This window comes from Vipera ursinii, assembly GCF_947247035.1.
Source record: "Vipera ursinii genome assembly, chromosome: 1".
Taxonomy (NCBI): domain Eukaryota; kingdom Metazoa; phylum Chordata; class Lepidosauria; order Squamata; family Viperidae; genus Vipera; species Vipera ursinii.
Genome location: NC_139512.1, coordinates 180,164,984 through 180,225,595, shown reverse-complemented (window position 1 = coordinate 180,225,595; position 60,612 = coordinate 180,164,984). Strand labels below are relative to the sequence as shown.

The 60,612-nt window shown below is 40.7% G+C and overlaps 1 protein-coding gene across 6 annotated transcripts; it reads left to right on the top strand.

Moving 5' to 3' along the window:
- The first annotated feature begins 8,454 nt into the window (after positions 1 to 8,454).
- LANCL1 (LanC like glutathione S-transferase 1) lies at positions 8,455 to 59,112 on the top strand. Of its 6 annotated transcripts, XR_014491474.1 has the most exons (12): positions 8,561 to 8,797; positions 13,643 to 13,760; positions 25,588 to 25,795; positions 30,154 to 30,289; positions 34,225 to 34,371; positions 35,075 to 35,257; positions 35,596 to 35,772; positions 37,691 to 37,763; positions 38,846 to 38,998; positions 50,112 to 50,294; positions 55,497 to 55,611; positions 58,974 to 59,112. XR_014491474.1 is itself a non-coding variant. In XM_083354891.1 (10 exons), exons 2-10 carry the CDS (start codon positions 8,717 to 8,719, stop codon positions 38,920 to 38,922), a joined length of 1,200 nt encoding a protein of 399 aa, XP_083211017.1. In that variant the 5' UTR covers positions 8,455 to 8,514; positions 8,704 to 8,716; the 3' UTR covers positions 38,923 to 40,211. The 6 variants fall into 6 exon arrangements, 3 of the variants coding, with proteins under 3 accessions (XP_083211017.1, XP_083211019.1, XP_083211018.1); XM_083354891.1 differs by lacking the exons at positions 50,112 to 50,294; positions 55,497 to 55,611; positions 58,974 to 59,112 and adding an exon at positions 8,455 to 8,514 and having other exon boundaries at positions 8,704 to 8,797; positions 38,846 to 40,211; XM_083354893.1 differs by lacking the exons at positions 50,112 to 50,294; positions 55,497 to 55,611; positions 58,974 to 59,112 and adding an exon at positions 8,516 to 8,534 and having other exon boundaries at positions 8,704 to 8,797; positions 38,846 to 40,211.
- The last annotated feature ends 1,500 nt before the right edge of the window (positions 59,113 to 60,612 follow it).

The following is a 60,612-nucleotide window of genomic DNA, read 5'->3' as shown; positions in this document are numbered from 1 at the left end:
AGTCTCAGACATCTTTGGAGCTACCAGGAAGCAAATAAACTCCCAGTGCTCACCTATTTCTAGGTGTAAGGGCTCCATTAATTGTGTGATTAAAGTACCTCCCATTAGGGAGCCATCGGCTTGCTCAAACCTCACAGGTTTGGAGAGCGGCTTAGCCCGTATGCCCAGTCTCAAGGCGCATGATAGGCCAATGATGCATCGGGAGCAGCCAGTATCGACTAGCACTTTCAGGTCTACTTGTGCCCCTGACTTAGGGATTATGAGTTTAATGATAATGATAACTTTATTGTCACTTTGAATGTACACCAATCGGCATACATTGAAATGAAATTTCGTTGCATACAGCTCTCAAAGGGTCACCACCTCCAATATATACTTCTTGTTCATGGCCCGCTCAAATTTCACAATGTCCATTTTAGTCTCTAGGGAGTGAACGATGGCACACAGGACAGATGTGTGCAGGCAATAAAAAAGGTAGGATGCATCGACTCACCATCAGGTCGTTCTCCCCTTCATCGTCGCTGTCAAAACCGGGTAAAGTGGGGGTGGGTCCGGTCTGTGGGCCAGGGTCACCCTGGGTGGGGGATGTAACCTGGGTAACAGGGTTCTGGGTGGCCCAGTTGGACTTTTATCTTGGTGGCTGCTGTACGGGTTTCTTCCTCGTTGTTGGATCTGGTCTACTCTGCTGTTGTGGGTAAGGAACTGGGCAGTTCACTGCTCGATGTCCCTGCTGTTCACATTGAAAGCACTTGATTGGCGGACTTGTAGGTGGTCTAGGTCTTTTGGCAATAGCAGTCGTTGGGGGTTTTCGGGGGGTGGTAGCCATCTGGATCCTGGTTTTGGCGCAGCTTCAGATGGAAGAGGTTTTTTATAGTGGGTGAGCTGGACATCTAATTTCACCGCTGCCTGGTACCATTCATGCAGCTGGTTGGGCACAGCTCAGTAGATACAAGCCTGAGAAAGGTGGTCGTCTAACCCTTCTCTAAAAAGTTGAATTATTGATTGCTCAGGCCATCTCTCTATCCGACCTGCCATCTTTCGAAACTCCTGCATGTACTCTAGGGCAGGCCGGCCAGCTTGCTTTACCTTATGGATTTGTTCTTCCACTTTGAGGGCGATGGATGTGTCCTCAAATCTTTCCCTCAGCCCCAGGAGGAAAAGGTGGGGGTCCTCCAATTCAGGGGCCTGCTCATTATATAAATTGTTCAACCATTCAGATACTTCTCCCTCTAGGTTGGATGCAATCACATCGACCATTGCACCCAAGTCCAGGTAAATGTGACCCAGCGATTCAAGTGAGAGCATACCTGGTTGAGGAAAAAAATCCGTTTCTCTGGGTCCCCAGCGAAGGTTGTTCTGAAAGGTGGGCTCATCATTGCTTGCTGGGACCCCATTGTTGCTGGCCCCACCCTAGTTGTTGGTTTAATGGCTGCTGGGGCCATTGCTGCTGTCCCCCCTTGGTTGTTGGATCAACAGTTGCTGGGGCCCCCAATGCTGTTGTTGTGTCCCCAGTTGCTGCTGGCCCCTTCCTGGTTGTTGATTCAATGGCTGCCAGGGCCCCCACTGCTACTGTTGGACCCCCAGATGCTGTCTACCCCATTGGTGCTGCTGTAGGCCCAGGGGTTGCACATTTGGGCCCTGCTGCTGCCTCCCCTGCTGTGGTTGTCTGAGGGGTGGGTGCTGTTGGTTGGTGGGACATTGTGGCACCATCTGCTGTTGTAGGCCCTTCAATGGTTGTTGTCTACTCTGGATTTTGGCTGCAGGGAATGGTGGCACCCTCTGCTACTGATCTACTAACAGTCGTGTTAGTCTCAAATGCTGTGGTGCCTCCCTCACTTGCGGGCCCCTCAGTGGTTGCTTGGCACTTGGGGGTGGTGACCAGTCTCCATGGGATTGTTGTCCCCCAATTGGCTGTTGCTCACCAGGCTTCTGCAACACCCCAATCTGCTGCAAGGCCTCTATCAGCTGATTTAGGCTCAGAGGTTGCTGCCCCTCCTTCTGTGGGGACTGCCACACTCCACACTGCTGAGCAGGCCCTAGTTCCTCTTCTTCTGTGGGACTGGAGGCCCTAGCAGGGAACTCCAGGGGTTGGAGGGCCATTAGCTCTGCGAAAAGGGGGCTGGGGGCCTCTTTTGGCAGGAGCTGTTCTGCGCTTCTCACTTGTAGTTCTTCAAACCTTTCTGCTAAATTGTCAATTGATTGGCTTTGAGCTGCATACGGATATTTCCACTCACCCGAGTATTCAATCTCAGCTGGCCTGGCTGCTCCCCACTGGTCTGGGGAATATGATGTGCAGGATTCTCTTTGCTGTCGTCCCACTTCCTCTGCCTTTGAAGCCCTTGGGGATGGCAAGGCTGCTCCGAGGTTCCTGGAGTCTCCACTGGGCTTAATCCACTCTGACAACCAGACCATTTCTCCTGGTTGTTTGGGTCTAGCTCCCAGCTGGGAGGATTGCTGAAACTCTTTCCCTGCCGGCTTCTTCGCTGGTCCTTCCCCCGGTGGGGTGGCTGCTGGTGCCGGCAATTTTTCTTCCTCCATGATGGAATCTTCCCCAACTCTTTGACAGACTGCCTCCCAAACTTGGAGACAGCGATGGGAGGTCGGGACTCCCTAATTAGTTTAAAAAGTAGGAAGATTCCAGCTTGATGTCAAGTTTCTGACATATGGGCTTTTCAAGTGACTGAGGCATTGTTTACCTTAAAAGTCCTTTACTTAGCCTAATACACTGGCAAATGCTTGCTCGAAGGAAGCTGGAATCTGAAATCTCCGCCCCCTTGCACAATATATTAAACACAATTCTTCACCTTTCTAATTTTGTCATTAATCATATTCTCCAATTAATTTAAAGAATCAGTTTCCCTTCCATTAGAAAACCCACCAAGTTCTTATCTTCTTTAATTTCATGGCCTTGAGGTACAATCCTCCTCTTCCCCCCTCCCAGCCTTAATCCAATCTCTTAAAGCAATACACAACTTTAACATATGAAATAACTACTTCTTCATCTCTTGTCAAGCAATAACATTCAATGTTAGCAGCGTTGACACTAGGCAGATGGCTAGCATATAGATTGGAAAAAAGAAAAAGAAAAGAAAATGATAAAGAAATTACAAAATATAAATGGAGAAATACAGTTTCAAAATGACGCAATGAAAAAAATTGTTAAAGAATATTATGAGACACTTTACAAAGCAAAGGAAATCCCCAAGGAAAAAATACAGCAATATTTTAAAAAAGCAAACTTTCCAAAAGTTTCCCAGGACATTCAAAATATATTGAATGAACCAATATCAATGATGGAAATTACAGAAACTATAAAAAGGCAAAAAAAAAGATAAGACCCCAGGGCCAGACAGACTACCTGCAGAATTCTATACTGCTTTACAAGATATCTTAACTCCAACTTTGAAAGAACTTTGCAATGAAATTCTCCTGGAAACCAAAATTCCAAAGACATGGACTGAAGCTAATATCACTTTAATACCTAAAGAAGATGCAGACTTGACACATATAAAAAATTATAGACCAATCTCATTACTCAATGTGGACTATAAAATCTTTGCTTCAATAATGGCAGAAAGAATTAAGAAATTTTTCAGTGAATTTATACATATTATGAGACACTTGGATACAATACGAAATTGTTGGATACAATAGAACAATATGGTGATCTAGCAGGTTTGATAATAAATAGAGAAAAAACTAAAGTCTTGACAAAGAACTTAACAGAAAAACAGAAAATGCAACGTGAAAAAAACAAACCTTCAAATAGTCAAAAAAGTTAAGTATTTGGGAATTTACTTAACAGTAAGATGTGCAACAATAAAAGAGGATAAGTATGTAAAATTACTAAAACAATAAAACTGTTTTACATATTGATCAAAATGGCTTTTTACCTAAAAGACAGATAAAAAATAATTTAAGAACAATCCTGGATGTCTAGAGTACTATGAAGCCCATCCAGAGAAACAGATGGCTCTGATATTTCTTGATGCACAAAAAGCATTTGATAATCTAAATTGGCAATTCATGTTCCAGCAATTTGCTGAAATGGACTTTGGGGAAAACTTTATGAATGTAATCCATGCAATTTATGATAAACAGACTGCTAGAATAATTGTAAATAGAGACTATACAGAAAACTTTAATATTAAAAAGGGCCCAATACAGGGATGTCCTTTATCCCCACTACTATTTATACTAACTCTGGAGGTATTGAATAGAAACATCAGACAAGACTCTGACATTAAAGGACTAGAGATAAAGGGTGAAAAATAGAAATTACAAGCATTTGCAGATGACTTGGTTTTTATATTGGAAGAACCTTTGGAAACGAGCACGAAATTGTTGGATACAATAGAACAATATGGTGATCTAGCAGGTTTGATAATAAATAGAGAAAAAACTAAAGTCTTGACAGAGAACTTAACAGAAAAACAGAAAATGCAACGTGAAAAAAACAAACCTTCAAATAGTCAAAAAAGTTAAGTATTTGGGAATTTACTTAACAGTAAGATGTGCAACAATAAAAGAGGATAACTATGTAAAATTACTAAAACAATAAAACTGGACTTAGAAAACTGGAAAAACCTCCAACTTTCAATGCTGGGGAGAATAGCTACAATTAAAATGAACATTTTACCAAAAATACTCTTTCTATTTCAAACTATTCCCATAAAATTAGAAAAAGCTTTCTTTGATGAACTGAACACCATAATATTGAAATTTATTTGGCAAGGGAAAAAAGCACGAATTAAAGTGAAAATGTTACAAGATGTTAGAGAAAGGGGAGGACTGAGACTCCCAGATTGTAAGTTGTATTACCAAGCAGCTATTCTAATGTGGATTAAAGAATGGATAACACTCAGAGATAAAAGACTGTTATATCTTGAGGGGCATGACCTGCAGATCGGCTGGCATGCCTTCTTATGGTATGGGAAGAATAAAGCCCATAGATACTTTAAGAACCATACCATAAGAAACGCACTTCTCTTACAATGGGAAAAAATAAAGGAAAAAACTTATATTACGATACCTGAATGGCTTTCAACAATAGAAGCTTTTGCTTACCCAAACTTAATTCATTATGATAAACTTGTAACATATAAGGACTTATTGGATAATGAAGGAAGATTGAAATCTAGACAAGACCTATATCAACAAGGTATTGATTTAGCATGGTGGCCATATTTACAAATTCAAACAAGACATGAAAAAGACTTGAAAACAACGGGGCTCTACAATAAACAGACAGAACTCAATCGTATATTGTTAAAAACAGATGAGAAGCTGATTAAAAAAACTTTACAGGTTTCTGCTTAATCTAAAGATGGAGGAAGAACAAGTTAAAGAAATGATAATTTGGGCAAAAAATTTTGGTCACACTATAGAACTTGAAGAATGGGGAAAGTTATGGGATAGAAATATTAACCATCTAATATTAAATATTAAATATTAACCATCTAAAAAACAAATAGAATTTAGACAAGAATTGTTTTTGTTAAGAATGATAGATCCCATCTAAGAATGACAAGAATTGTTTTTGTTAAGAATGATAGATCCCATCTATCATTCTGGGTATTTAATATTACATGTATTAACAGCAGCGAGAATTATGTATGCCCAATACTGGAAAAAAACGAGTTTACCAACTGAAGAAATGCTTATCAAGAAAATATTAGACTGTGCAGAAATGGACAGATTAACTTTAGAGATTAAAGAAAAAGAGCATTTAGTCTACTATAGAACCTGGAATAAATTTTATCAATAGCTAGACAAACAAATTAGAGGGAAAGGGATGTGATACTTATTTTTTGACGTTATTTTACTAAGAAAAATATTATAGATTGAAAATTTATCATCATTTACTATAATTTGCTGTATCTATTATTGTTATCAATCATTATTCTTACTACTTCTATTGATGTATATCAACCCAGACAATATGCTATTTGCTAAATATTGAATGTAATTGGGGGAAAACCCAACCCCTCCCCCAACTTTCCCGCTATCCCAACCCCACACCCCATTCCTTCATTTTCCTCCCCACCCTTATAAAAACCAACAAAATTTACATTAAAAAAGAGTAGTAAATACATCCACACTGCCAAACTCGGCGTGTCCCTGTGGTTTATACAAGAAATCATATTTTATCTTCTCCTTTGTGTTGCTTGTTATGAGGAAGGGAAAAATGTGCTCTGGTTATTTTCAAAATACATTTCCAAAATATATTTCTCACTGATTTGATGATATCCATTAATCTTTGGAATGAGCTGCCACAGTGTGATAATAACCAATGATATTAAAGAGTTAGAAAAAATATAACAATCTTTGGTACTAGGGCTAGTGCAGCAGCCTTTTACTTATGATTTATTTGATAAATGATCAGAACAATAAAACAAAATTGTACAACAATAATATAACATAATAAATTCATAGATTACAGCAACTCCCTTTTTTACAATCCTGTAACTCAGGCATGTCAAACTGCTGGCCTGCAGGCCAGATGCATCATACTGAAACCGCGCCCACCCCAATGCTGGCAATGGGGAAAAAGTCACGATACATCACGCAACATCACATGACGTCGCGAGTAGTGTAACCCCTTTATCTGTAGCTAAACTCATATTTGAGTCAGCCAAACCTTGTAATGTGTTGCAGTCCTCTTTGGATGAGCATATGAATTGATGTGTGTTTATATCTAATACTATAGGCCAGTATGAGAATGGGTTTTTTTCTGAAAAATGTGGTATGCACACAGACCTCCAAAATAATATTTTACTAATTTGGGGAATAGACTTTTCTCATTTTTAATGTGGGGAATGGTTATCTCAAAGGCTGACTTAAGCTTATACATAAAGGGAAACAAGGTAACTAAAAATGCCTCTCAGATTCAAATGTTGATAATATTTACCTAAGAATTTACCTTCAAGTGTGGTATATTTGTTTTACAGATTTAAATAAGAGACCATTTCAGGTTATTACACGAAAAAATGGTTTCTTAACATACCTGCATTCTAACATAGGAATAGAATACTATTGATGATAATTTTAGGAAGAGGAAGATGTTCAAGGCAGCTTACCTTGGGGGGGTGGGGTTGTCTCCTTCCATTTTATTTTATAACAACCAGACTTGACTTGCTGTAACTCACACACTTAGTATTCATGGTTTTAGGGTAGGCATAAACTTTTTTTTTCTTTTTTACGACCTTTTAATCCCTTTATTCGGGATGGAGTCAGGGTGACTAAATGAAGCTGAGCATTTACTGTAATTTGGGAACCACTGCTCTAACACATATAATTCAAGAATGTACCCTCAAGAAATTTCAAGGCAGCCACACCAGAAGTTAGATGGTTAGCTTCTTTAGATATTGAATTATGACATTCATCCCATTGCAATTCTATTGATCCATATTATGGTGATTTCATTATGGTTTCATCTTAATTTGTTATCTCCTATATTGTATTGCTCTTATATATATTTGGTGATGTTTTAAAATAAATTTGTGTATCAGTGATTGCATGACCCCTATAGATTCCATAGGCCAAATAAAATATATGAATAATTATGGGAGCAGTGTGCAAGAATGGGTCATAAAATTCCAAGGCCATCATAACTTTGGTTATAAATGGAGGTCCACCTGTAGTCAAAGAAAGCAGAGAAATGCAGACTTTTCATGCTTTGGTATTCAGTGATAAAGGATAAATAAAGAGCATCTAAAGAGCGAGCAGAATTATTAAAAATAAGCGCCATGAAATGGTCTGAAGTGAAACTGAAGTGGGCAACAGGAGAAACTGAATCAACTGCTAATGCCGTTTGATTTTGTTCAACATATTCAGCAAAATAGACCAACTGCAGTTTTTGTAGCAAATCAGCGCTTAGTATGATGTGAATCCATAGGTAAGCTATTTAAATTTTTTTTACTGTAGATGATTTCAGCATTTAATGGGTTTATATTCTCGCCCATCTCAAATAAATGTCCCCGCGCAGCTAAAAAGTAAAAAAAGCATTTGCAAAAAATTAAAACGCAATAACGATCAATATTAGCGTTTGCACTTTAATAAACGCCCATAATGTGATTTCATGATTAATATTGGTCACTCTGCACGATGCTAGACATCGTAGAAAAAAAAAACCCCTGAGCTTCCTATTTCCCAGGAAGTTTGCAGCCTCCGTGACTTGGGAGCGGGCGTGGGGACGCAGGAGAAGGAGTTGCAGGCTTTCAATCCGAGTCGAAGAAGTCCCCCGAGGGAGAAACTGTTCCAAATACAATAGCCGGGTAGGGTCCGAGGGGCGCTGCCCAGGTCGCGTGGCGAGGACCAGGAGGGCCCGTCACCCAGTCAGCTCGCCAGGGCGTCAGACTGAAAGGGCGCCGGTCCCTTTAAGAAACCGGCAGCGTGGAGTAGAGGCCCGAGGCGCCGATTGGGCGGCGTGGACCGGAAGTCAAAGGAGGGCTCGTGCTGCCGTTCGGGCGCAGGCTCGGGGCCGTCCGCCGTTCCCTTTTCCTCTCTTGGCAGGTGGAGGAGCGGCTACCGGTGTTAGGGGGCGGCGGGGAGCGGTATTTGCAAGGGGTGCGGCAGTAGGCGCTGCTCCTGCTCTGCAACGCCCGCGGCGGCTTGCGATTGAGGCCGGAGCTGTCTGTCTGGGGGTGGGTCGGTGGTAGGTGGGTGGTGAGTGAGCGGCTCTCTTTCTTTTTCCCCCGGCAGGCCTGGTGCCACCATGGCTGAGAGGGCTTTTCCGAATCCCTTTGCAGACTACGACAAATCCTTGGCCGCAGGATATTTTGATTCTTCAGGGAAGGTGAGTGCTTGGATTTTGGCTTCTGCTTGCTGCTCCTTTTAAGCGGTTCTTTCCCTGAAAAATAAGAGTCAGTTTTGGTGGCAGCCGCGAGGGAAGAAGAAAGCGTTTGGGCTTTTTCCTCTTATAATCTCCGACAATCTGGAAAATAAATGTAAATAAGATGTAACTTTTATTGTTTCAGTTTGGACTTCATAAAGACCTTTTTACACATCGTTTGCCAGATTCCAGGTCATGAATCTTACTTTGAATTCAAGGACAGTTTGACAAAAATTATATGTATTATTTTACAGCACTGTGTGGTGTTCCTGTTTATGTAATGCCACCTTTGTATAGCATCCTGAGGGTGTTTGTACAGGTGGAAATTCTTAGTTTTTAAGGAAGCTCTGTAAAGACATTGCCTCCCCAAATCAGGCAACATGGGTATGTTTTGAATAAATGAAGATAAATTTTAGTGTCATCTACTGAAGTGGAGAAATACAGTTCCATAATATTCTTTAATGACTGAATGGTGGTGGGAATTGGGGGGGGGGACTATTTTTAAAGGGTGCTTATTGACTTAGCTACATTAATAGGTCATGTCAATTGTGAGGTAAAGACAGAATTAGTTTAATTGTGTTAAACTATTAGTAGCCTTGGTGGAGCAGTGGGCTAATGCCTCCTTAAGTAACACCAGCTGCCTGCAATCAGTGCAGGTTCGCATCCCACCAGGCTCAAGGTTGACTCAGCCTTCCATCCTTCCGAGGTAGGTAAAATGAGGACCCAGATTGTTGGGGGCAATAAGCTGACTTTGTAATAATGCCGCTGGGGGGGAAAGCCCTAATAAGCAGGCATATACATAGAATGAAGGCTGTTGCTAAGCACATTTGATTTGTGCTTAGATTGTAAGCCGCCGTGAGTCTTCGGAGAAGGGCGGGATATAAATGGGATTAAAATAAAAAAAATTAAAAAATAAAAATAAAAAAATTGATTGGGAGCAGGATAGTGGAATTCTTTTTCTTAATTGCATCACCTATGATTTTACGAAGAAACAAGATTCACTCTCATACGTTGGTATGTGGAAAGCATAGAATCAAAACCATGGCATTTCCCCAGTGAATTCTTTCAAACCAAGGAAGCCTTGTAAATATTGAGATTGTCTTGATTATGAAACTCAGATTAAAACATGTTTTTGCAGCTGCTGCTCACTGAATACAACTGGCATTTTTAGAGAAAGGTGTGGCATGAGAGTGTCCCTAGGAAAGCCAGGAACTCTGAACTGTAATTACTCTGTCAGTACCCTTAGGCAGAATATTTGGCAACAGCTTTACTTCTTCAGAAGATAATCTACACATTCACAATAAGATTTTTGGCTAGAGCATAAAGTGTCTAATATCCTGTGGAGAAATATATGATGTGCTATCCACAAATATGAGTGTAAAAACCCAGGTGTGTTAACCATAGTGTTTGCCATATCTCTGAAATCATAAAAAATGTCAGGCAATTTAGGTGGAAGAGTATCAAAAGGGAACCAATAAATGCTGAGTGAAACATTTAACAGGTTTATATAGCAGTACTGAAGAGATGTCACTGACTGTGTGTTAGCTTTAAATCAAGATGAGGATCTTGTTATTGACATATAAAGACCTAACTAATTCAGGGAAAGACTGGTATCACACCAGTTTCTTTCCAAAGAATCACAATATTCAAGAGAAGAATCCATTTTTGTTGGTTTAGATTGTTCTTTGGCAGCAACTGCTAGGACCTGTTTCAGATGTCTCCTAGAGAAGCATCTTTACCCAAGCCTTCCTTTTATAGATATTGGCTATATACATCGATGTGTATATTTACATTTAAATGGTTCCAATTATTGTTTTTAATTAAGATTTTATATACCTAACACTTTATGAAAAATGTATTCTGCTTCAGGTTAAACATCAGTTATAAGCAGATGTGTCAGTTATGTTGCATTTGTTTTTAGCTGTGTATGGATGGTCTTCATTTAGCTACCACAATTGGGCCAGCAATTTGGTTATTAAACAAAGCTAAGTGAAACCACAACTGTGTTTATGATCTTACTTCAGACTTCCTGTGCTTTACAGACTTATGAGGATTGGCCGCAAAGTTAATTTTTCATCATCGTTGTAATTGCAAATGGTCATTAATGCACTTGCTAAACTTGCTATCTGTATATTTCAGTCCAAACTTATTTGAAGCCATACTAGCTGAGTTTGACTCTATAAGATGCATGTATCTGAGCCCTTTTCAGACAACACAGTACAGCCTTTTTTTTACTTGTAATAGCTGACAATGACTAGGTATTGTGAGGCTATACATTCTGGAGGCCATTGAAGGCATGTTATCTAGCAATCTTTACAAATCTTAACTCAGGTGCCTAAAGAGCATGGGACAAAGTGCTGCACCAGTAAGCCCGTTACAAAGACATCTAATTGCCAACTCTGTACCTTTATCTTTGGCAAATCTATATAGTCTAAAATGATTTTGAAGTATTTCTTTAAGAACAGATTAAAGGACATATCCAGAATGGTCTGAAGAGGTTTCACCAGAACCTATTTAGTTCCTGCTGTCAACATCATTATGACACTTGTGCATTTTCTGAAAAGCAATTTAAATGTGTCTGTACAGGGGAATTAACAAATTTTATAATAGGATAACCAATTCTTGGAACTTAACAAAATAAAACAGAGAAAACAGAGAAAAAAATGTATTAACACTTGTTTAGTCAACTGGGAATGTAAAGTGGCCTATCGTATTTAGACATCATTGGACTTTCTGTGTTTACATAACACATAACTAGTGTTCCTCTTGTCACAGGGTAGTTACTTATATCCATCTAAATAATGAAAGGGATGTGGTTCAGGAGTTGGGGTGGAGAGTTTCAAGCACATTACAGTTCCAGTGTCAGAAATGAATATATAAATCAGATTGGTTTGGTATACATCAAGAAGAAGTAATGCTTCAAGCAAAGCAGAGAAGGCTTGACTCTCTAGTATGGCCTTTAGAATATCAAAAGTAATTCCTCCTCAAGCTTTGTTAATGAAGCAAAATAAGCAGAGGAAGACTAAATGTGGATGCTCCTAACTATCTAATGCAGGCTTGTTTAATATGTAAGGGCTCTTTTCAACATGAATTGTATTAGTACAGTTTATTATATATCACACATAATCCATAAATGGAGACAGAGCAGCTTAAACAATTGTCTCCAATAAGTATGTAGTGATTTGGTGGGCAGCTGGAAGTGTCAAGTGATAGACTATAGCAGACATGTCAAACACAAGGCCCGGGGGCCGGATCCGGCCCGCAAAGTGGTTTCATGCGGCCTGCGAAGCCATCCTGGAAACAGTGAGGGAACGGCCCCCACTGCCTTGGCCCTGGCCCAGAGATCCTCCTTCCGCCAGAGACCCTCAGATCTGTCCCACTCCTGCCCAGGCCCCCGTAGGCACCCTTGATGCGAACGATGTAGAGCTGGCCACGCCCACCCAGTAGGCCATATGCACTCTAGCCACGCCCACCCTGGCCACACCTACCCGCCCCCCTGAGGGCAACCGCAATGCTGATGCGGCCCTCAATGAAATTGAGTTTGACACCCCTGGACTATAGGGTTCTGTTCTAGCCTCTAGCTATTCAATACATTCACTATTTGGCGGAGGGTAACAAAATATGGTTACCAAATATTCAGACAACATAGGGAGGTAGTAGCAGATACTCTGGATGACAGTATCAGGGTTCAGGGGGATTTTGACAATGTATAAAAACCGGATGAATAATTTCAACAAGGATAAATGCAAAGTCCTATATTTGGTTGTGGACTTTCAAATGGTGGGAGGGAATTGCTGGGCGGAAGTACTAACAAAAAAGTTCTGGCTGCTTTGTGATCACAAACTATATGAACCAACAATGGGATGCAGCTATAAATAACTGCAATCCTAGGCTGCATCAACATAGATAGAATATCAAAGAGAAATAACCATTTATCTTTGAAATGGTGGATGACAGAAGCCTTCAGAGTTGTACCAGAGTACAGGTCAAGAAATAATGGGTTTACAAGGAGACAGAATTTGGTCCTTTATGAGGCACAATTCTTTGATTTGCTGAAGGTCTTTAAATAGGATGGATCTCCATGTTAGGATCTCCTGTAGTAATGGACTTATGCATAATTTCCCTTTCCCTTTCAACCTTTATGTTATGCATGTATTTCTATATGATGCCAGTGTTCATCGCAAAGTTTCAAACCTGAAAGGGGTGTTTAAGCTTAGAGCCTTGATAATACTAGACTTTGTTAAGAAATGGATATCTCCTTCAAGCTTTTTATGCTTACCCCAGCAAATGCTGGTTAATCTATAGTGCCCTGTAGAAAAGCTTCCACGCGGTAGAATTCTGGTGAATCAGCACAGACTGTCAAGTAATATTGTATGATAATATTTCTGTCCTCTTTGACTAATGGCAATCATCTAGCAGAATCTACCCTTAAAAATTTGAGTGGCCTTCAAGGCCCCCTCAGGGGAAAGTACAGCACTCCAATAACCTCAGGGTAATAGGCATGGATAGCCACTGTACAGTATCACCAGGGGAGAGAAATAGTTTTAAATATTTAAGGTTCAGTTTTTAATTGTTACTTGGAGGAAAATGTGGCTGAAGACGTAGGGTTTGCTATAAAAATGAATTTGGATTCTTCTTTCCCTTTTTAAATTACTGCTTCCAGTCTGGCAGCTGTTTATTTCCTTTTCACTTCTAAAAAGGTGGTTCTCTTAAAAGTAGAGCCTTTCAAAGGACTTAGTTTGGCACATCTTGATAAGTGACAGTCTGTCTGCTGAGACATAACTGCTGTGTTTTTATTAACATCTACAGCTCACTCCTGAATTCACTCAGCATCTGAATAATAAAGTCAAGGAGCTTCTTCAACACATGGAAAGAGGTCTGAAATCTGCTGACCCCAGGGACTGTACTTGTTATACTGGCTGGGCAGGTAGGATGGGAGACCTGCAAAATGTGAATGTTAAATAGCACTTTTTAAACTCTGGATATTTAAAGAATGGCTGGAGGACATATGGTCTTATTATACTGCTAGGATTGAATTTGTCTTGAAGAAGGAAAGACTTGGGGAATCCTCAAATGTTATTTATCAAGGTATGTGTAAGCTATCTGATTTTTTCACGGTGGATTATCTCCTGAATTTCCAAAGTATTCCCAAATGTGATAGTAATTCTTTGGACAGAGAAATAAATAAAAGAAAATAGTTTTCCCCTTTTTGCTGTCATTGCATCTGATTGATAATGGCTGCCATCCTTTTTACCTTATCAGAGATGTCTCTGTGTTGCTATACTGGAATTCTAATCTAGTTTACTGTTACTTTGCTTTTAGATAAGCCAGTTTCTCACTATTCTTTTGAAATATATTAGGAGTATGTTTGCATCCATCGCACTTAACCATGATTAATGAATAAACTATTGTGGACTTGAGTTTTAGAAAAACTAAACCATATGCTGTGCAATCTTGTCACTTGATTCATTTAAGAGCTAGGTGAGCTGCAATGATTCACAGTAGGCTTCTGGGTGCAATTCAAGGTGCTGGTCACTTTAAAGCCACACATGGTGTGAGACCTGGGACTGCCTCTCTACAGTGGTTTCTGCCTGCCCCACCAGATCTGGCACAGTGGGTATGCTACTGGTACTATCAATACAATCATGCCATTTAGCAGGTCCCTGGAAATAATGCCTTCATTATCATGGCGCCAGCTCCTTGGACAGCCTCCCCCTGAAATAACAGAATCCCTAGGCCTTTCACTAGACTAGACCACGGGTCGGCAACCCGCGGCTCCGGAGCTGCATACGGCTCTTTGAGCCATCTCCTGCGGCTCCCAGTCGCCCGATGCGCGCGCACCACTCCGAACGGGAGGAGGTGCGCATGCACCACTCCAAAGGTTTGGAGAGCTGCGCGCGCTCTCCAAACCTTTGGAGAGGTGCGTGCGCACCTCCGCCCGAACACCCGTTTGGAGACCTGCTGGTGCTGCACCAGCAGGTCTCCAAACGGGTGTTCGGGCGGCAGTTTGGAGGTCCTGGGGGTGGCTCCAGCGGTGCCCAGGCTGAAGGCGGTGCCGCAATCCAGCGCCTGTCACCACGGAGACCCGTCGCCGCTGGCATGCAGGTGCGTCCACATAAAAAAAAGTGGAACCGCACGCGTGTACCACGCGCATGCACAAAAAACAAAACGTTTTTGTTTTATGCACTGGCTAACGGCGGGGGAAGGGAGGGCAAGACTGTCAAACACCAGCGCTAAACCGAAGAGGAGGTAGAGCAGCTCTTCCCAAGACGCTGCATAAACGTGGGGAGGCGAGGGGGAAACCTCAATGCTTCGCTTCCTAAGCAGTCCTAAGGATCGCTAATTTAACAAAAATGAAAAAATAAGAAAAGGGGAAATCGTCGGGAGGGTGTGGGGGGGCGGCGGGCGGAGTGGAAGGAAGAGAGAATATAAAATGCTTCAGGCACCGGGATTTCTCTGCCTGAAGCGCTTATAAACACCGTTGAGAAAGTTTGTGTCAATAGCCTTGCAGCCCGCTTGAGGAATCTCCTCAGGCACCACTTCTTGGATTATTACAGTCAGGTTGGCGGCCTCTCTCCATTGGTGGAGTCCTCACCACCAGCCGCTCCCTGGCCCGCCGGAGAGAGAGAGAGGTTTTTTTTCCCTTTTCGGCCGCTCACGTAGCGGCCAGGTGGCTCAAATCTTGTTCCCCTTCCGCTTCCTCTGAGATCAATGCAGCTCCCGCTTTGAATAACTCATTGCTGGGTTGAATAAGCCCCTCAAATCCTTTCCGCGAGTCTACTGGGGGGGAGGGGGAGAAACGGCGATACCTTGGGGAGCACCTGCGGCCGGCATCAACTTCCCTCCGCCCAATACGCTCCCACAGAGGTCTCCTCAGGGTGCCTCCGGTCAAAGAATGCCGACTGGCGGCCCCCAGGGGGAGGGCGTTCTCTGTGGGCGCGCCGGATTTATGGAACCATCTTCCGGTTGAGCTCCGGATGGCGCCCGACCTTCGCTCCTTCCGGCGTGATCTAAAGACGTATCTTTTTGAACAAGCTGGCCTGGCCTGATGGGAGGGGGTTGGGTTTTTATTATTTTTAAATGCGTTTTAATCTATCAAGAGTTCTGGGCACTTGTTTAATCTTTTTTTAATTTTTGTATTCTGTTTTTTTAACATGTATTGCCCTGTTCACCGCCCTGAGTCCTTCGGGAGAAGGGCGGTATACAAATAAAATTAATTAATTAATTAATTAAGTACCGCGAGAATCAGACCGTTGCCTGAACCTGCGGTTCCTTCCGTCTGTTCAGACGGCGAAGTTGGAGAAGGGGAGTGGGGGGGGGGAAAACATTATGTCAGTTCCAATTTACATGGAGGGAAATTCGCCAATCCCGCAATTACAATATCTTCCCACCACTCCGCTTCTGTTAATGGTTTCATATATTTTAAACATGGCATTTAAGGGAGGGGGTGGGTGTTTGGCTCCCGCGACCTCTCATTTTTTTAGTCTCACGGTTTGATTCACTGAACAAACATGTGCGTAATGCATTTACTGTATTTTCCTCTGGACTATCCTAGCAGCGTGACTTGGACATTTTGTTTTATGCGTGTGCGTGGATGCACGCGCGTGGCTCCCACTTTTTTTTATGTGTGATGGAACCAGTTTCCAGTGGCTCTTTTGCTTTTTCAGGTTGCCGACCCCTGGACTAGACCATCAAGACCATGTTGCTCCCCCACACATTGCAAGCAGGAAGCATTTGGGAGCTTCAGCACGGATGTATATGTGTAATGGTTGTATTTTTATTGAGCTTTGAAGCTGTTTTAGTTGATTTTTGTTTTAATGTATACCACTTTGTAACAATATTTGACTCGGATCAATACATTAAGTTCTTTCTCTTTTAGGCTACTATCCTTCTCTTTATGTCTTCTCAGACAAAAAACTTTCTCAGTTCTCCTGTTCTGGCACAACTTTGGTTTCATTCTATTGGTGGCATGGGCGTTTCTTTAGACCAGCATGCTGGCTGGGTAATTCTGTGAGTTGAGTCCACATATCTTAAAAGTTGCCAGGATTGAGAAGCACTGCCATAGATATTAAGGACATAAAGGTCCAACATGTTTGCAACATTTACTTTCTAGGATATGCTTCATTCAATGAAACCTCCTTAGGCTTTTAAGCTAAGTGTTCAAACTCAGGGCAAACTCTTTTTAAACGATTAACACTTGAATAAAACATTACATTTTAAATATCAGCTTTGGCAAGGTCTTAAACAAATACTAAATTGTCAATTCTGTTCTTTTTTTTCCTTTTTCCTAAAGTACTTCATTAGAGGTAGGAACATGTTGCAAACCAAGTGAGTAAAGAGTGATGTTTAAACCTCATTCACCCCTTTGCATAGTTTCAATCAGGATTGGTCCCACATTCTTACTAGCAGTACAGATTACTTTAGTAGGAATGGGGATATTCTGAGAAACGTTATATTGTAGAAAATGCTAAAGTACTATTTTGGATTCTCACACTCATATATGCCCATGTATATTCCTTGAAACAATATTCTGCATTCATATTGTAGTGCTAATAAAACATGAATTTTGATGATTGCTTGTTTAAAGAAATCATACCCAATACCTATAAATTTCCACTGTAAATAAGCCCATATAGAGATAGCGGGAGGAAGCATTTCCAAGAACTTTTATTGAAAATCAATTTTCTAAAAATGTCTGCTCAGATCATAAGGAGGGGGCACATTCTCTTGTTAATCAGTTACACTTTTAATCAGTTCATACAGCTAATCAATAAATCATAATGTTTAATTTAAACTGGATTAAAGTTATTTGTTATGCAAATAACAAAAAAATCTACATTTAAACGGGTTGAGTAAGGGTTTTTTTTAAGGAGAATTTGTGTTTCTTGAATATAGCTGGTGAAATGGAGGAATTTATTACAGTATTTGTTTTGACATACAAAATCTAGCATACAAACATGTGATATACAGTTGCAAGAAAAAGTATGAACCCTTTGGGATTATGTGGAGTTTTGCATGAATTGGCCATAAAATGCACTCTAAACGTCATGTAAGTCACAACAATAGAAAAACACAGTCTGCTTAAAATAATACTACACAAATATTAGCTGTTGTCATGTTTTAATTGAACATAACATGTAAACATTCACAGTGCAGGGTGGAAAAAGTATGTGAACCCATAGCCTAATAACTTCTCCAAGAGCTAATTGGAGCCAGGAGTGAGCCAACCTTGACTCCAATCAGTGTGATGATATTGGATGTGTTGCCGACAGCTGTCCTGCCCTTTAAAAACACACACCTGTTTTGGGTTTACTGGTCTCAAGAAGCACTGTGTGATGTGAACCATGCCTCGCAGAAAAGAGCTCTCAGAAGACCTACGATCAAGAATTGTTGACTTGCATGAAGCTGGAAAGGGTTACAAAAGTATCTCCAAAAGCCTTGATGTTCATGTGTCCACGGTAAGACAGACTGTCTACAAATGGAGAAAGTTTAGCACTGTTGCTACTCTCCCTAGGCGTGGTCGTCCTGTAAAAATGACTGCAAGAGCACAGCGCATAATGCTTAATGAGGTAAAGAAGAATCCTAGAGTGTCAGCTATCTCTGGCACATGCTAACATTTTTGTTGACACATCTACAATAAGGAAAACATTAAATGACAATGGAGTACATGGGAGGACACCACGGAGGAAGCCATTGCTGTCCAAAAAAATATTGCAGCACGTTTGAAGTTTGCAAAAGAGCACCTGGATGTTCCACAGCACTACTGGCAAAATATACTGTGGACAGATGAAACCAAAATTGAGTTGTTTGGGAAAAACACAACACTATGTGTGGAGAAAAAAAGGCACAGCACACCAACATCAAAACCTCATCCCCACTGTAAAACATGGCGGAGGGAGCATCATGGTTTGGGGCTGCTTTGCTGCCTCAGGGCCTGGACGGATTGTTGTCATTGATGGAAAAATGAATTCCAGAGTTTATCAGGACATTTTGCAGGAAAACATACGACCATCTGTCTGCCAACTGAAGCTCCGCAAAGGTTGGGTGATGCAACAGGACAATGACCAAAAGCATACAAGTAATTCAACAAAACAATTGCTTCAACAGAACAGAATACGCCTTCTGGAGTGGCCCAGTCAGAGTCCTGACCTCAACCCGATTGAAATGCTGTGGCATGACCTTAAGAGAGCGATTCACACGAGACATCCCAAGAATATTGCTACACTGAAACAGTTTTGTGAAGAGGAGTGGTCCAAAATTACTCCAGATCGTTGTGCAGGTCTGATCTGCAACTACAGGAAACGTTTGGTTGAGGTTATTGCTGCCAAAGGAGGGTCAACCAGTTATTAAGTCCAAAGGTTCACATACTTTTTCCACCCTGCACTGTGAATGTTTCCATCTTATCTTCAATTAAAACATGACAACAGCTAATGTTTGTGTAGTATTATTTTAAGCAGACTGTGTTTTTCTATTGTTGTGACTTACATGATGTTTAGAGCGCATTTTATGGCCAATTCATGCAAAACTCCACATAATCCCAAAGGGTTCACGTACTTTTTCTTGCAACTGTACATAACACATATGTCATATACATGACATATATACATGACATGCAAAATCTTAAATGATTTATGTTAAGGATAGAATTGTCTTGTAGAACAGAATAACAGGGTTATTCTCAAATAAGAGACCTGTGTGATTCAGGACAAATAGTTGCTCAATCTTCTTTTGAAAACCTCCAGTGATGAAGCACCCACAACTTCTGGAGGCAAATGGTTCCACTGATTTGTTCTCATTGTAAGGAAATTTCTCTGTATTTCTAGGTTTAATCTCTCTTTAATCTTACACCTTCTGTCTTCCTTGTCCTGCCTTCAGGTGCTTTGGAGAATAGGTTGACCCCCTCTTCCCTGTGACAGCCCCTCAAATATCAGAAGGCTAATTCACACCTATTTTGACTTGTATTCCTACTTTGTCTCCCACAGTACTGCTTTTGATAGCTTGGAGTATTTTTTTCGTTTGCATAACGACATATGCAAAGAATGAATTACCGTAAGCAGTTCCACTTTCCTTGCAATCTTCTCCCATAAGTGGACCAATTGTTTCCTTGACTTTTTTGTTTTTTATATGTTGAAAGAACCCTTTATTATTATTTTTGACATTTGTTGCTAGTCTTGGTTCGTTCTGAGTTTTCTGACTCCAGGAAACTTGCAGATTCAAGCTATTTGCTGGCATTTATTTGGTTTTAGTTTTGTGTCCCTCGTTCTGTTTTTTGTACTTGTCCTTTTTGTCTCTCAGTTAATTAGAGGGTTCTTTATGAAGCCATGCTGGTTTTGTCTATAGTCTCTTGTTTTTTATTCTCAGTAGTATTGTAGTAGATGGGGCTTTTAGAATCTAATTTTACAATCTCAGTACTTCTGTCTCATTTATTTATTTATATTTTATAATTCTTAACCACCTATCTGTCTTGAAGAGGGTCTCTGGGTGGTGTACAATTGAATCAAATTAAACATTAAAATCAAAATAATGTGTTCTTCCCCACCCACCCTCCCGTGCAAGGCTACACAGCCAAGTTTTGATCCCTTTGTGGAAGGCCAAGATTTTGGGGGCTTTCTTCACCTCTGATGGCAAGATGTTACATAATGCAGGGTCAGCAGCTAAAAAGGCCTTCCTAGATCCCACCAGTCAAATCTATTTTCTGCTTACAGATTTTTCTTTGCAAACCTGGCCATTTCCAATGAAATGAAATGTGTTGTTACCATAAAATGTATTCTCCTTCATTTTTCATACCCAGTACCTTCCAAGATTTTGAATTTACTAAGGTATTCAGTGTGATTTCAGATTACAAGAAATGAATTGGATCAAAGTGTTCTCCCTTAACTGCCTCTGTTGAATATATGACTGCTAATAAATAATGCTGGGAGAGACCATCCCCAACCCTTCCACTCACACTTTATCTGTTGTAGAGGCTGATGCCATTTAGACATATGCTGGGACTGAGGTTTAACAGCAAAGTTAATTTTACATTTCTTCCCATGTTAGCAGTAGGGATCTGTTTAAACTTCATTAAAACTGCCAAAATTGCATAGAACTACCTTTTGAAAAGAAGCCATGGTATTTTCCATTAACTTCAAAGATTCCCTGAAGGGCAAAGTATTTCTCACTCATCTAATGATGTCCTCAGTCCCCTTGTATACTGCATATTAAAAGGTGCTGCTGCTTCCTCATCACAGGTTGTGTGGGCAACCTGCAGACTTTCATTTTTTAGCCTTTGGAATGTCCTCTGATTATGATTGCTGAAAATGATCATGTTTCCTTCCATTTTGAGATTGAGGACTGTTGAGAACTGTAGTGTTATCAAACCATATCATGTGAATTTTTTAAAGTAAGAAATTCCCCAAAAGTTATTCCCAAATTTTGGCCTGCCCAGAGGTGATATCACCTTATCTATTATGTAGCCTCCTCTGTTGCCTACCCCGCCTTGAAATCCTGTGCATCGCTCTTACCCTTGAAAGTTCTTCTCCTATGCTAGAGCGGTTAGAGCAGGGGTCCCCAACCCCCAGTTCGTGGACCGGCACCGGGCTATGGCATACCAGAAACTAGTCTGTGCAAACGAGCAAAGCCCCATCCGCAGGATGCAGACAGTACATGAAACCACGCCCCGTCCGGTCCGTGGAAAAACCTCTCTCCACGGAACTGGTCCCTGGTGCCCAAAAGGTTGGGGACCTCTGGATTAGAGGAGTTGCAGTGTCAGCAGTATAGGGCTTTGCTTACTCTCTGTAAGGCAGATTTTTTAAATGGACAGTTTTATAGTATCAATAAAAGCCTAAAGACATGTCATGCTAGAATTCTATAGAGAATTAAATGGATAGAACTCTCTGCCAACAGACAGAAAAGGCTGGAACGTGATCTGTGCAATCAGCCTGGTTTTTCCTTGATACAATAATAACAGGTCTAGGACTTTTAGGCACGGACCCTTGGCCACACCTCCTTTGCTTCCCACCTTAGCCCATTTATGGGTGTGTGCAGGTAAAGCCACAGCTTCTGATGGGGATGGTGGCAGGCCAACCACCCATTGATGTCACACTGGCGTGGGCGCCACACCAAATGGCCAGCCTGAAACTGCCCCCCTGCAATCGCCGCTCTGGCCCTGCCATTCCCCTGCGCATCCTCCCACCTCTGCAATCGCAGACACTGCCCTGGCCCTGCCTTTCACCTGCACTCCCTCCGACCCCCTGATGTTTGCCTGCCGAGCCTCCCCACAATGCCAGAATCCGCACTGGCCTTGGTCCTCCTCCTCCCTTCTTTTGTTTGTGTTGTGAGTCAAGCTGTCATTGTGAAGCGCCCTTGAGGCGCCCCTCTGTCCCTTCCTGTTCCCCCCAACACACCCTCGCCTGTCTGCCCCACCCATTGGCCCTGGTGACTGCTACTTCTGCCACCACTCCCCATCCCTCCAGAGCTGCAAGGTCCCAAAACTTTTGGAACAGCCGCAGCACTTTTTAAAAAAATCTTGCAACCCCTACAGCCACTGCGATTGCCCATTGCACGCTGCCCCTGCAGCACCATGACTTCTTCCTGCCATCTGATTGGCTGGTGGCTATTTGTCCCTTGCAGCCAAAGGATGCCTCAGTGAATGGGCCAGGAAGAATGGTGTGGGGCAGAGGGCCAAGGGCCCATTGGCCAGGGAGAATGGCTGGGGGAGGACCAGCAGAGAAGGAAAGCTGGCTGCAAATGGGCTGAGGTGGGAGGCGAAGGAGGCGTGGCTAAGGGTCTGTGCCTAAAGGTCCCATTCCAGTAATAGTGTTAACTTCGCTCGTTCCCCTTGCCTCGGCCACTGTGCCAGCAAGCATCATTTTGTTAGTTCCAAATTTTTTTAAAAAGTTATCCTTTTAGAAGCATATTTTCACTCTGCAAATTGTATCTCAGTTTTTAAAATTACAATGTTAGGAAAATAGAACCAGTAAGATGTCAGAAATTTAAGTTCAGATTACAGTTTGGTTCAGTTGCAGTTACCTATTTTCTCAATTGAGTCCTGAACAAACTTGTGATCAGTTTCTATCTCTACTTTTTATCTAAAAACCACAAATTAAATGTATGCTTCAGAGTAGAAATCTAAATATCTAGATATAAACTGGTTTCTTCTATATTGCCAACTCCAAAAACTGTAGAAGGCCATTCCTATTCACATCTTCAGTGGTTTTTAGTGGATATTTCTATTAGTTCCTCTTTGCAAAATATATACTGTAGTGTAAATTATATTTTGTATATACAGCTAGTGCTTTCTTCAGAGGTTTAAGCTCTCTGTAAACAAATGCACAAGAAAAGGATTTTTGGTTCTTTTGTAAACCAATTATGGTGGGGGAGCAGCGCAAACTACTACATTGTACTACTATATACCGGCTTGAGAAATTAGCTGCTTAAGAAAAAAAGCAAACTTTTATAGATAAGATTGGAGGGACTATTAAAGAAATACATAGTATCATACCAGTACCATCAGAGGTAATTACAATAATGAATGTAAGATTTGACCATAACCATAGTGGTTTAACTGTCATGAAACATTCAGTACATTCTGTAGAATTATAAACATGTCAGCCATTCTTTAAAAATTAAAAGATGTAAATTCTTACTATTCTAAAAGAAAAGGTTTACAGTTTTTTACTTTCAGACTCAGAAAAAGGCAAAAATCTGGATAGTGCTAGGTTTTAAGAATTGGAGTATTAATTATTCTCACAGGCCTGTATAATATATTTTCCTTACCTAGTTTTCTTTGTGAACCCATTTTTTTATTTCATCTGCAAACTTCAACCAAAAGTGACATTTAACCCGAAAGTCTGCAAACTCCGTATCATACAAATTGAAATGTGGAAATATTGCTTATTCCATGCTACTGTTAAAATTTTGATATTGTGCTATGACTTAATTAGCTCATAGAAATATGGTGATATCCAGAATAGGGCATTTTCTTCTTAAAAATAGTTTCAGGTACATCGCATTGCAGGTGAGACTTACGATAAAATACCTTTTTACGGTCTTCATTGATAGTACTATCACAGAAACTGTCTAGAGAGTGGACAAGGTTATTAACTTCAGCAGGAAATGGAGATTTGTCCTTAATATACATGCATAATTGAATTGACTATGGTATGACGCTTGGGAGATTACCTATGCAGAATGAGAAAATGATCTAAATTTTAAAAATCCGATGAGCAAGAGAAAGTAATTTTGGAAGCTGCTCTTCTTTCCCTTTATTTATTTATTTTTAATATAAGCTTAAGTACAGAGGTCTGCATCCTCTTAGCAATGGTTAATGAGTTTGAAAGTACACTATAAATTGAAAAAATGAAAAATCTGAAATTACAGTGTGTCACTCTTTCCTACAGTACTTATTTTTGAAAATGCCTCTACAATGCATACTGTTTCCTTGAAGACTTCAGACTCACATTAATAATGTTTCCATTTGTATTTAATATATTTACCAACTTTCCCTCTTTACTGGAAATAATCCACATTTTCTGATGTTCTCTTTTCAGTAAATCATTGTTCCTTTTTTGACCTTGGCATTTTATGACTTGCTAGGTTTATAATTCCTGTTTCCCTAGGTCAATGTTGATCCAGGGTATTAAAGATTAAAAATTTAGGTTTAAAAATTAAATCTATTAATGGCATTAGCATCAAGTATAAATTTCTGTCAATAAGAGTATCATGTATATAGTAACCCTGATTGTCAGGAATACAGACTGTTGTCCATCTCTAAGAGTATTAACCCAAAATTATCTAGAAAGTATCTTTAAATATATGACAATGGATATTTATGGTTAGACTGCAGATAGTACATTTAATGTAACTAATGTATTTCCCTATTTTTGGAAATATTTTATGGTTTGGGATTATCATAAAAATACTAGCGCTGTAATTACATGATTTTCTATTTTGTATTACTGCACAGTTGAAAAGGCTTTGTCTTATTTTTTTTTATTTTAATTCCATTTATATCCCACCCTTCTCCGAAGACTCAGGGCGGCTTACAAGCTTAGCAGTAGCCTTCATTCTATGTATATGCCTGCTTATTAGGGCTTTCACACACACCCCAAGCGGCATTATTACAAAGTCAGCTTAATTGCCCCCAACAATCTGGGTCCTCATTTTACCTACCTCGGAAGGATGGAAGGCTGAGTCAACCTTGAGCCTGGTGGGATGTGAACCTGTACTAATTGCAGGCAGCTGGTGTTACTTAAGGAGGCAATATAATTTTATAGTAATCTTTGGCTTATGACTGCTGTTTAATGATTTTCCAAAGTTACAATGGCATTGGAAAGGGGGCTTTACAACCTGTAAATCACTTCTAGCCATCATAAATTTTACCATTCCCCTCCTGCACAGTCACATGATTACACTTTGGACGCTTGGTAACTGGCTCATTTACAACTGATTGCAGCGTCATGTAGTCACATGATTAGGCTGGCTGTTTTTTGCTGGTTTCTCCTTTTGCTGTTTTTTTGGTAAAAAGTGAATTCAGGAGAATGGATTTAGACTTAAGACCATGTGATTTGTTTAATACATGATTTAATGCTGTAAAAATGGTCATAATATTACATCTGGTCTTGTGGGTACCTTGACTTAGGACCATCACAACCTATGACCAAAATTCCAGTTCCAGTTGCCATCGTAAGTCAAGGCAATTATAATTAACAAAATGAAACTATTAGTTATTAATGGTTAAATAATAATAGTGCTATTTGTAATATTTTTTCCAGGCATTGCTTTGCTATATTTGCATCTATATGAGGTATATGGAGACCCATCCTATCTTCAGATGGCTCAAGGATACATAAAGAAGAGTCTTAGTTGCTTGACAAAGCGATCAATCACTTTTTTATGTGGAGATGCTGGACCTTTGGCCGTGGCTGCAGTTGTATATCATAAACTACACAATGACAAGCAGGCAGAAGATTGCATTGCTCGGTAATGTCTCAAAATATTTGAGTAAATGCTCAGTGACACCTTAAACTCTTCATGATATGTATTGCCTTACTTATGGAGAGAGAAAGCTGTTTCCACCAGAAGGTTGATCTTTGCAGTGCAACATCTATTATTTCAGACATAATAGGATGATGAATAAAGCTGTCATTCTTAACTAAATTATAATATTTAGGAAGGGAAGTACATTTGTTTTTATAATGATTAATTTTGACAGACTAGACTAGATAGAGAAAACACTGGTAAATTGCATAGGTTTTCCTTGAACAATAATCTGAATTTAAAGTTTCATTGCTAATTGTTTTTCATTCAAATATGTATTTCCTATTTATATTCTGCTAAAATATTCAAGTCTCTATTGTTTAAAGCAATGGTATATGAACAGTGATATTTCTGAAGTCGGAAAAATGAGGACCCAGATTGTTAGGAGCAATATGCTGACTATAAACCGCTTAGAGAGGGCTGTAGAGTCTAAGTGCTATTGCTAAATGCTATTAGTGTTACCACTTTGTCCTTTACTTTCCACATATTCTGTAGTTCCTTCTTCAGGCCCTGTTATTTGTCCAGCTTCTACTCCTTCTTCCTGGTGTTGCTGTCACTTGGGACTGCTACATATAACATCACCACTGTCTTCTCGTCCTTATCTACAACCACAGTGTGTGGTTTATTGGCTAGTATCTGCCTATCTTTCTGGATCAGTCCCACAAGATCTTAGCTCACTTATTCTCCATCACCTTCTGTGGAATTTCCGATCTGGACTTTGGAGACTCTAGCCCATATATTGTGCAAATGGTTATACACAATGCTAGCATAGTCTCATATGGCTTGTTATAAACAGAACTGGAGAGATACACATTCTCTATAAGAACTGTATTTGCCATCGCGGGTGCCGCAGATGCTGGAAGACAAACTCTATCTTCTGCGTTTGATTTCGTTCCACTGGGGGACCCTGGAAAGGGTCAGAAGATGCCCTGTAGGGGTGACGACCAAGGAGGGGACCCTCCAAACTGGCGGAGGAAAGACCGGCCATAGCAATATGGCTCATCACCAAGCTGCAGACAGCCGAAGTCAAAGTTACCATCAAGCACGTCTAAAGCAACGCGGATGAAACTGAGTGAGATCTGATCCTCTTTAAAATCCTAAGTATTTTCTTTTCCTGCAAAAGCTGCCCAAAGTATTTTTCCCCCTGTGAGGAGAGAGGGAAGGGAATTTTTGCCCCACCCTCTAAGAATAGCGGTGACTGACTACCCAGGGGAGTTAAAGCACTAAAAGAACAATTTCAATCTAATTAGATGTATATGTTTCTGAAACTTGGGTACCAAAAGTTTTCTTATTTTTACTGAAGACTTTTGTTTTTATCTACAAAAAAATAAAACTGGAAAAAGGATTATAAAAATTTTGGACTTAAAAAACTTTAAATGGCATCAGTGACATCTTGTGGTGACATTTGGTATTACAACTTGTTATTGCCTAAAAGAGACTTGGCTTGAAGCCCAGACTTCAGATAAAACTCTTTCAACCTTGATAGATACCACCTGTGAGAAACTCAGCTGTTAAAGAGAAATTCTGGGCGGCATAACTGACCTGCTTGAACTATGAATGTAAACTTTTGCTGACTTTCAGAGTTATATGTGGGGAATTGTTTTCCTATTTCTTTATCTGAGGAACATTGGTTATTATATGAGATGAAATACCTTGGACTATAAAATCTTATTTGACAAACAACTTCTACTATAAAGACTACCTATAAACACGTGAAATAGAGGTCCCATACCTAGTTATAAAATTATTTTTACCGTCTGATTTTAAAGTCCTCAACTTAACACTGTCATGGTTCTGACTAATGAGACAGACAAACATATTATTAAGAGAATATGGATGAAGATCAGGAAAAGATCCTGTCCATGTTGAAAGCAATACATGAAACTATTTTTTCAGCTTGTGACAAAATAAGACCCAACATAAAAGAACAATATGCCAGCTTAGGTACACAAACCCAAATTTTGACTACAACCAAAGAACTAACAACGCAGAAGATAACAGAAGAAGTGGAACAATCAAATACTAAGACAGAGGACTCAATTGACCAACAAATACAGTTAATGGAAAATCCAGAAAAGGGAGTGACAATACTGAAAATGGAAAAGACTTTCTATATAAATCAGAAGAAATTTGATGAGAAATAAGAAGAACAGATTTAATGGAAGATAAACATATCAGGACAATCATGAGGAACTGGAATAACAGGGAGATGATCTAATGAATACAAATGGGCTAGCCGTTCCAAAAAAAATGGCAACTAAATGGTCTCTCTTATTTCAAATAATATATATATTATAATAGAGGGAGATCTATTTTGATGATTTAAAAGCACTGACATGGAAGGCTAGTTGGCAAAGGAAGAAAGCCAGAATAAGGATGAAGAAAATTGGGGTTTTGATTTATTAGAGGGTTAAAGGGAGAAGTTGAGATAAGGGGAATTTTGGTCATTAAATTTAAAATATTTGGAAATTAGTTGAAAATAAGGATTCTATTTGTTTAATATTTAAAAATTAGACTCAGAAAAAAATATGAATAAGTTTGATTTATTGATTAACCCAGAAAATATATATAATGGTTTTGATTTATTAAAGGGGATGCTGTATTATTAATTACATGATTTAATATGGTGGGAAATAGATAACTTTTAGGAAATGGAACAAGACTATACTCTGATAAGATGTGTATTTTGAATATTAGATTCTGTTATGAATTGAGATAAGGGAAAGTTTGGTTACCTAAAGCCTGGAAATTATAAATATCAAATGTTAAATTTGAATGTTGATGGGAAACTAAAAATTGGGAAAAAATACCAGGACATTGATTGTCTATAAAGATTGAATGTAAAAGTAATTAAGATATGTATAAGCTAGAAAATTATTGGTAAATGTAACAATGATGTTTTTACTTAGTTGATATAATAACTGTATTAGCTTAAATACGAGATAGTAGAATTTAATAGGGCCACAGTGGGTTAGGACGCTGAGCTTGTCGATCAGAAGGTCGGCAGTTTGGCGGGTCAAATCCTGAGTGCCACGTAACAGAGTAAGCGCCTGTTACTTTTCCCAGCTTCTGCCAACCTAGCAGTTCAAAAGCATGTAAAAATGCAAGTAGAAAAATAGGGACCACTACGGTGGGAAGGTAACAGCGTTCCGTGCGCCTTTGGCATCTAGTCATGCTGGCCACATGACCACAGAGACGTCCTCGGACAAGCGCTGGCTCTTCGGCTTTGAAACGGAGATGAGCACCGGCCCCTAGAGTTGGAAACGACTAGCACGCATGTGCGGGGGAACCTTTACCTTTAGATATTAAGGTGAAAAAGAGAGGAAATATTTGAAGTTGTAACTTGAGATTTGTACTAAAGTTTTTGCATGTTATTGAACTATTCATTAACCCAGCCACCATATTGCTTTTTAAATACCTAAATGTAAAATTAGAAAATTAATAAAATAGTATTAAAAACAAGAACTGTATTCATGTATTCTTTGTTTCATTATATGTTGTTATATGTAAATTACTGAGAATTTATCCTGAACACAGAAGTGTATAAATTCAACCAGTCAATCAATATGGGGATTATGAAAATGGATGCTTGATAAGTAAAAAAAATTGTTGCAGAAAACAAGGTTGAAAAAGATATTAGGTGCACTGTGAGGAAAAATGTAGAGGAAGAAACAATTAAGAATAAAGACTTCAAAATCACAGAGTGATCTTGATGGAAAATAATATACATATTTTTGAAGAGAGCTAATTAAGGATAATATAATGTATACATAGTCCTCGACTTACAACAGTTCATTTAGTGACTGAAGTTACAAAATCACTGAAAAAGATGACTTATGAGCATTTTTCACATTTACAGTCATTACAGCAACCCCATGGTGATGTGATCAAAATTCACATGCTTGGCAACTTACTCATATTTATGACAGTTGCAGTGTCCTGGGATAATGTGATCCCTTTTGTGACTTTCTAGCAGGAAAAGTTAATGTGGAATCCAGATTCACTTAACAATCATGTTACTAATTTAACAAATGCAGTGATTCACTTAAAAACTGTGGCAAGAAATGGGGCAAAACTCACTTAACAAATGTCTCACTTAGCAACAGAAATTTTGGTCAATTGTCATAAGTCGAGGACTGCCTGTAATGTAATGTAATGTAATATATATCATATCAAATATCATAGCAAAATAAACTATAGCACAATTTAAACATGCTTATAAAGGTTTCTCAGCTTGGGAGTAGGGGGAACTTTTCATGCCATTGAATTATAAAATCTAATAGACCTTTTTCCCCCCCAAGCTTATTGCATCTGCCCAAACCAGATCCACGAATCCCTGATGAAATGCTTTATGGACGTATGGGTTATTTATCTGCTCTGCTGTTTGTGAACAAACATTTTGGAGAGGAAAAGATCCCTCAAAATCATATCCAACAGGTACTTATCCTTTTTTTTGTATCCTGTGCTACTTCGATAGAAGTAGTCCTTGATGTACAACTACAGTGAGCCCAAAATTTTCACTGCTAAGCAAGACAATTGTTAAGTCAGTATTGCCCCATTTCACAACCTTTCTCACTACAATTGTTAAGTGAATCACAGCAGTTGTTTAGTAACATGATTGCTAAGTGAATCTAGCTTCCCCATTGACTTTACTAGTCAGAAAGGTGATCACATGACCCCGCAACACTGCAACCATCATAAATACATGCCAGTTGCCAAGCATCTGAATTCCGATCATGTGACCATGGGGATGCTGTAGCAGTCATAAATGTGAAAAATGATTATGAGGCACTTTTTGAACAGTTACTAAACGAATATCTTTGTAAAAAAAAGTTGGAGAAATATAAGAGCAGAAAGTTGTGGTTTTAGTTTATTATTTTTAATAATTTGTAGCTTGGTCTGCTTTGCTGTGGGTTGCTTAAACTTTCTGGTTTTCATGATTCCTAATTGCCCAGCAATTCTTAAGTGACTTACAATGACTAAAGAAAGTTAAGAAGATGGAGGAGCAGTGCTTTTTTTGTAAAAGAAAAAGGTGCTGGAACTCACACATATCATACAACCCACCTTGCCTATCCTACAAGGTTCCATCCAAAAAAAGGTGCCGGAACTCTGTTCTGAGCGTTCTATGACAAAAAAAGCCCTGCAGAGGAGCAAATTATTAGAAATATATTTGAAAAATCTTTAAATAAAGCCCATTAACTATGCTCCAAGGATGTAAAAAAAACTTCTCAAACTACTTTTGAGATGCAAATATGTGTAGAGAGTTGCCAAACCACCAAAGCAATTTTACAAGTAGCTGACAATGCAGAAGATTCAATTGCAATTTTGGAATATAAACCTGATGCCAATTCTTATTATGATGGTTTAAATATAAACCTCCCAATTGAAAGAAGAGCTCCAAGAAAATCTACAACTTTTAAAAGGAGAAGTTTGGAACTTTTTCCTCATAGATATTTACAAGATTGAGAAATCCTTGAGAAAAAGGGAGACGTCAATGCTGCTAACATTGGATGTTCTTGCTTTGACAACAGATGGAAATGCAGCCATTTTACTCTTTTGCTTCTAGAGTTAGTTGATGCTGGGAGGGGGAATGTGGATGAGAGTCCAGTTAGTCATAGCAATAATAACTCAGCCATGGGAATCCAAGGTTATTGCGCCCAGAGTTGATAAAGATTTGGTGAGCTAGGGAGAAAGACCACGCTTCAAGCTAATTGGGGGATGTGATTTATGACTATTAATTGGAGGAGGGAATTGTGCTTTGTTACTTTGTGTTCAGGGGAGAGGAATTCAGTTTTTGGCTTTAACTATGTAGTGCCGATACTTTGTTCTCGAATCAAAGATTCTTTAAGGTAAATAATGCCTCGAAGTTCTTTTGAAGAGTTTCATCTGTTAGAACTATGACAAGAATTTTATAACTACTTGACAAACATTCCAGAGAAGAAAAAGACTTTATTCCTTGAAGACAAGCTGGAAGGAGTGACCTAAATTTAATGAGTCAATTAGAATTAAGATGTTTATTAATTGGATATTTGTAATTGAAAGAAAGTCTTAATCTAAAGTTTGAAAATGTATTTTTCCTTTATATATAAAATGCTTAAATAATTCCTAAAGTTTGTAAATATTATTGAAAGTGTATTTGAGAGTATCTGTGTTAAGAGAAAGTTAGAAAAAGATGTATTAGTTTAAAAAAAGTTTAGAGTTTAAAAAAAGATGTATGCAAAAAGAAAAAAAATATTCTGTGAGGGTAGCTTGGAAGGAGTGATCTAAATTTAATAGTGAACTATAATATGCATGTTAAAAGGAAGTTAAAAATGTATTAGAAAGTTTTGATTTTAGAAATGTTTTTAAAGAAAATTTTAATGTTTTAAATGGATAAAAAGTATTTTTCTCTTTAAGGTTAAAGAATCTGAAAGAGTACAGTGAATTTTGTTGTCATAAATGGTAATAGTTTATAAAGACTGTTAAGTGCAAATAGAAATCCATATTATTTCCACAGCAAGGAAGATAAAACAAAAATGGTTAAATTGATTGCTTTATTCAAAGAGGAGAATATATTTAATTATGTTTTTTTATTTGGATATCACTTCTGGACTTTGTGCTTGTGATATAAAAATGAAACTTTGGCTTTGGTTTTGCCGATTAGATAGATTTGTTGTTATAGAAATGGCTAGTTACATACTAAGGTGTAAAAGTAAAAAGTTGAGGTTATGTTATTTTGCACCGTGCTACAAAGAGTCAGAAGTCAACACTTTTTTTCTTTCTTTGTACCTCATATTTTCTTTCCCCCTCTTTTTCCTTCCCTTAATTTCCCATTTTTATTTTTCTTTGTATTTTGTATATTGATAAAAAGTGTGTGTGTGTGTGTGTGTATGTAAATTTTTTGGATTGCTAACAATTAAAGGGAGATTGATATGGCCATTTCAAACTCATTTGTTCTCATCAGTCAGCCATACCCTTCTGAGATTCGAACTTGGGCCGATTGCACATTAGGCAGTTGTTTTAACCTCTAGGCCACAGGCTCTTTCTCGCTTTGCTAGCTGAGAGGCAAGGGAGATATGTGTTAAGTATTTGTTAAGTATTTTAGAATACCTTGCCAGGCCCAAATACAGGCTAAACCTTATTGCCTGTATCAGCCATATCAGTCTCCCTTTAATTCTTTGTTAGCAATCCAAAAAATTTACATATATATGTATATGTATATGTATTTTTTTGGATTACTAACAAAGAATTAAAGGGAGACTGATATGCATTTCAAACTTATTTGTTCTCATCAGTCAGCCATACCCCCCCAAAAAATTACACAAATATGAGCTGTCACTGCTGTGACTACTGCCTGTTGATGGCCTTGGGTTAGGCTGAAACAGGAAATAAGATTTGTCCCATGTTTGGGGCCTAGCAAGGTAATCTAAATACTTAACAAACATTTAACACATACCTCCCTTGCTTCTCAACTAACAAAGCGAGAAAGAACCAGTGGCCTAAAGGTTAGAACAATTGCCTAAGGTGCAATCGGCCCAGGTTCGAATCTTAGAAGGGTATGGCTGACTGATGAGAACAAATAAGTTTGAAATGCATATCAGTCTCCCTTTAATTCTTTGTTAGCAATCCCCCCCAAAACAATTTACACAAATATGAGCTGTCACTGCTGTGACTACTGCCTGTTGATGGCCTTGGGTTAGGCTGAAACAGGAAATAAGATTTGTCCCATGTTTGGGGCCTAGCAAGGTAATCTAAATACTTAACAAACATTTAACACACACATATATATAGAGAGAGAGAGAGAGGGAAAGAGAGAGAGAGAGAGTGAGTCATAAACTAATGGTTGTAAGTTGAGGACTACCTGTATCTAGAAACTCTTTCCACAGTTAATAATGCTAACCCCATTTTAAAAAATCGGCCAAAATTTCATAAAATTTCCAGATCTCACATAATTGGCCAATTCTACAAGATTTGAAGAGTATAATTACAAAATCTCCTGAGATTTGGAAAGGTCTGATATTTTTTTTTGAGAGGGGAAGGGGGTTCCTGGAAATATTTAAATATAAATTAAATATTTATTTATTTAAAAATGCAACACTGTTCCTTAAATACCGACTAGCATGATAGTTGTAAGTTAAGAAAGTTATTTATTCAAATTGCACTTGGCTGTGAACAGGTAGAGGTGTAGATTACATAATCATTTTATCTGTGAAACTCCTGTGAGGCAGTTTCTTAGCAAACCTCATGGAGGGATACTGGAATATTTAAAAGTTCAAGTCCATCCTGCTATCTAAAATACCTAAAGTAAATTATTGTCATACTTTTCCCCTTTTATTTATGCCGGCTATAAAATTTTGAAGCAAAGCCATTATTATTTCTGATTTCTCCTATAGGTCTGTGAGGCAGTTGTGGCATCCGGTGAGAATTTAGCCCAGAAGCGGAACTTCACAGCTAAGAGCCCACTCATGTATGAATGGTACCAGGAGTATTATGTAGGAGCAGCCCATGGTCTAGCAGGAATCTATTACTACCTGCTGCAGGTGAGAGGCATCCTGCAGTAAGGAAAAGGTCTGTTTAGAAGTGTAATGCCATTCATGTAATGGCTTAGGTATGGCCAGAGATTTCATCACCATTAATGTGGCACAAGTTGTAAAATAAAATACTGTGAGTTTGCAAATGGGGCAAATATTCTTTTTCCACTGAAATTTATATCCTGTGTGCAAAATAGAGTCCACTGATAGTTACAACCGTATGCCAAAAATATAACTAAGGTATTTTAAAGTTTTAAATAGCAGTACATGAAACATAAGACCTTATTATGAAAACATAATAAACTCAATATTTTAACTGAATTTTTTTTTAAGATTAAAACCTGAAAAAATAAAAAGGCTGCCATAGTCAGAGCACTTTGCTTTGATTCCCCTTCTGCTAGCTTTTTCAAATAATTGGTAAATGATACCTTTTTCTTCTGCTTTTAATATGACTTTAATAGTACTCTTCTGAATTATGATACTCCTTTTTAATAAGGTAAATTAAATCTTGCTGTTACTTTAATTTGTTATTAGGGATCAAGAACTTGGGCATGCATATATTATATTTAATGTTTGGAATATTTTACAGTCCCCTTCAGAGTCAGACAATTTAGGGGCAGTCGCATCCTTTGTATTTGTAAGGCCATGCATAAACTCAGATGAAGTTGCATCTTATAATTGATTTAAGATCATGTGTATTTTCTTATTTCAGCCTGGGCTTGGTGTGAGTCAAGCAAAGTTGCATAACATGGTCAAGCCAAGTGTGGATTATGTCTGCCAGTTAAAGTTTGTCTCTGGCAATTACCCCCCCTGCATCGGAGACAATAGAGATTTGCTGGTCCATTGGTGCCATGGTGCACCTGGTGTTATCTATATGCTCCTTCAGGCCTATAAGGTAGGTAGTAACAACTAGACAACCGAACAAGATTTTATCCCTTCCTGTCGGATTGTTTAAAATTTCTGTTCTAACTAAAATGGATATTAGATGTCTCTGCCATGCGTTTTGATGGTCTTGCTGTTGTGTAATAGCGACAGCTGGTAGTGACATTCCTTCCATTTATCGCTCAAGAGATCTTTTGAAGGAAAATGACAAAGTCTTTCTGTTCTTGTCCCAGAGAGATTGAATAGCCGCTAATTAGCAAGAATATGTTGGCCCTTTTCTGTCTCATCCTTGAATGATGGAAGAAGCTGCCAATAATAAGGAAGACAACAAAATGTTGCTTGTTTTCTCAGGTGTTTGGGGAACAGAAGTATTTCAGTGATGCCTTGCAGTGTGCCGATGTGATATGGCAGTGGGGGTTGCTGAAGAAAGGATACGGGCTGTGCCATGGTACTGCAGGCAATGCATATGCCTTCCTGGCACTGTACAACCTTACTCAAGACATGAAATACCTCTACAGAGCTTGCAAGGTGAGCACATGTTTCACATAACTTTAATTATCTGCCTTGAAAGACCGGAAAATGGACTTCTTATTCTGATTTTATTTATCTGGATTTTTAAAAACCCCACAAACTGTTGGGGAAAAAAGTTAGCAAGTTGCTTGGGATTCAGATCTGCAGACCTTCTGAACTGCTACCTTTTTTTACTTTATTTGGCAAATATGCAAAACATGGTTTACCATTGGAAAGTTGTTGGTATTGTAGATTTCATACACAGAAGCCACTTTAGTTAATCTATGATTCCCCTATTAGTCACAGCTTAAAGTGAAATTACCTCTTTTTACCGTATTTTTCCGGCATATAAGACGACTGGGCGTATAAGACGACCCCCTACATTTCCTGTTAAATTATAGGGTTTGGGCTATACTTGCCGTATAAGACTACCCCTCTTCCAACGCACACCAAATATAAATTTAAAAACATCAGATTTGATTTTAATATGGTAATTTTAATTCAAATGCTTATGACATGCAGGTACTTAGTAGGAAAACTGTCACTTATAAACATAAGGCTGTTTGTCATCAAACATGTAAACATAAAACAGTGCAAGTGGATTAAACTTTTCCTAATTCACTCTAAAGCTTTCCCTGCGCAGACCAAATGGGAGATCCGCTCCAGGTTTTCCAGCCAGCCCACCCAGTTCCTGAGTCAAATGTGTCCTTAGACCTAAGCAGCTGCTCTGGCTGCTGCATTCCCCACCTGCCTTTCAAGTTGGGATAGACTGCAGCTGCTCTTCAACTTTAGAAGGAAAGACGCCCAGACCCCAACCTGTAAAAAATCACAGACTGCAGCTTCTTCTCCAATTGGTCCTGCTTTCCCTGCGCAGACCAAATGGGAGATCCGCTCCAGGTTTTCCAGCCAGCCCTGTCCCTAAAGTTTCAGCACCTGGCGTATAAGACGACCCTGACTTTTGAGAAGATTTTCATGGGTTAAAAAGTCGTCTTATACGCCAGAAAATACGGTATTTTCTTTTTCCTTATATAGTCACAGGCTTTGAATTTTGGTGGTAATGGTAATTGAAATTTATTGTCAATATTCCATGCTTTTGTAGGAGAAAGAAGTTACTTTTATCATTTGCCCTACCGTATGTTTATAAGTGACAGTTTTCCTACTAAGTACCTACATGTCATAAGCATTCGAATTAAAATTACCATATTAAAATCAAATCTGATGTTTTTTAATTTTTATTTGGTGTGCGTTGGAAGAGAGGTAGTCTTATACGGCGAGTATAGCCCAAACCCTATAATTTAACAGGAAATGTAGGGGGTCGTCTTTTACGCCCAGTCATCTTATACGCTGGAAAATACGGTATTTTCTACAGCCCTTTCAATCTTAAATAAAAACCTGCTCTGGAGGATATGAGGTCTTCTAGTACAGTGTTTCTCAATTTTAGCTATTCTGAGGTAATGAGCTTAAATTCTCAAGTTCCCCAGCCAAAATTCTAAGGCTTGAAGTCCACCCATCCTAAAGCACAAGAACAATCAGGATTAGGAGCCTGAATGTGAAGAATTCGCTCAGCCTTCTTGTCTAATCTGCCTACCCTAAGCTTTCTTGTCCCATATGTGTGCTTCTATTCAGCTTTTGGGCTTGATTTGTGCCAAAAGGTGGCTCTTCCTTCCCAAGCCCAGCCTGGTTTTCTTTTTTTTCCAGTCATTTTTTTTAGTTTTCCTAGTTAAAATGTTTGCAAAATACGTAGAAAATACTTGCAAAACAGTTGCAAATATACTGCTAGCAGCAGGTAAAGTTCTTGAATATTCTATATGTCCAGATTGATTGATTTTCAGTATTAGCATATCTTGAGACATATCTTGTGAATTGAATTAATGACTGTAAGAAATGATCCCTACAAAAAATTACTTATACTAGATAAAAGTGTGCTTTTTTTTAGTTTGCAGAATGGTGTTTAAGTTATGGGCAACACGGATGTCGAACACCAGACACTCCTTTTTCCCTTTTTGAAGGTAATAGTCACTTTCCTTTCCTCTTTTCAGAATCTTAATGTTTTGACTGAATAATAGTAACAATTTGGCTTGGATAACTAAAATATTGACTCATACATTCAAATATCTGCCTAGGCTAATAATGGCATACATGTGGATCAAATCAAATTATTTGCAGCTAACATTACATTTCTATATGTAGCTTCTTGCATCAGTTGCCCTCCAGATGTGTAAGAATTATTTATTAGTTGAGATTGCTGGTATATACCGTAGTTACCCCAACCCATCTAAAAGTGTTCATGGTTAAATAAGGCTTCTGTTAGAGCAGACAAATGGGTTGTTGTTGGAGGGGGAGGGTAGAAATCTCTGACCTTACTAAAATGGGTTTCAGCTGCTTCTTTTGCTTATCCATGACAGACTGAAACAGAAAGAAAAAGCATTTGAGGACCTCAAAGTCAAACTGACGAAAAGTAATTAAAAATATAATATGGACTTCTCTGTCCCTCTTCCATATCATATTGGAATTGATCATACTACTATTAGCACCAACACTTATATAATACTTGAAATATTTTATATTATCAGAAACTGTTGTATTGCAGATACTGAGAGAAAGTGTCCCTCCGTAAGGTTTTTGGCTAGTTAATTGCACACCTGAAATTAATTGTTCAGAAACTGTCCTGTTTCACCGTTCCATCTAACAGTCACTGTGCAACACTTTCAGTTCATTCTTTATTTAGAAATGTTTATTACATCTAGATGTTTGCTATTTCACTATTACATAAGTAAATCATTGCAAAATACATGTTGTCTGTTCTTCTAAAGAAGGGGTGTCAAACTGCTGGCCCGCAGGCCAGATGCATCACACCAAAACCGTGCCCACCCCATTGCCGACAATGGGGGAAAAGTGATAACGTTGCGACACGTCACGTGACATCACGAGTTTGACACCCGTGTTCTAAAGCAATCGTCTTCCAACCTAGGTGCCCTGCAGATTAAATCCCCAGATTTCTTTAGCTACTATTGATATTTGCTAATAGTTCTGGAAATTAAAGGCCAGGTATCTGTTTAAGGATAATTATTGTTGTCTGTTGTTTTTACAGGAATGGCTGGAACAATATATTTTCTTGCTGATCTTCTGATACCAACCAAAGCCAGATTCCCAGCTTTTGAACTATAAATTCCTTCTTAGCCAATACTAAATACTGACAAGAAGTTGGTGCACTTCAGTTCTTTGGAAAAGGCAGATTAAATAGGTATTGTCTTGTTTCTTGGCTAGAAATTTCAAACCTTAAGGGGAGGAGTATTAATATTTACATTCTCTTCTATGTGTGATCTACTTTTAAAAACTATTAGTCTTTTGTCTAAGCATTCTAGGTTTTATTGAAGGGGGTTTCCAATTTGACTGATGTTTTTTGGAAGATAAAAAGTATAATATATTTGGCAATCAATTATTTTGCCTTGTTTATTAGCTATAGGACAAATCTTGAAATTATTATCTGGCAGGAAATATTCCTTGTGTTGGGACTCCAAGACACAGCAAAGGCTATGGCTAACACAAGAATTTATCAGCACCTTTTCTGAAACATATATCCTTCTGATTTCTCTGCACGTTTGTTGTTAAAGCAAATGTATTGCTTTTATCAGCAACTTGTCACCAAGTGTATAACTGCTAAGCTTGTAAGCCGCCATGAGTCTTCGGAGAAGGGCGGGATATAAATGGAATTAAAATAAAATAAAAAAATAAAAATAACTCTTGGATGAATGTCCCTGTCTTCAATGAATGCTTTAAAGCTGTTTATAGCACACTTTCAAAAGGAATTGAATATGTTTGGATATATTTACTGTTGCATTTTTCTTATCTGTAACAGATTAGAATAATTTGGCTTATAGGACCTGTCTGAAATCTTTTTGTGAACAGCACATATTACTCAGTATTTATCAGAAGCTTGTAAACTAATAAATCTATTATATAAAAAAGAATTTACCAGTAACCTAGTATTAGCTTGCATTAAGGTAAAATGTCAACTGTACTTCAGCTTTAAAAAAGGCTGAAATGATTCTTCTCACTTTGTTAAATTAGCACTTGGCTGATCTTGCGAGGCAAGTACTGAAATATGCATTTCATATAAAAAAGAGAGGTAGTAGCTGACTGCTTTGCACCTCCAAATGATTATAAGAGACTGTTCTGTACTTCTTGCATCTTAAGAGTGGCATAAGTGACTTGAGACTGCAATAGTTACCAATATGAACGGGGAAAAAGGCATTGTTACCTGGATGTTCATCATAACTTTCAGACAATAGTATTCAGTGTGTTGAATATTATCTTAATACAAGTATCTTGTTCATTTGACTTTTAGGTACATTATAAGCTCTGTTTATGTGGAAAATTAGTTTGAAGTCTTTGGAACATACTCTAGCCTGCTTTGTTGCTAAGGTTCATTGAATTAAAACTGTTTTAGACAAAAACCTTGTTTCATGTTCTTTGTAAATGTCATATGTATATACATACATACACACACATACATGGAGAGAGAGAAAATATAATAGCCCTTTGAAGGAAAGAAATTCTACAAATGGTCAGAATACAACTCTGCTGTATAAATTAAAGATGAACTACACAAGAATCACCCAAGTCACCTGCAATTTTTGATAACCATGTGGACTTAGTTGTATAGGTTTTTTTTGCTGCAATAACATGGCTTGTTATTGCCATGTTTATGCATACAAAAATATGTACATATACATCCCACTATTCCCTTTTGGGATAAGCAATAAGATGTCTCACGTATAGATACAAGCAAGTGTGGCCTATTTCTGTTTTTCTGAGGTAAGCCAAGTTGGTTAAATGTTGCTACCCTAAGTTGTTCTTCTATCAAACTTGACTCTTTTAGACTGGGAGGATATGCCCATCTTGTTTTCTGTGCAGCCATGCAAAAGTAGATAAGATCACAGAACATGGAGTTGCCATCTATGAAGAAAACCAAGGTAATCTTTGAGAAAAAGAGATGGAATTACAATAAGCTGCAAGGGAGGCACCCTTGAGTACATTTTAATCAAGCTTTGAATGTAGAAATAAGATTGCTCATACATGATTGTGGAACTAGAAAGTAGGAATGGGGCAGTGCTGAGAGTAGAAGAAAGTGATCCATAAATGAGATGCATAAAGAGAAGGAAAGCATGGATCATCAGGCTACCCTCATGGGTTCAGAAAGGAGCAAAGCAATGGGCCAGAAGAGTAGGCCTTGCTGTTTTGTACCTAAGGAATCTCCAGAGACAATTAGCCAAGTGACTGAGAGGGAAAGGGAGAAAGATGCATCTCCCGCTGCCTTGAGAGCCACTGTGCTGGAATCAGTCTGCCACCTTTGATCAGGGAGTTGCCATAATCTGTGTGTCTTCAGCTAGAGCTTTTTATCCCAGGGGGCTAATTGTGGCACGTTTAGCATATTCATTCATTCATGTCAGAAATGTATATGGCCATCCATCTCATATCTATCACTCTGGGAGGCTAACAGAATAAAAACTGCCTTTGCTGTGACTAATTTTTGTTTAGAAAAAAGTATCATTTAGAACAGACATGTCAAACACAAGGCCCGGGGACCAGATCCAGCCCGCAAAGTGGTTTCATGTGGCCCGCGAAGCCATCCTGGAAACAGTGAGGGAACGGCCCCCACTGCCTTGGCCCTGGCCCAGAGACCCTCCTTCTGCCAGAGACCCTCAGATCTGTCCCACTCCTGCCCAGGCCCCCATAGGCACCCTTGATGTGAACGATGTAGAGCTGGCCACGCCCACCCAGTAGGCCATACGCACTTTAGCCACGCCCACCCAGTAGGCCACGCCCACCCTGGCCACACCCAACCGGCCCCCTGAGGGCAATTGCAATGCTGATGTGGCCCTCAATGAAATTGAGTTTGACACCCCTGATTTAGAACACTCATGCCAGCAGATAGTTTGAAGATCTTGAAAACTATAGGCAGAGATAATTATTGCTTCAAGTTGTGAGACTTGAGAAAATCAGTTCCTTTGATCCCTACCTTGGTCTCTTCTAGGGCAATAATTATGTTATTGGCATCTTTAAAAAAATTCCCCAAAAGGTGGAAATACATTTATTACAATATAATATAATTTATTATAGTGAATACTCGTAGGGTAACTGATAAAAGTAAATAGATGTTTTGATTTAACAGCTGTATAGATTTTATGTTAGTGTGCCTACAGCCTAATAACATGAAATCTAATGTAAATGTATAAAGGTTTTATGCAGAATTATTCATTACATAGGCAATTTTAGTCCCTTGCTCAAATATTTATGTGCTAATTGTATGTTTTCACTGCCAACAGATGGCAGTATAGTCCAAAGTTTTTTACTAGTATGCTGATAAAAAGGTAAAAATAAAAAAAGTAGTTACATTTTTAAAAAACCATTAAAAACCATATTAAACCTTAATCATATGGAATGATATTGATCATTATGTTGATAAATTTTTATGCCAAAGGTGAAAACTAGTCACTTAACTGTCTTTATTATAAAACAGTAATAATTTCTACTGTTCCTTTCACTCAACAAATCTGATCCTACAGATATTGATAAATTCATTTTTTTTCTTTATAACCTCAAATCATATATCTTTAAATCATACTACCCTTGTTAAAAGGATATCAATAAACATGGATATTAAACAGGAAAACAGCATCATATGCAAATGTTCTATCATTTTTTGCTTGGCATGAGGAGACTTGATGGCTAAGCTTTTAAAATATTCTCTGAAGTGCCATTATATTTTAAAATGTATGAAATGAATCCCACTTTAAGATAATAAGGAACATTTTAAATGTTCTTTAAAACCCTTAACTACTAAGAAGTTATGTTAACATATTATTTATTTATTTATTTATTTATTATTGGGACTTATATGCTGCCCTATCTCCCGAAGGACTCAGGGCGGCTAACAACAATAACATACAATAAATACAGACGTTAAGATAAAATTAAAATTAAAGGCCTCTGTACAATAAATTAAAATTAAAAATTAAAATAAATTAAAAATTAGAGTTAAAAAATAAAAAATAAAAAAAACATAATTAAAATCCCTGTCAGTCCAGGTCAGCCAGGTGGAAAATGAGTGTTTTGAGGCCGCGGCGAAAGGACTGGAGATCTGGGGCCATCCGAAGCTCATGGGGGAGCTGGTTCCACAGGGCTGGCGCTCCCACAGAGAAGGCCCTCCCCCTGGGGGTCGCCAGCCGACATTGTCTAGCTGACGGTACCCTGAGGAGGCCTTCTCTGTGTGAGCGTACTGGGCGATGGGAAGTCGTTCCCGGCAGCAGATGGTCCTGCAAGTATCCCGGGCCGAGGCCATGTAGGGCTTTAAAGGTAAGTACCAGCACCTTAAATCTCACCCAGAGGGCAACCGGTAACCAATGCAGCTCACGCAGGAGGGGTGTAATATGGGAGTATCGGGGTGCTCCCATCACTACCCGTGCAGCCGCACTCTGTACCAGCTGAAGCCTCCGGGTGGTCTTTAAGGGCAGCCCCATGTAGAGAGCATTGCAGTAATCTATACGGGAGGTAACGAGTGCGTGGGTGACTAAGTTATTACTACAAAATCAAAAGGTGTTTTAATTAATTTTAATCCTACTGCTATTTTGAAATTTTGCTGGTAATTCAGTTGTTGTGGATGGTCACTAGGATGCTGTTGAAAGATAATTAAATATATTGTCAGATGTTAACGTATATTTGCCTGTTATATTAAATTTTGTACAAATTACTGAATCTCTTCAGTAATTAGATAAAATGCATTGATTCATCTTTCAATGGCAAGATATTTCTGTTGCCTCCAGAATTGCTTGATCCTTTATCATTTATTATTGTCACTTTTGAACACATCCCAGTTCTTTTTAACAGTAAACTGGGATATAGAAGTATAGTGAAATGGAAACTCAGTTAAATGAGTCTACCCAGTAGAATTCAGAGTTCTTTTGGAATCTATCTTGGTTAAATGTTCGTGTAACTGATCACTTATAAAGGGACTGGAAGAAGAACAATCAATCCCTCTTTGGGGAATGCTGCTGAATCTACTGAAGATATGTATAGATTTCCTTTAAGGAATTCTACCTGAAGAAAAAGTTCTGTCAAAGTATGTTCTTTATATGTCCTAGAGCAGGGGTAGGCAACCTGAATCGGTGAAAGAGCCACTTGGAACCTGTTCTCTCACTAAAAAAAACCACTGGGAGCCGCAAAATACATGTGCGCATGTGCATGTGCGCGCGCATGCGCAGAACAGGATTTGATTAAAGTGGAGCTTATCTAAGCGAGACATACACTGGAGAGGAGGCTGAGCAAATTTCCCCCTCCTTGCCAGGCAGGCAAACGGCGGCTTCAAACACACACGCACACACACACACACAAACACGAGGAAAAGATGCAGAGCAAATTTCCCTCTCCATCCCCAGAGGCGGAACAAAGCAGAGAGGCGAAGAACGTGGAAGAAAAGGAAGGAAAGAAAGAAGATATAACCTTCAGCAAAGCAGCTTCCATGCAGAAGAAGCACATTTGCACTTATGTGAGCAGGCATGTCCCCCCACAAGCAGCTCCCCCTCCCCCCAGCCTCCCCTGAGCCAAAAAACTCACCCTGCCTTAATTACAGGCAAAACCTGCAGAAAGCCCAACCAGCCCGTGCAGATGCGCTGCCTGCTCGCCTTTCCAAGGCACTCCAGCCCAGATTCTTTGCTCCCTTTTAGCTGGACAATCTTTAAAATTGGCTCCCCCCTCCTTCTCCAAGGCAAGCTGCCCTCCTCTCCATCCTGCGCCCCCACTCCCAAAGAGTTTGGCTGGCAGTTTGTCAATCACAGCTCCTCATCATCATCCCCCTCCCCAATCCGGCTTCAGCACAGTTTTTGCCTGAAGAAGAAATGGGGCGCTCCCCCCCTCTTCCCATCACTTCTTTGGCGCGTTTTTGCTGGGAGCCCACCCAGATTTGAACACCTTGGCGTCCCCGTTTCTCACCAAAAACAAAACATTGGGAGCTGCAAAATTTAGGAAATCGATGAACTTCTACAAATAATTTTTTTTTCTGTATACATCAAAAACATTTTGAACTTCCAAAAAAAGTCGCTGGGTCGAAGGTTACTTTCAAATAAAATACTCAATGTCCATTTGAGTCCTCCTCATATTTATTAAATAAAAAGACAAACTTAACTTTTCCCCATGCAGCAAACCCAAAATGCTGTCTGCTTGTCATTCTGTCCGTCCGCCCATCTGCCCACCCGCCCATCTGCCTGTCTGCCAGTCCATCTGCCCATCGTCCTCTTGTCTGTCCACCAGTCCATCTGCCTGCTCATCCGCCCATCTGTCCATCCGTCTGCCTATCCACCTGTTCATCTGTCCATCAGCCACTGACACAAGGTGGGTGGTGTTGATTTTATTGGTTCTAAAATAATCCAAGACAGCCTCACACATGTCCTCTCCCCTTGTTTGGCCTTTCAGTGGTATCAACTCAAACATTTCTTCTTGTGGCCCAGCAGAGTTCCCATATCGGCAGAACAGCGCTATTTGTTCAATATCACCTGTGTCTTTGGATGCATCACAGGCAATTGAGTATGCCTCAGCTGAATTGATGTCTTTAATTTGCTGCCTGGTGATGTTTTCTGCCATTTTTAGGGTTCTGTCTTTAACAGTCTTCGCAGAGAGGGGCATATCTCTGATTTTCTGCACAATTTCACTCTTGTTTTTGAAGTCTGAGAATAGATGTTCTGAAATCTTAATGAATGATTCCTTCATATATTCTCCATCTGTGAACGGCTATTTCCTGAGCAGCCACAAAACTAGCATATGTAGTTGAACTTGCAGACGTCACCCACTTCTTAAATTGATTCTTGCTCTGATCAACCTTCCGCATCAATTCCGAAACGGCTTTTTTTCTCTCTTCTCCTTCTGGGTATTTTTCAGCAAAGGCTGTGTGTTTATTTTGGAAATGTCTTGCAACATTAGACTACTTCTTGTTTGCAAATTTCTCACCACATATTAGACATACTGGTAAATCAGTCTTGTCAGTGGTGAAAGCAAATGAATGTGCCCATTCATCATTAAACATTCTGTGTTCTTCCGAAATTTTACTTCTCTTGGATGATTTGTCCATGGTTGGCCTATTGAGGGGCAAACAGCAAAATAAACCTCATGCTGGTGGGTGTCGCACTGTGGCAATTATAACCAGTATTGTGAATCAAATAATGTAAGAACCAGTTTCCTGCAAAGATTCTCCCCCCACACACAGAGCACCCAGCCTCCACTACTCCCCCCCACCCGATGGAGCTTTCCACTGCCACTGCTGCTTCCCCCCAGGACAGAGCGCTCCACCGCTTCTTTTTCCCAGTGGGAAAGGTGGAGGTTGGGAGTTAATGGCAGGACATAGCCCGGGCATGGCCATGCAAACCGCAGCAGCAAAGCTCGTCCTCCCCCCGCCCACTCAAGGTAACAGGTCGGCAACCTGCGGCTCCAGAGCCGCATGCAGCTCTTTGAGCAGTCCCATGTGGCTCCCAGGCCTCCTCCCTCTGCCATGTTTACTTTTGGGGGAAAAAAGTGGCACTAAAAAAAATTAATCAATTTAAACTCACACAAAAACTTGAAAAGTTTAAATTGATTGGTTGGTTTGTGGGACCACCCACAAACCTCTTTGTTTTTCTAACTGCACTTGGCAGAGTGGAGGAAGAGACGGGAGAACTAAAAAGGTGAGTAGGGTGGGGTGATGGAGGCTTGCAGATATGCTGCCTTCGCCACCTCTTCCTTTGCGGTGGGTTTCCCCCCCTTCTCCTTGCCCTGGCTAGCAGCCCCGGCAGGGAGGAGGAAGAGGCGTTTTTCCCCTTCTCCTCAGAAAGAAGGGGCGGTTTTCCTCCCCTTCCCTCTGCGAGGCTTGAAACTGTTCCTCCATAAACATGTAACCGAATCATTACTTGACTCTTTCACAAAAACTAATACATTAATCTCTGTTTTCTTTGTGCCTGGTGCCTGGCCAGCAGGGAGTTCAGTAGGGAGTCAGCGGTCCCACGCTGCTCCCCCCCCTCCTTTGTGTGTCGGGCCCACGGGGCTCAACACCTGATATAGATTTTTTTCAGAATTTGAAATCACAGCAAAAGAACAGCTGGAAAAAATTAGAGAGAATTTTGGTTGTAATTTTCTTTGCCTGATTGCTAGCAAACAACAGCCTCTCAGTGTGATTATTTCACATCTGTCCAATAAATTTAGCATTTCATCTTGGTTGGTTAAATGTTCTGGATAGATCTACCTTGGAGCATATTTCTTCGAATTCCCCCTCCATTTGCTCCAGATACCTTTGCCACATCCTCTCTTGTATGGATATCATGTCAAGCCCTGCCCCCCCAAAATAACAACATAATTAGTACTTGTGAAGTTAAACTTCAATCAATCACTTTCATTTTTAAAATGAAAATAATTAAAATGGGTTAAAAAAATACATACTTTCTCTAGTTTCCTGAAGTGGCTTCTGAAGTTGCTCCTTTACTTTGTTTTTTTCCTCAACAAGGCTTGCCATCTCTTTGAGTCCCATGCGGCTCCCAGGCCTCCTCCCTCTGCCGTTTACTTTTGAAGAAAAAAAGTTGCACTAAAAAAATTAATCAATTTAAACTTCTCAGAAAAAAAAAACTTGAAAAGTTTAAATTGATTGGTTGGTTTGTGGGACCGCCCACAAACCTCTTTGTTCTTCTAACTGCACTTGGCAGAATGGGGGAAGAGACGGGAGAACTAAAAAGGTGAGTAGGGTGGGGTGGCAGAGGCTTGCAGATCTGCTGCCTTCGCCACCTCTTCCTTTGCGGTGGGTTTCCCTCCCCCAGCAGGGAGGAGGAAGGGGCGTTTTTCCCCTTCTCCTCATAAAAAAGGGGCGGTTTTCCTCCCCTTCCCTCTGCGAGGCTTGAAACTGTTCCTCCATAAACATGTAACCGAATCATTACTTGACTCTTTCACAAAAACTAATACATGATTAATCTCTAGTTTGCACATTAGTTTCTAGCTTCATAAAAATGTTCTGCACTTGGAAGCAAAAAAGACATCCAAATTTTAAGGGTTTTATTTAAACTTCATTTGTGAAGCATGTATGCAACGAAATTTCATTTTGATGTATGCCGATTGGTGTACATTCAAAGTGACAATAAAGTTATCATTATCAAAGTGACAATAAAGTTATCATCTCCAGGTAGAAACAATAAACAACCAATCAAGAATAAAAAAAAATGTTATGTGATGGATATTTTTATTAGGTCCAGTTTTCAAGTGTTTCCATAGCTATAAAATTCCTACCTTGTGAAACTTCTAGAGCAGACCTTAAGAGCAAGTTACCACTGTTATTGCAGAGAGCCTATCCTTGTTTGGGATTGTGGTCTGAGTTGGTAAAGGGATTTCTAGAGAGCTGCAAACCGAGTATTTTATAAGGGACTTTATATTTCACACAGATTGTGCAACCCTCTCATAAATGTTTCAGACGCTGCAGGGGGAGCTCCTCCTCTCCCCCCGCCCCCCCAAGAGATGGAATTGCAGCTTCTCTTGCTTGGTGGGCTTCGGGAGGGGGGCAGGAAGACCCTTGGCTCCTTCCCTCCCTCTTTCTCCTCCTCCTTCTCACCCTCTGCTCTTGGATCAGGCTGCGAGGCTCGGCTGGATGGCTTTGGGTGGTCCTGGCAGCTGACATGGGATCTCTGTGTGTGCGTGTGTGCGCGCATGTAAGTTGTACATAGACCGGAGAGGCGCATAGGCTGGCGTGTGGGTGGGAGGCCCGGGTGGTACCGTATATACTTGAGTATAAGCCGAATTTTTCAGCCCACTTTTTGGGCTGAAAAATTCCACTTCGGCTTATACTCCAGTCAACAAAAAAAACTTACCGAGGACTTGTGCGCGGCCGAGGCTTTGGTGCTTCCGGGATTGCGCGCACCTCTCCCAAGCAGCCGCCATCCGGAGACCTGCCGAAGTTTGGGGAGGTTTGGGGAGGTGCGCGCGCACCTCCCCAAACCTCCCCAAACGTCGGCAGGTCTCGGGATCTCTGTGCCTTGCCTGCCTGCTTCTTTCCGCTGCGGAAAGAAGCAGGCAGGCAGGTCACGGAGATCCGGAGACCTGCTGACGTTTGGGGAGGTTTGGGCACCTCCCCAAACCTCCCCAAACGTCGGCAGGTCTCCGGATCTCCGTGCCTTGCCTGCCTGCTTCTTTCCGCAGCGGAAAGAAGCAGGCAGGCAAGGCACGGAGATCCCGAGACCTGCCGACGTTTGGGGAGGTTTGGGGAGGAGATCCGGAGACCTGCCGACGTTTGGGGAGGTTTGGGGAGGTGCCCAAACCTCCCCAAACGTCGGCAGGTCTCCGGATCTCCGTGACCTGCCTGCCTGCTTCTTTCCGCAGCGGAAAGAAGCAGGCAGGCAAGGCACGGAGATCCGGAGACCTGCCGACGTTTGGGGAGGTTTGGGGAGGAGATCCGGAGACCTGCTGACGTTTGGGGAGGTTTGGGCACCTCCCCAAACCTTCTTTCCGCTGCGGAACGAAGCAGCCTGCCTGCTTCTTTCCGCTGCGGAACGAAGCAGCCTGCCTGCTTCTTTCCGCTGCGGAACGAAGCAGCCTGCCTGCTTCTTTCCGCTGCGGAACGAAGCAGCCTGAACGAAGCAGGCTGCTTCTTTCCACTGCGGAAAGAAGCAGCCTTCTTTCCGCTGCGGAACGAAGCAGCCTGAACGAAGCAGGCTGCTTCTTTCCACTGCGGAACGAAGCAGCCTGCCTGCTTCTTTCCGCTGCGGAACGAAGCAGCCGGCGGCGGAGGCTTGCAGAACGGCGGATCGGCTTATACTCAAGTCACCAACTTTTTCCAGTTTTGGGGGTGAAATTGGGGGTCTCGGCTTATACTCGAGTCGGCTTATACTCAAGTATATACGGTATATATTTCTTCCCCTTTTTCCCCTGCCCCCCGCCCTCCACCCCCTCCTCGATCTGTAAAGAGGTTCCGTAACCCCCGTGGGGATATTTGGGTGTTTTCCCCCCCTTGCTCTCTCCCTCTCTCTCTCTCCCCTCATCTCCCCTTCTTGGTGTCTCCCCGTTCTTCTCCGTCTGCACTCCTCTCCACCCACCCCCCGTCCTCGGAATCCTTCAGAGAACCCCTTCCCCATCCCCTCCTTTTCAGATTTTCAAAGGTGTATTTTGTTTTCCCCCCTTTTTATCTCTTCAATTCTTCCGGTCCTTTCGTCACGACCTAAAGACATACCTTTTCCAACAGGCCGACCTGGACTGAAGACGGGGTTTTTTAATATTGTTTTAATTTTTATTTGTTTTAGTAATTAATTATGGGGCTTTGTAATTTAATTCTTTTTTAATATTTGTATCATTGTTTTTTATAGTTGTTTTATTGTTGTGAGCCGTCCTGAGAAAGAATTTGAAAGAAAGAAAGATTTGAAGCACACATCTTCAAATTTAGGAGACAGAGCTGTACTCCTGCATCTGAACAGATTAAGGAATTGATATGCAAGTTAAAAAGCCATGGAAAGCAATACAGAGCTTCCTTTCTCAGCTGAAATGCGCTTGTAAGTGGTCTGGTGAGTTGTATAAAGTAAAGTATAAAGTAGCTTATATGTAAGGAGGAGGAAGCGCTTATTTACAGTGTGAGCCATAAGCTTTTCATAGAAGCCTGCATGTAGATCCACTTGGGATTTCTTGGAATTTCTTTCAGGCATATATTCTAAACAGCATTTCTGAAGTTCTGAATACAATCAGCCATTTTCCCTAGGATTAAAACCACTGGTTTACCACAGACCTCCTTGTAACTGCTATTCTACCAGAGACTGTCAAGAGATTTAAAAAGACTCCCAGTGGCTGGATCAAGTGTCACCAAGCACTCAGTCCCAGATTGATCCATCAAATATGGTCATGCACAGATCATATTCTAATTCAGATCATCCCAGAAATAACAATTTACAATATAAAATATGTGTGGCATTAGGGATTAAAACAGTACTGTGTGCAAAATATGTATTTCTTAAAATATTCTGCTGTGCACTCACTGTTCAGAGCAAGCCTCAAAACAATATTCTTTTACTATGTCCTGAAGCTAAAAACTTTCCCAAATAAGGTTTCCGTGTGCTACATCAACCTCGAGCTCAGGGTAGGGGAGGTGGCGTGGCGGTCGTTATCAGAGAAACCCTCCATCCGCGGGAGGCCACTGCCCCTCAGATAGACGGATGTGAATCCCTCCTCTTAAGATGGGGTCCTGGTGGTCAGTTGGGCCTACCTCTGGTATACCCCTCTCCAAGCTGCACAGCAACGGTTCTACCCAAGCTACCTGACGCCATCTCAGAATTGGCGATCGAATTTCCAAAACTTATGGTACTGGGAGACTTTAATCTACCTTCCCTGGGCAGTGCATCAGAAGTGGCCCGAGAGTTCATGGCCTCCATGACGGCCATGGACCTGACTCAAATTATTCAGGACCCAACTCACGAGGGAGGAAACATGCCTGATCTTATTTTTGTCTCTGCGCAATGGCTAGATGGACTGGGTGGGGTCACTCCAACATCACAACCCCTTTCATGGACAGACCATTACCTCCTGCGGTTGGGCCTCCGTCACGTCACCCCTTGCTGTCAGGAGGCGGAACCGACCAGGTGGTTCCGCCCCAGGCGCCTGATGGACCCAGATAAATTCCAGATGGCGCTTGGACCGATTCCCACCTCCCTCTCCCACAACCCGGTCGAGTCCTTAGTTAATGCCTGGCAACAGGCTGCTTCGGAGGCTCTCGACCGCGTTGTCCCTTTGCGGCCTCTGACCCGGCGCAAGTCCCAACTTGCTCCTTGGTTCTCCAAGGACCTGCGGGAGATGAAACGCCAGAGAAGGGGCTTAGAGAGCATTTGGAGAACCAGTCGGTCTGAGTCTGACCGAACACAATTAAGATCCTTTTCTAGATCTTATCTTGTGGCAATGAGGGTGGCAAAGCACGCCTACTTCACCACCCTCATTGCGTCCGCAGATAACCGCCCGGCCGCCCTATTTAGAGTGGTCCGCTCCCTTTTAAGTCAAGAGACGGGAGAGGACCCCCTACATGGACGGGCTGAGGAATTTAGTAAATATGTGGTGGACAAAATTGCTCAGATTCGGGCTGGTCTGGACTCTGACTGGGCAGTATCTAACGAGAGGAAAACGATGAAGTTGGCCGAGTACATTTGGGAAGAGTTCGATCCTGTGACTCCGGATGAAGTGGACAAGATCATGGGGAAACTAAGTGCCGCCACATGTTTGTTGGACCCGTGTCTCTCCTGGCTAGTCTATGCATCTCGGGAGGTTACACGAGGCTGGCTCCTAGCAGTTATCAATGCCTCACTGAGTGAGGGGTACTTCCCTGCCGCCTTGAAAGAGGCGGTGGTAAGGCCCCTCCTCAAGAAACCGGCATTGGACCCAGCTGTTTTAAACAACTTCCGTCCTGTCTCCAACCTTCGCTTCCTTGCGAAGGTCGTTGAGAGCGTGGTGGCACAACAGCTCCCTTTGAACCTGGAGGAAGCTGAATATCTAGATCCGTACCAATCAGGTTTCAGGCCCGGGCACAGCACGGAGACGGCATTGGTCGCACTGGTGAATGATCTCTGGTGGGCCTGAGATAGAGGTTATTCCTCTGTCCTGGTCCTATTAGATCTATCAGCGGCTTTTGATACCATCGACCATGGTATCTTACTGCGTCGTCTTGAGGGGCTGGGAGTGGGAGGCACCGTTCTGCGGTGGTTCTCCTCCTACCTCTCGGACCGTTCGCAGATGGTGTTGGCAGGAGGGCAGAGGTCAAGCCCTAGGCCTCTTAGTTGTGGAGTGCCTCAGGGTTCGGTGCTCTCGCCCCTCCTGTTCAACATCTATATGAAGCCGCTGGGAGAGATCATCCGTAGCTTCGGGGTGAAATATCATCAATATGCTGATGATACCCAGCTATTCATCTCCACCCCGAACCAACCCAGTGATGCCCTCGATGTGATGTCCTGTTGCCTGGAAGCGGTACAGATTTGGATGGGAGAAAACAGGCTTCGACTCAACCCGGCCAAGACTGAGTGGCTGTACATACCGTCATCTCGTTTAGTCCAAGAGGTTCCATCTCTGACTATAGGAGGAGAGATGTTACCTCCCATTGATAGAGCACGCAATCTGGGCGTCCTCCTAGATTCACGACTCAGTTTTGAAGATCATAGTGGAGTCTTGGCTAGGGGGGCATTTGCACAGATTCGTCTTATATACCAACTGCGCCCCTTTTTGGACCGAGATGCCCTACGTACAGTCACCCACGCACTCGTTACCTCCCGTATTGATTACTGTAATGCTCTCTACATGGGGCTGCCCTTGAAGACCACCCGGAGGTTTCAGCTGGTGCAGAATGCATCTGCACGGGTTGTGATGGGAGCACCCCGATACTCCCATATTACACCCCTCCTGCGTGAGCTGCATTGGCTACCAGTTGCCCTCCGGGTGAGATTTAAGGTGCTGGTACTTACCTTTAAAGCCCTACATGGCTTAGGTCCGGGATACTTGCAGGACCATCTGCTGCCGGGAACAAATTCCCATCGTCCAGTACGCTCACACAGAGAAGGCCTCCTCAGGGTACCGTCAGCTAGGCAATGTCAGCTGGCGACCCCCAGGGGGAGGGCCTTCTCTGTGGGAGCGCCAGCCCTATGGAATCAGCTCCCCCCTGAGCTTCGGATGGCCCAAAACCTCCAATCCTTTCGCCGCGGCCTCAAAACACTCCTGTTCCACCAGGCTGACCTGGACTGACAGGCATTTTAATTAATTTATATTTAGAATTTTTAATTTATTTTTTTAATTCTTTAATTTTAATTTATTGCACAGATGATTTCAATTTTATTTTTATCTTGATTTCTGTACTTATTATATGTTTTGTTGTTAGCCGCCCTGAGTCCTTCGGGAGATAGGGCGGGATATAAATCCCATCAATAAATAAATAAATAAATAAAATAAATACATTTACCATATTTTCCGGCGTATAAGACGACTGGGCGTATAAGACGACCCCCTACATTTCTTGTTAAATTATAGGGTTTGGGCTATACTCGCCGTATAAGACTACCCCTCTTCCAACGCACACCAAATAAAAATTAAAAAACATCAGATTTGATTTTAATATGGTAATTTGAATTCAAATGCTTATGACATGCAGGTGCTTAGTAGGAAAACTGTCACTTATAAACATAAGGCTGTCATCAAACATGTAAACATAAAAGAGTGCAAGTGGATTAAACAACAACAACAACAACAACAACAACAACAATAATGATGATGATGATGATGATGATGATAATGAAGAAGAAGAAGAAGAAGAAGAAGAAGAAGAAGAAGAAGAAGAAGAAGAAGAAGAAGAAGAAGAAGAAGAAGAAGAAGAAGAAGAAGAAGAAGAAGAAGAAGAAGTTGGAGGGGACCTTGGAGGTCATCTAGTCCAACCTCCTGCTAAGGCAGGAAACCCTATACCATTTCAGACAAATGGCTGTCCAGTCTCTTCTTAAAAACTTCCAGTGTTGGAGGATTCACCACTTCTGGAGGCAGGTTGTTCCACTGGTTAATTGTTCTAACTGTCAGAAAGTTTCTCCTTAGTTCTAGGTTGCTTCTCTCCTTTACTAGTTTCCATCCATTGCTTCTTGTCTTGCTTTCAGGTGCTTTGGAGAATAGCTTGGCTCCCTCTGCTTTGTGGCAGCCCCTGAGATATTGGAACACTGCTATCATGTCACCCCTCACCCTTCTCCTCATTAAACTACACATACCCAATTCCAGCAACCGTTCCCTATTTTCCTAATTCACTTTTTCACTTTTCCTAATTCACTCTAAAGCTTTCCCTGCGCAGAGCCTTAAGTAACACCAGCTGCCTGCAATTAGTGCAGGTTCGCATCCCACCAGGCTCAAGGTTGACTCAGCTTTCCATCCTTCCAAGGTAGGTAAAATGAGGACCCAGATTGTTGGGGTCAATAAGCTGACTTTGTAATAATGCTGCTTGGGGGGGGTGAAAGCCCTAATAAACAGGCATATACACAGAATGAAGGCTATTGCTAAGCACATTGATTTCTGCTTTAAATTGTAAGCCATCCTGAGTCTTCTGAGAAGGGCAGGATATAAATGGGATTTTAAAAAAAAAAGACCAAATGGGAGATCCGCTCCAGATTTTCCAGCCAGCCCGCCCAGTTCCTGAGTCAAATGTGTCCTTAAAGCTAAGCCGCTGCTCTGGCTGCTGCCTTTCCCACTTGCCTTTCAAGTTGGGATATACTACAGCTGCTCTTCAACTTTAGAAGGAAAGATGCCCAGACCCCAGCCTGTAAAAAATCACAGACTGCAGCTTCTTCTCCAATTGGTCCCGCTTTCCCTGCGCAGACTAAATGGGAGATCCGCTCCAGGTTTTCCAGCCAGCCCTGTCCCTAAATTTTCAGCACCCGGCGTATAAGACGACCCCTGACTTTTGAGAAGATTTTCATGGGTTAAAAAATAGTCTTATACGCCGGAAACTACGGTAAATATGTAGGCTCCGATATGCATTTTCGATCACTTTATAAGTGTATGATGTTCCCACTCCCCCTTTGGCAAAGTTGCTGATGTTGTTTCTCTGCAAAAGCTGAACAAGGATAGATTCTTCATGAATCCCCATCATTTGTGAAAAGACCTTCAAAGTAGTCTTTTTTTGTCCCCATGTTTAAATAGGTTTTTATTTCAAGAAGTCTGTAAATCAGACAACCCTGCTAATTTTGATGTTTTGGCTGCAGATTTTCACACACTGTCCAAAATGGTGATGGGGACAGGTTGGAAAAAGGAATGAGCCAGGATGTTTACTTTTTTCATGACAACACAAAGAATTACATCTTTCTGTTAGAAGAGAAGGTAAGAGAAAGGAAAGGTGAGGGTGGGGAGAGGAAGAGAAAGGGGAAAAATAAGACAGTAGACATCTAGGTTGGATATCTCCTTGCTAATCTTTGATTGGTTACATCTTGCCCTGCCCTCAGGTGATTTGGAGAATATGTCAATCTTCTCTTCTCTATGGCAGCCCCTCGAATATTGGCAGACAACAATCATGTCACACCTAATCTTTTTTTTTAGACTAGATGTATCTAATTCACTGAACCGATCATCATACGACTTAGCCTTTCAGACTCCTAATCATCTTTGTTGCTCTTCTCTGAACTCTTTCTAGACCAGACATGTCAAACACAAAGCCCGGGGGCCGGATCCGGCCTGCGAAGCGGTTTCATGTGGCCCCCGAAGCCATCCTGGAAACAGTGAGGGAACGGCCCCCGCTGCCTTGGCCCAGAGACCCTCCTTCTGCCAGAGACCCCCACATCTGTCCCACTCCTGCCCAGGCCCCCATAGGCACCCTTGATGCCAATGATGTAGAGCTGGCCATGCCCACCCAGTAGGCCACACCCTCCCTGGCCATACCCACCCATGTGGCCCTCAATGAAATTGAGTTTGACACCCCTGTTCTAGACTCTCCAAATCTTTTTTGCATCATGGAGATCCAAACAATGTGATCTCTCTAAGTGTAGTATAAAGTGGTACTAACACTTCACATGATCTTAATTGTATTTCTCTGTGAATACTGCTACGACTGCATAGGCTTTTGGGATAGTTGCAGCTCCCACCAGACTTAAGTGGTTGTCCATTAGGATACCTAGATTCCTGTCACAGTTACTGCTGTTGAGCCAACTACCACCTCTTCTTTGTTCATTTGGTTTTTCTTTCTGGATGTAAAACTTTACTTTCTGACCACTGAATTGCATTTTGTTGGATAGGGCGCAGTGTTCAAGTCTGTCTTCTAAACTGTTGGCTGTTCTCCCCAGCTTGGTGTTGTCTCCAAATGTGATGGGTTCCCTTTTATTCCCACTTCTAAATTATTTATGAAGATGTTAAAAAGTAACAAATCCATGTAGTTGTGAGGCTGTCTCTCCCACTACTTGAGGGGCTGACACAGAGAAGAGGAGGTCAAAATATTCTTCAAAGCACCTGAGGGCAGGACCAGATTATCTGTTACAAATATTCTCTTTTTGTTGGGCTTGATGTGTAATAACAGATACATTTATTATTGCTTTGTAAGGGGAAACATCTTTTCTTCCAGCTGTTGTGAGTAAAGCTGCCTTTTGCAATTGACCAATCGTGATTTTGGCAATGCCAATGGTGTCCAAATGGTGCTCCAGTTGTTTTGGGATTGCTCCTAAGGTGTCCCTTACTACTAGTACTACTTTGCCTTTCCCCCCCCAGTTGTTCTATTTCTATTTGCAGGTCTTTGTATTTTGTTATCTTCTTCAGTCTTTATCTTCTCTTCTACTGTCTCCAAGTATTGCCCCATCAAATGTCTAGACTTTTCTGTTGTTCTTATTGATAATTGGCTTGTTATTGGCAGGTGCCTATCTGTTGGAATTCTAAAGTCCCAGAACACTTCAGCTTCTTCGTTTTATGTCTATTTTACGGTCCCACCAGTTTTTGCTTGCAGGGAAATGGTATTTCTTGCAGATCTTGCAATGTACTGTGTTGCTCCTTTGTCATGTTTGTAGTCAGTTTGTGCAATTTTCTTTGGTTGGACTGTTTAATGCAGGGCTTTCAACTTTTTCACCCATTGTACCACTTTTAGGATATGGTAACATCCGAGTACCACCATTTGCCTAGCAAGGTGGAAAGGAAAAAAGTGATGAAGAACAGGTAGTCCTTGACTTACAACAGTTCGCTTAGTAAATGTTCAAAGTTACAATGGAGCTGAAAAAAGTGCCCCCCAAGCCACAGCCGAGCAGGACACTTGCCTGTCCACCCGGTGGCGCTCTTTTTCCTGTCCGAGGTTTTCATTGTTGTGAGCATTTCTGTTGAGGATTGGCAGCCTGGGTGGGGTGGGGGTGGGGTGTTTGGTTTTTATTCCCCCCCACCCTCTACTGGGTGGTTGCAGCAGATTTTGGTCACTTCACATGACCCTGGGACACCAAGCATCTGAATGTAAATCACAAGACCCTGGAGTTGCTGCAACATTCCAGCTGATCAGTGCTTCTTCTGGGCTCAGCAGAAGCACCAGGAACAGCGCCCGGCTACCAGCTGTAGCCTGGTGCTGATCCTGGCTCTTCCGCTGAGCCCTGACAGCCCTGCAGCTCCAGCCATCTCTCGCTCTTGCTTGTGCAGTGCTACCACCGGTTCAGCTCATTCCTCTCCCCCACTACCACTTTTCTAGGATGGTCACGTACCACCTGCCAGGTGCCAATGTACCACAGGTGGTGCCTATACCACTGGTTGAAAAGCCCTGGTTTAATGTTAGGTTGTTTGGCAGTTCCTTGACTGGGATGTTGTTTACTTCTGGATTGTTGGTCTGATGTTAATCTTGGTGTTATGCTCAGTGTTGATTGCTGAAGTGTTTTGGTCTTTTTGTTCCCTTTTTGGCTTTTTGATTGTCTCTTTTGCCCAGTAGGAAGATGTTGTTTATGTCTACATGTCTATTGGTGGCCAATTGGTAAGAGTGAAGAGTGTAGTCTACTTCCAGGAATTCTCCAGTGTTTTTGAGCTTGGCTTGATTTAAGACGGTCAATAACATAGAGGCATAAAGGTAACCCCTTCTCTGCCCAATCAGGTTACATAACAGATGTCAATGGTTGGCCAATGTCTTTTTTCAGATTTGTCGTTGTTTTAGCGATTGTCTATCCACTGCAGGATGAAGGCCTCTTCCTCATGTTTCCAGCCAATATGGTCTTGAGCTTTCTTTTGCCAATTGGGCCCCCAATAGTTGCTGTTGTCATTGATCAATCTTGTTTTAGGTTTTTCATGGACATTTTTATCAAATGGTATGCATTCTATGACTGCCTTGGTCCACCTGCCATCAGTTCTTCTTGCTGTGTGACCATTTCCATTTCCATTTCCATTCTTTTACTCTCTTGATGATATTGCTTGCATTTTGCTCTATTAATCCCTTTGTTCTCTTCAATTGTCTTTTTCACAAGCTTCATATTAAACTAATGTGTTTCTTCCATATAGGCCAGTCACTTTTTCTCCTCTTATTGTTCTTCCTATTCTTGCATTAAAGTCACCCATTAGTATTTTGTTTTGGCATTTTTCTTTGTCTTGAAGACAGACCACATCATATCACTCTTCCACCTCATCATCACTATAGCTTATTGTTGGAGCATAAGCTTGAATGATTTGAAGTTTGTATTGTTTGTTCAATTGACTGATGCATTGGGCTACTCCGTCTGATATACTTTCAAATTTTACTACAGATTCTTTCAGCTTTTGATTGATGAGAAAACCTACTTGGCCACATCATCCATCTTTGGGAATAGAGCATAATCTGCCACGCTGATTCCAGTGTGGGTCGGCAGATGCAATTGGTGTGAGTCTTGGTTATCCATCATGGCCTTTTCGCCTTGAGTGTCCCTACTAGAAATATACATGTCTTTTTTAAAAAATATATACTTTATTAAACAAGTTTTAAATAAAAACAACAAGAACATTATTACAAAGTACTGAAAAGTGCGTCAAATAGAAAAACACCAAAACACCCTATACACCAAAAAACAAAAACAACAACATTAAACAAGACCGGGGAGTGTAATACTACCCATAATTTTCTTTTTCTCATACATCCCAGGCTAAGTAACCTTTAATTACCAAATATTAGAAATCTATAATTGTATATATCTCCAGATTCTATACCTCAAATAATAATACACAATTACAAGAGGTGATGGGGATCCAAATAGTTAAAAAAGTTAAATATTTAGGTATTTGGTTATCTTCAAGGTGTCCATCTATAAAGGAGTTAAATTATCAAAAATTGATGACCGAGATGGAGAAGAAATTAGCCAGCTGGAAAAACATTCAACTCTCAATCCTAGGACGAATCGCAGTGATTTAAGACTCATATTTTGCCAAAGTGGTTATACCTATTCCAAACTGCTCCTGCAAAACTAGGTAAGAAATTTTTTAAAAAACTAGAACAGATAGTTGGTAAATTCATATGGAATAATCGAAAGCCACGTATTAAAAGGAGAACGCTGCAAGAGCACAAAACAAGGGGAGGACTGGGGCTCCCCCATTGGGAGCTGTATTACCATGCCTCTGTCTTGGCTTGGATTAGGGACTGGGTTGTGTTATCTAGAAGGAGGGTGTTAACTATTGAAGGATATAATTTAACGCAGGGATGGCTATCTCTGGCCAAGGAAGGATAGTCAATATAAAGTTTTCTCTAATCATTATATTAGGGATGTATTGATAAACTCTTGGCGTATGGTGAGAGGGTGGATCTATACAAAGATACCTGGCTGGTTTACTCCTTTGGAAGCTGTAGCTTATTCGACGTTACACAATCCAGACAGAAATTATATGTATAAGGATCTCATAGATCTGAGAGGCAATCTTAAATCCAGGGAGGAGTTACATTCTGGGGGTATAGAGTTGGATTGGTGGTCGTATTCTCAAATGAGCTCAAGGTTTAATAGGGATAAGCAGGAATTTGGAATCAATATAATCCCACAAGAATTAGACAAGATTTTATGGGGAAGTGATGCTAAATTTTTATCTAAGACCTATAATCTCCTTTTGTTTCATGGGATGGAAGGGGGAACAATAAATGATGTAATGATTGCCTGGGGGAGAAATATTGGTCACACTATAGAATTAGAGGAGTGGGAACAAATTTGGAAGAAAAATATAAAATTAACGTTAACGGCATTTAAAGAAAATATGTACAAAATGTTGTATAGATGGTACTTAGCTCCTGCACGAATTTCAAAAATGTTTCCCAATACAAATGACAAATGTTGGAAATGTGATTCTGCCAGGGGCACTTTCTACCATCAATGGTGGACTTGTCCAAAGGTTAGACGTTACTGGACCAATATAAAAAATTGGTTATTT

Bases quoted from the DNA above. Each gene is read 5' to 3' on its own strand.
- LANCL1 (XM_083354891.1), top strand. From the start codon at position 8,717: ATGGCTGAGAGGGCTTTTCCGAATCCCTTTGCAGACTACGACAAATCC. The intron at 13,761-25,587 runs GTAGGATGGGAG...TATTTTTTCCAG, and splicing joins TTGTTATACTGGCTGGGCAG to GCATTGCTTTGCTATATTTG. The intron at 25,796-30,153 runs GTAATGTCTCAA...TTCCCCCCCAAG, and splicing joins GCAGAAGATTGCATTGCTCG to CTTATTGCATCTGCCCAAAC.